General features: G+C 35.4%; 1 protein-coding gene across 1 annotated transcript; it reads right to left on the bottom strand.

Annotated features, from left to right (window-relative positions):
- Positions 1–3,992: 3,992 nt before the first annotated feature.
- LOC118738118 (protein phosphatase 1 regulatory subunit 12B) lies at positions 3,993–45,034 on the bottom strand. Its single transcript, XM_036469037.1, has 7 exons — positions 44,984–45,034; positions 33,277–33,547; positions 32,822–33,137; positions 29,756–32,749; positions 16,860–17,139; positions 16,497–16,617; positions 3,993–4,801 (listed from the first exon to the last, which is right to left on the bottom strand). The coding sequence occupies exons 1-7, from the start codon at positions 45,032–45,034 to the stop codon at positions 4,398–4,400; spliced, it is 4,437 nt and encodes a 1,478-aa protein (XP_036324930.1). The 3' UTR covers positions 3,993–4,397.
- Positions 45,035–62,558: the final 17,524 nt, after the last annotated feature.

The following is a 62,558-nucleotide window of genomic DNA, read 5'->3' as shown; positions in this document are numbered from 1 at the left end:
TTTTTATTAAGTACAACTGAATTTCTCCTTCTCTTTTTTACCACAGGAGTCGCAACATCATCACTCACTTGTTCGCTTTTTTTTTTTTGAAGAGCAGTAGGAAATAACAAAAGCAACGCACAGCATTTGCAAGTCACATAAAAATCCAAGAACTGGAGCATAACACATAAGAAATTGCAAATTGTTTTGAACCATTTGTGGATATGATGAATGTAGCCTGTCAGAACTGGAACACATCGGCATAATAACGAAATAAGAGAGATTAATATATACATTGTAAGCAGATAATTGTTTTTTCGGTTTATCGTGATACAAAATTTATTAAAGTGTTTTGTAGTAACAACTTTAATCTGTCTTAAGGGCATGACTTTTTGTTCGGATTTCTTTCCATTCTAAGGGCCGTTTTCGCAAGTAGGTTTTACAATTTAATTATTTATTTATTTATTTATTTAAATATGTCAACCAAGCGGCAACACTGTTGCTAGTTCATTTAGATTGTACCATTTGTTTGTTAGCTTATATCTTCTGCTGAACAGCTGATTGTTGTTTGGTACAAAGGCAGGGTTGCATATCTCATATTTCAATAGCCACAATATTGGCCATTGGCAGATTAACCTGTAAATGAATTTTTGAAGTAAATCAGTAAATCAATTATAGCTCAACTGAAATATTTTCTGTAAATAGGAAATCAAATTTTTTTAAATATTTATATATTTGGTTTACAACGAAATTTCGAAATTGTTATAAATTTTTTAGTTAACAAAAATTAAAAAAGAATTTAAATATTTTATATATTCCACTTTTACCTTGAATAACTTTTGGTAGAGTAAATATTTGGAAAAAATCAAGCTAGACTTTTTTATAACCTATAATTATTATTATTTTTTTAAATAGCGCGCATCGCTCATTCCGATGCACTGACATAAAAACGAGATATAAAGTTTCAAAATTGAATAAAGAAATCTGTGTTATTTATATAGCAAATAGAAATTCGCGATGACTGACATCTAAATCTTAGAATAAACAGCTGCGCTTTTGACAGATGTTTTGTTTTCTCTGTAAAAAAATATTTCCTAAGGGATTTTGAAAGCTAAATTTGTTTAACCAGTTCAATATACAACTATATATTTTTGTTCGTAGTTGTTTGCAAAAACTGGAAATTTTTTTTAAGTTCTAAGTGTTTGCATATGATTTTGAGATCAAAAATGCAATTCTATTGATAGTGTTTTGACCGAACGATGTCTTTTCTATTGAATTACGAGCACAAACTTAAATACGTAACACCCACATGGAAGATGGTGAACGGTCACGAATGTTACTAAATTGTGATTCGTTATCATGCCTAATGTGCACAAATAATACATATATTACCTAGGAGGTCCTATCATAAATTCTTTCCAAGAGGAAGCACATACTACCGCTGAAATTTCAAAATAATAATGAGATAACCTTCCACGATTTTACCGAGCGAACTTCTTGGAGCTAAATCCTATTTAATATAATCCGAAAGTCTAAAACCCATGTTTAAAATTTTAAGAAAAATAAACAATTTTTAAAATCTTTCGTTAAGAAGTCAAGTGATTTTTTTTTTCTTTTGACAGAAAAACTAAACTCTGAAATATGGCCCAAATCAGTTTACTGACACGCCCACAAGCCATACAAAAACCAATATAAACCCCAAATTTCGTTCAAATCGGATAATATCTATCGTATCGTAGCGTAGAAGTACGCTAATCTATACTAAAATAAAAGTACGCGGGCGGACGCAGCTGAAATTTGTTTTATTAAGCTGAGGTAAGTTACCTATATCCTTCATAAAGTCATTGAAAATGCATGAAGCCACATAAGATTTCCTGAATTTTGACTTTCTGTCTTTTGCAGGCCCCTGTGTGATGTGGTGATACGGTAATCTGTGAAATAACTCTTACGGCTTAAGTTCTGCGGCGTTTTGCATTTTGCAGAAACCAATAACAATCATAAAACGTAAAAAAACTTGACATATATGAACTTGAATGGTTACAGATATGGACAGTGAGCGTAAAGTTTTAAAACCAAATTTTTCCTTATCATTATATTTATTTTGTTTTGAAATTGTATACAGCGTTTGCTTACATAATGAAAACCTTTTGTCCAACCACACCACCCTATTTGTTTCGCTTAAGCAATACACCCGTCTCTTTTTTGGTTAGCAAATAAAAGTTCCACAGCTTTGTCCTTCGAGCAATGCAACTTCTTAATGAAGTGACTGTGCAACCAGAAGAATTTAACAACTTTTAAGCTCAACTAAGCAACTGAAGGCTAAATAAAATCATGGCAATCCCTAAAGCGTACACATTTTCGTGCGAAACACTAAGCTTACATTTTTCAATGGTATATTTTTTTTGTTCAAGAAGTAAGAGAAAAAATCTTGCCCTCTCTCTATTTGTTACAAATGCGCGTCGCCAAAGGCAAAAAATGCACAAAAGCTGAAAAGATAAAAATTAGTTAACAAAAAAGTTTAGCGTGAGCCAACGTGATATTCGTTGTTATACCATACGAGTTGGTAGAAATTTTTGCAAATACTATATTGTATAATAAGGCATACTAAATATATGTATGCTTAAAATAAGGGCAGATTTTTAAAAGAAGATGATTTTTATACATATATAGTTTACGGGACCTCTATATTCAAATTTTTCGAAGAACATATTTTGATTACTGAGATACATGGATATACATAGGTGTATATGTATGTAATATATGTAAGTACATATTAATGTTTTTGGCTGATTAACCCGGCGCGCCGCGGCGTTGCACAGTGGAAGAAATCACGAAAATGCTGGACATATATAATAAAATTTAACCCATACTCAAACTCAAAGTGTTATATTTGCGAAGCTCTAGCAAAGAAACAAAAGGCGATAGAACCTTCCACTTAAGCTTAAATAAAAGCTAGAGCTCTTGACTACTGTCCCTGAAAATACCATGCCTGCTTCTTAACCCAAAGGTCACTTATAGTCATTTATTGACCAGCAAAAACTGATATAAAAAAATTAATTCCGTTTTTTTTTTTTGTTCAATAAATGACTATACGGGACAGCGTGTCAAAAATCTGGCTTTTTCGCAGTCCATTTAGCGGGAAGCGGGAAATCCAGTTTTTTCATAGTACTTACATATGTATAAAATTACCAAATAATTTCGATACGATTAAAAAAGATAATCGTTTGTTTTCTAAAAATAGCCCTCATCAGTCCAATATCGGTTTCGCTGGCCACAGTAGTTCCGCATTTCCGCAAAAAAAAAAAAATTGGTCAGCGTAGCTGGCGTTGGACCTGCGAGGACAATTTTTTTTTCGAAAAAATTACATCGACATCGGCAACCGTAATAGGGCCGAATATGTATACAGTGGGCAATGTTTAACGTACATCGCATGAGGAGATAGAATATGTTCTAAAATATTTTAATTACAGTGATGATATCATAAAACGTATAATATGTAAAAGAAGAATAAAAGAAGTTCAAACTTATACGTATGCAGGTTAAAAATATCATTTGCCCAAGAAACGATAGCACATATTTTCGCGAATTTGATTTTATTTAAAATTTCTTAACACATTTTGTTTTTCTTTTAATTCTATGGTTTCACTTAAAAATTAGGCATAAATGCAAACCCATACTAACTAACTACTCTTGTCATTAGTGTTTCCTCCTTTAATACACAACGTGTGGGTACATAAGCTAACTACTGTTTTCATGAATACAAAGCTATGTAATGACTTTCCGTTTAAGACTTAAAAATTATAAATACTAAAATTTTTTAATAACAGTCAACTCAACTCACTTGAGAGCTATAAAGTGCTTATCATATAATTAGTTTGGTTTATTGTATAATAACGAAAATTGCGTTAAGTAGTAAATATAATTTGCGCGCTACACCACAACAACAATACGCTCTTTTGCAACCCGCTTTTGCAACGCTGCGAGCTAACGGCAATGGAGCAAAAATACTCGTAAATAAAAGAAAACAAGGCGAGCAAAAACCAAAGTTGAGCTAAACCAATGAAGCAATAAATCCACGCTTTTTCAAAACAATTTCGTTATGTCTGTGTTTGGCTGCTACTCGCTCGTGGCCATCAGAAAATAAACTTTTTCCGCAGCGTTTTATGATCATGCCATTCTCGTTCATCATGCGCCTTACCCCAATACACCACCGCACCACGGCGACCCAACACAATCACACTTGGACATGGCTCATGTGCGGAGGAAGTGCACACGACATTATTGCATTTGATTTCCGTTTGTTATTAACTTGTCCGGCTGATGCGCGAAATACAGCATAGCAGCATAGCAGCGTGGGAGGAGGAGGAGGAGGCGAAGAGGCCGCCTGAATAAGCAGTACAACAGCACGCATTTGGTTGTTACTTTCCGGTTGCATCGCAGCCACCGCAACTTCCGCCAGTTGCCTGTTTATCGGCTGCACCTCCGGCGGCATCCGCTTGGTTCGCATCAGCTGTCGCGCTTGGCATGCCACCACAGCCGCCACCACCACCACCACCACCACCACCAGATCCGCTCGACTCTTTCACCGTAAACGTAACGTAGTAGCGCTTATTGCTGTCCAACTTGTCCGAAGGCAGTGAAATAAGTTGTTTGCTCTTGCCATGTGATAGCTCAAGCGCAACTTTGCCGCCACCACAACCACTTCCGCTGGCTCCACAGCCACCGCTGGTAAGTATCTTTGGCAGATAGAAACTCCCCACGCCGGTCTTCTTATAGGGGCCAAATCCAAACTTTGGCATTGTGTGATGATTCATCATGGGTACTGAAAGCAAAACAAAAAAAAAACACTGCACTGAATGGATAGAAACAACATTAAAAATCATTAGTTGATATATACTTAGATATAGTATTTGAGCAATTTTGTAGCTAATTAAAGTGCAAAAAAGTGATTACTACGAATTTTACACAAGATTAAGTCGTTGGCGAATTCGGTTAGTAATTAATGAGTGAGAAAAGAATGAGAGAGAGAGAGAGTTGATGAAGCACCAACGGAGGCGCTTGTCTAGCAGTCACTAAGGTACAGTATTCAGCTATTTGATTCAGGAATATCCACCTAACCAAGGCGTTGAAATATGTAGATATGTACCTACTTGTGAAAGTAACATCTAAAGATATTAGTTGAGGTAAAACAATGCACAGTGTACGATTTGGCAGTGTCGATGGACACAGAAGACCGAAAAAAGTGGATTCGAAAGCTGTCATAAGTAATGGCCTACAAGGGAAAAATGGTGCCATTACATAATCATTATATAAAACCATGGAAAAAAATGGTTGAAAAATAAAGCTTCGAAAAAAACTTAATAATTGCCGGCTAGTTTCAACAATTTAATGTATCATGAATCGCACTAATAGCTATTTTTATGAACGTAATGCCCAACGTTGTCATTAAAATTTTTGCCATTTGATGCTTAGTTGCATTTCACAATAACTCTACTTAAGGAAATGCTTAAATTTATTTAATATTGTTTAACACAAATGAGAAAATTTTTTTTGTTTTACTTCGAATTAACCACTATTTGAAAAAAGTGTATAATGCAATGGAGGTTCCGTATATATGTAGGTTTCTTTGCAATAAGGATGCTTTTTTTTTTTTTGTTTTCGCTAACTGTATATTTACCCGTTTTAGAAAAGATTTTACTGCAAAACTGCACACGTACTCAAAGTTCTTCTAAAAGGGGTAAATAATTATGGTGTGCAAAATTTGTATTAAATTTTCCATAGAGTTCGGAATTCCAATTTTTTGAATTGTTTTTGTATTATTAGCCATAATTTTATATAGTTATCTCCAAGAGGCTTCCTTGAGGAGCCATTTTGTCGGAGGAGAACGAGGGGCAGGTCTTTCAATTATTTGGCCTCTGCTTAATATCTCAAGTAAGAAAGGTGGGAAGTGCCAATCCCCATTATTTTTTGTACCAGCCTCCAATTTAAATTTCAATATGCAACAATTGAGGAAAAATCGAATAACGAAACTCGAATTTTTCGAATCGATTCACGGATCGAATCGGAACTAAAAACTCGACAAAAAAAAATCGAATCGGAAGAGCTCGATTAATCGATACTTACTTTAATCGGTTTAAAAACGGTGGCGCATTCAATATGCGTGGAGTTTTTTCTTAGCTATAACTTCGAAACTAAAAATCACTAGCTGTCTAAATTAATTAAGAAATTTTAACAAGTTTTCACTGCTTAAATTTTTAAATGGCTCGCTTCCAAAGGTTTTTTCACTGTGTTGCACTACTGCATACAGTATACAACAGCATATACGACTAGATCCATACGTGCATATACATATACATTTATGTATATATAAATATGTACATACATACATATATGCAACTCAATGGTAGTGTGAAAATTCGTTAGTGTGGGCGTGTGAACTGTAGATGAGAAAGCATTTCATGTCCATTGTTTTAAGTTTATATTCGCATTATTCGCACTGAGGAATTTGTTTTTTGTTACTTAAACAGAATAAATTGCATTTTCTGACTGTTGCTGCTCGCTCATATAGTTGCAACCACTACACAAGCATATGTATATATGTATGTATGTGGACGTGTGTGTGCATATGAGTCGAAATCACCGCCGGCGAAGACTTGCTCAGCACTTCCTTGCTAAGCGGACACTGCCCCTAATGCAACATTACAACATCTAAGCGCTAAATCAACTACACATTGGACCACCAGTAATACTACCAACGTTTATTCAATGAAGTTTCAGGAATGTTTTTACACAGGCCAATATACATACATACATACATACATACATATGTGGACATGCACTATGGCAAAAAATGTCCCGAAATCGCTAAGATATTTCTGCTTGAGCGCGAAGCTCAAGAATGAGATCAGACTAGCGCCACTTGGAACAAAATTAAAAACAACAAAAAAAAAAAACAAAATGTAATAAAAAAAAAACGTCATTGCATTTTGACTCCCCAGGGGGGATGCGCTGAAAAATTGTATTTTGTACGCGCGACGTGAGCGTAGATTAAAACTATAGAAAAGACAACAACTTCAGCAGTAGACTTGACTGAGCGAGAGACGGCGAAGGACAAAAGAAATGAGAACGACAGTGACAACGTCGAAATGAAAGTACAGCATCAAATGAAGTAAATAAAATGTGAAGTATAAGTGACATTTAAGTACACATTTACGAATTGCACGCGAAGGAAGAAGAAGAAAAACGAGTAGTAGCACATCTCAGCGGGAAAATACGTAGATATACATACATACGTACGTACAAACATGCATATACTTAAATGCTTAAATGCACACAAATCGAGGCTATATGGACCGAGCGAAGTGGAGCGCTAAAAAGTCAGCATTAATTAATGATAGGAATGCTGGAAGAAAAATTAAAAGCGATAACACTGACAAATAAAAGTGATCTTACTAAGAAGTTAGTCATATAGATTCAGATTTCTCCCTTTGGCAGTAGCCCACACCAGAGGATTTGTGATTTTATCGAGAATTTCCGTAGGAGCTCCGAGTATAGACCTGCCCAGAAAACACGCGCAGCCATAGTGAGGAGACCAAAACCATAGGCAACCGGCAACCTCAATCCGAATTAATTGCGCAGTTGACCTAATCAAAATTGTACCATGACAGAAGGCAGTAAAGCGGATTAATTAATCGCGAGGTCGTGGGTTTGAGTTAAACTTGTCATGAAAAATTCCCCTGAACCGCACTTGTTTTGGGAATTAACCTGAGAACTTAATCCGGATCGATTTCAATTAATTCCCGAAATAATTGCGAATTAACGAGTTGATCCGGATCAACGCTGCCGTCTGTCTATGCTTCGAGCTGCCAAGCTAAATTGTTGCCATGTCTATGAGCTTGGAGAACGCTCTTTCCTTTGACACACATATTTTAATATTTCATATAACCTGTGTATTAGTTAACTAAGTTCGACTTATCAAACAGGTGGCAACACTCTTAAAAATATTTTCAAGTTAAAGGCTTCTTAAACCTTTTAGGTGTGACACCCATATTACTATACATATTTATTCAAGTACCTGTTTGCCTTAATGCAAGTTATATTCTATTTTTTTTTCTTTTTTTTTTTGATCTGGCAACCGTCCTAAATAAACGTTTTAAACTCATTTCGATTCATACACATCTTTTAATAATTCGTCCAACCTATTAAATAATTTGAGAACAACTTTTTAAAAACGTGGCAACCCTCTTCAAACATTCCAAATGTTCAGACTAACGATTTCTTACTACTCTTTTGTTTGACATCCGTATTCTATTCTATTTAATATAACTCATGCATAAGTTAACTAAATTCGACTTTTCAAAGAGGTGGCAACCCCATTCAAAACATTTTTAGATTACTACCTTTTTAAACCCCTTTCGCCTGGACCCTTAGTTTGGTACATATTTCCATTACTTATGTAGTTTGCTTACTTAAAACTGAATTTGATATTTTAAACAAGTGGTAAGCCTCTTAAGTTAAATTAAGAAGCAAGTTTTTTCGATTGAAACCTATTTTGTAATAATGGATTTATTTTCTAAAATGACTTGAATTCAATTTTTAGAATTTTTTTAGAAATCAGACAAATGTTTACTCTTTTCGAAAAAGTGTAACCTCATTGCACAACTACAACACAAGCCCTTTAATTTGATACCTTTGATACCCTTTTTGATAATCGAACGAATGGTGCATGTTACATATTTTTATGCGGTTTTCTGTTCCGTTTCAAAATTAATGCAAATACTCCACAAAATTCTAAAAATTCTAAATTCTAAATTTAAAATTCTAAATTCTGTATAAACTTTGAGACTTTGGTTTATGTAGTTTTAGTTAAAGCATAAGCCATATTTTTTTAAGAAAATAACAAAAAAAATTAGCTTGAAAAATATTACAAATATTTTACAAAAATCATAATGCTCTCACTTTTGATCGATCGCCAGTGTATGTGATTATTTTTCATCGTTCGTTATTTTTCGATACTAAATCTGGTTTCACAATTCTCTCTCTGCAGCGACGGATGCTTTCTCTAAAATCTCCTCAATGCTATGCTTCCTTTCAAACCTACATAAACAGACAAATATGAACGACTCTAATTGGGAATTGCATAGGGTATTTTATATCCCCCTTTGAACCAGATGTGCTACATTTTAATTGTGTTTACGTCGAGTCCACTATTCACAAACTACTTGTAAGGCAATTACAATAACCATTGGATCAGTTCTTAAGCTTGTCCACAAAACGTATTCATACAAAAAAACTGGTAGCCCCTTCTCTCGAGCTTCTCTAACAAACCAAATCAGTGATGGGAGCACGTCAGCTTGTGGTGTGCCACTGTTTACAAAACGAGCTAAATAAGCGTGACTAGGTCGTTTTCTATCCGAAGCTTATTAAAGTCAATGCAGGTGTGACCAAGCTGCTTAACCAGCAGAACAAACTGGCTTTGCCACCTGAAATGTTATTCTTTAGCCGCCTCCGTCACTTTCGACTTTCGCACACTGCTTTATGTTTTTTCCGATAGGCATATTCAACTTTTTTCTTCCTGCTTCAAAATTTATGTACGCTAAAGCCTAAACGCTTGTAATCCAAAACTTTCCGCTTTTGTCTCTGCCAACCCGCATTTGTTGCTACATACAAGTATCGAGTTTTGTGAGCATTCTCCCGTCTTCTGTCCGGCGCATTATATTTAAATTTTAATACTCGCTTAATGAGTCACTTCTCTATGCTGATCCTTTTTACTTCGTTGCTTTTGCGCTATGCTATCCTTTCTTTGCAAAGCATTCTACTTTGCTGCTCTTGGCTTTTCGTCAACGCATACACTCTACGAAAATATATACATACATATGTATGTTTGTGCATACCCACCTGCTTCAGCTACGCTCAAAGGATTTATATTCTCTACTTTATTTTGTGTAAGCGGACCGATTAGAAGGCTGTCAAGCTCAACCGCTTTGTCTGTATTTGTTTAGAAAATTAAACAAGAAGGGTTTTGGGTAAAGTCTACATAAAATTAATATTTCAAACGAGTGGACATTTTTAAGCTGTTTTTGTTTTAAAATATGCTAAAGATTAACAAAAAGTTAAATAGGTAGTACGGTTAAATATTGTATTCTTTAAGAAGAATAATTTAGCTAATACCTAAATAGGACGGCGCGCCGGCTGGAAAAGGAAAAATAATTAGATTTTTATTATCTTAGTAAATAAAATTATAATAAGCAAAGTAGCAGGCCTGTTGCGCTCATTTCTAATATACTTTTTCATACATGTACATATGTTGAAAATTTTATCGGTCCCATATCGGGTGTGTTCTTGCACCGTTTCAGGTCCAGGTCAAGACTTTTTCGGCACCATTTTGGGACTTGGTTTGGAAAAAAATCGTGATGTCAATATCCAATTCTTATGTAGAATTGCTCAGTGATTTCGAAAATTTAGATAATTTTTTGCTATGGATAAGTAGTTCCAGTTAATCACGTATATATTGCGAACCAATTGAACAATCCTAATACGATGGATAAGTAAGGGAAGAAGGAGTGGTCGGATGAAAATGCACGAGAATTTCTTATATTAAATATGAGCAGAAATGAGAGTTTCTCAGGTGGTCATGGCGTATGAGTAACATCCATTCTAGCTCATTTTTTTTACAAAAAATTGCGCATTTTAATTTTTAAAACAAAAAAAAAAACAGGTCTGCAAACTGGTTTTGAAGCGAACTGTAGCCCTTTTTCGGGCTTCCAGCCGAACCACGAACCCAACAATTTTTATATTGAATTGCAACCGAACCGAAAACCACTCAAAAAAAATGGTTCACTTCGGTTCAAAATCCATTAATGCATTTTGGAAGTTTCTTAATGCACAACTTTTTGAAAAAATGCGACCCTGTCTATGATAAAACTGAGAACATTTTCGCGTTCAATGGCATCTCTGTGACTTATAATTTCGTCCATATAAAAAATGCTTAACAAGTTTTTTTGTATGAAAGAAAATGCATAACGCCAGCAAAAATAAAAATCAGAAGTCGATAGACTGACTAGGGCAGCCACCAACAGTAGGTGGGAAAATCTACACACCTGCAGGGTATCGCACTCGCTCTGGCCACTACTCTGTGAGCGAAGAAAAATTTGTTTATTTGGGCTTTCAAAACCAAATGTAAGGCTGCTCAGAAAAATACTAATGGGACGCTAGACCATTGGCCATATGGCCGCCAGTTTCGGAACCCCGCACAACGATTTCTGTAGAAGCTGTAGGGGATCTGGGAATCTAGGAAAAGCTCCTCTGGAAGGACTGCTAGAATTCGTCAGAAAATAAAAATGGTTCAAAGACTTGCAGGGATAGGCTAGGGGTAACCTCACCCCCGGCCACCTCGGGGCATTCAGGCCCGGTACTAAACTTTGAAGATCGCTCTCCAATTTCGACTTCAACAATTTTTATGAATGATGGGCAAACCATTACGATCACAACATTACGACACCTGAATTCCAGAACTATTTCGCCAGCCAGTTCGAAAACACCCTATCTCAGAACACTTTTTAGGAACGCCCTTTTTCAGAATTTGATTGAAAAACGCCCTATCTCAGAATTTTATTGAAGAACGCCCTATCTCAGTTGAAACAGTGTGGTAAGGGGGGAAAGGTATATAGCATAGCATAGCAACAGTGAGAAAAAGTCTTTCAAATCACCTGAAAAAGTTTGCATAAAAAATGATAGCTGAATATAGAAAACAAATACACGCGACGGGTTATTATGCCCCCAACAAAATATAACTGCATGCGTAAGGAATTTGGTTACAGTAAAACATACATTTCCCAAGAAATACAACGAGAATTTCACTGCACTCACATTTAATCGGCAATGTGGCATCCTTCCAGCTGTATGTAGTTAATTTCTCCTTCTGCATACAATTTTGCCATTCGATTTTACGGGCCATAAAACCATCACCAAAGTCCTTAAACTTAACTAAAGTATTCTCGTGCATATGTGGTTGTGCATACAAATATGATTGTACTTGCACTAGGATGTCTCACGAAAAAAACTTACTGCTTCCGTATAATAATTTAGTTTAATTTATTGCCTCCATCTCCCATCTACATACATCATACTTGGGCACAATTGCCATATGCGCGGCGCATAACTAGCCAGATTAACCTATTCTAACTTCAAAAGCATCTGAAGATTTCGATTTTTTCAAAAAAATTTAGTTTAAAACTCTTTTACCCGAACTTTCTTTTTTTTCATCTGTGCCAAATTATGGAAATTTTATGATATTTTCGGTATCTTTTCAATTCACGAACAGCTCAGATTAAAAAAAACTTCAGCGAAGAAAGACTCTTAACATAATTGGCGGCGAAGAAAGACGCGTTAAAATATTTGACGGCGGAGAAGGACGCGTAAACTAATTTTCGCGGTCAACTATGTTTGCGGTTGTAATAGTATGTACATTCCGTAAAGAATTTTTGGCGAATAATGCTGAAGTGACAGTCCTTGGCCAAGTATAAATCTATGATTACGCGTTTTCTTCGCCGAAGTTTTTATTAAGCGCCCTATTACGTACAATTCTTTTTATGCGTCTTTTTGACGTCTCTAGTGACGATATAATAATCGATATTTTATCGGTTTTGTTATCGATGTTTTGTATCGGTTTTGTTATCGAAGTTTTTACTTTATTTAGGGAACTTATCGATACAATTAACGATATTTTTAAACCATTTTGTTATCATATCTGAATCGATTTTTTTATCGCTTTTGTAATTGATTTTTTTTATAGATTTTGTAATCGATTTTGTTATGGATTTTGATACCGAAATTTTTATCAATTTTGTTATCGATATTTTTATCGATTTTGTTATCGATATTTTTATTGATTTTGTTATCGATGTTTTATCGATGTTTATTTTTTTCTTATTGTGTTCTTTCGTTTTTGATTTGGATGTGCTCTTAATTATACCACGTATTCTACGTTTAATTTTAGCGGCTGTGTCTCCGATACAGCCTGCACACCAAGCCGAAACACATATCGATGGTCCTCGGTAATATTGTGTTATGGAAGGTAATTAGTGTCGATTATTTGTAGTCATTTTGTGATGTTGCTTTATAAAGGTTTAGTAAGGATCAGACTTAAAAAGTTATTTCTATTCAGGGTTGCCACTTTGGTAAATTATTATCAAAATTGGTAGAAAAAATTTTGGTTGGTAAAAAGGTAAATTTTTGTTCATTTTGGTAGATTTCAGTTAAAGTATTTTGTTTGAAAAACAAATAAAACTTTTCGTTCCCGCTTTATTTCTCGTAGTTATCTTTATATTATAAATTTCTTCCTAAATTGTTTGTTATACTAAACTTCCATCGACTATAAAATTGCATACCAAAAAATTCAAATTAAAAAACTCGAAAGTTAGACGAAAATTTTTGTAATTTTTCTAAATGTTTTATATAGCTTGAATCCTTGATTTTTATGGGTTTGGTTTAATTGCAAACAATATTCTTATACAAACAAAAATAGCAAAAAAAATTACTTGAACAACATTGTGAATATAAAAAAAAAGAAACAAAAAAGCGTTTTTTGAGTCACTGTATTTGTCTATAGCATAAAAGAAAATTAATAAACAAAAATAAAAAAATAATTGAACACCATTGTATATATAAGAAAAATCACCAAGGGATTTTTTTGAGTCTATAATAAATCCAGTCGAAGTTTTTTTCAAATGGTGAAGTTTCGTGGTTGCCTTTGATTCATCGCTTTCGATTTTGGTTGAAGGAAACCGACAAGATGTCATTAATATGATCTTAAATACCATATCAATAGTTAAATAAAAAGCTCCTCAATAAAAACTTTTAATTTCTATGGTAATAGAACAAAACTATAGTTTATAATAAAATAGCTAAAAAAAAGTTATTGGTAGATTTTTTTTCAGATTTAGTAAATTTTGTTTCAAATGGCTGGTAAATATATTTTTTTGTCAGTGGCAACCCTGTTTCTATTTAAACTATAAGTAACTATTATTGAGTATTCAAACGAAAATAAATCCTCCATTTAGTATTACTGAATAATAGCGCAATAGGATTAGCGGTCATTTAAAGAACCCCAAAGAGTGGACCAAATGAGATATCCAACGACTACCACTAGTTGAAGCATGATTTACCTAACAATTTATATATATCTGAATCTCACTTTCACAAGAAAATGTTTCCAATAAATATTTAACTCGGAATTTTTACTTGGGCCGTAGAAATAAATCGCTAACACCCTATGGCAGCAAATATACATAAATTTCGCAGGAAATTTGGAAAACGGTATTTTCAGTGACGAAAAAGACTTCACAGACAAAAAGACAAGACAAAAGACTTAACGCATAGTGATGTCCCATTTACTATAAGAAAAACTTATATCCAGCACAATCGATGATCCTCTGTAATAACGACACAACTGAAAACTCAGAAAACCAACCCTTATTAATGTTAAGCGATTCTAGTAATCTTCACTTCTTACCTTAGCAAGGATAAGCCATATCCTTATTCAAGCATATAAAACCTCACTTTTAAAGTATCGAGCCTCGAATTCGAGTTTGAATTGCACTGAAGATGTTAAACAGTAGAAAGAAATATTTAAATTGTAATCAAAAATTCGGTAAAATGTGTGCTCCAAAACGCGAAGCAAATACAATTGCTTAATTGATATACAATCCAACCAAACCAACAAATAAAATTATTTTTAAAACTTCTTCTGAAATCGTCGGGAAACTTATATGATTTTTTTTATATTTCTTTGATAGAGTTAATGCATACAATACAAATAAAAAAAAAAGACACAAAAAACGCCGAAACACGTAAACTTAATTTTGGGTCATAGATTACGGATCCGAATACCGTTTTTCTAGATCTGCAGACGGATTTCCTATTGCTTCTCATTTAGAGAATTTAGGCGAGGAAAATTTAACGCAGCGATCGACGGAATTCCACCGTTGGTCATTTCCCGAAATATATTAATTTTAGGATTGCATTATGAATGAACAGAAATTAAGCTTTAATATAGAAAATGTTACTCATACGCCATGTAACGGGTATGTACGAGAACGGCCACGTGCGACACGGCGTATGAGTAACATTATTTCCTGCAAATGGTTGCACATTTTGATTTGACCATTCAAAACTTGTTTTGTATGTATACGTTTAACGGTTTATACGGTTTCAATACTTACTAGTTTAAATTTTATGCAAAAGAATAGGCTTTAATACAAATGGAAAAAATTTCAAAATATTTTTTATGTTTTTAATTTGTTCCTTGTTAAAGTTTGAAAAAAATAAATATTACCTGTTCTATAAAAAACAGAATACATTGTTTCGACGCTTTTTGTGTCATTTCAAAAATTAAGATTTGCCCTACATGTATTACTACTCATTAAAATTTTTAAATATTTCAGTTATATTATAGCGCATATAATCCTTTGACTGGGGTGTTTGTGATCGTCAAGACAAGCGCATTTGTGCCTATACATCTTATTGTAATTTATAAAGATTTTTATTTTTTTAGTTAAACCAATAAAGATTAAAAATAATAAATTATATTTGAGGTTTATTTTTTCGCTCAAAAGAAATTATTATTACTTTATTTTTATATATTTTTTTTTTGCATTAAAAATAATGAATATTTTATATTTATGTTTTTGCTCAAAGATAATAACTGTTATTGAGTTTTATTTTTTCGCTTAAAAATAGTGGTTATTTAAAAGATTCAAAAGCTATACCAGCGTGATTTCCGACGTATCCTTTTCAGAGGTAAAAGAATAAGTCCCAAAATTTTCAGGCCAAAATTTCAATAGGTTACGTCTGTATGGCCTTTTTAAATTTATAAATAGTCATTATTTTTTAAATGAAAAAATAAAGCTCAGTGTTAATTATTATCTCTGAACGCAAAAATAAAAATTATAAAACAGTCATTATTTGTGATCGGAAAACTAAAAATCAAATAATAAATATTGCCGTTGAGCAAAAGCAATAAAATTCAATAATACTTATAATTTTTAAGCAAAAAAAAACAAAAATAATAAAATAATGATTAAATTCTGACTTAAATTATTTTACCCAAAATTAATTCCGTCCTTGGTCCTATTACAAAATTAGCTTTAATCACAATTAACTGAAAGGCTGATAAATTTGCTAGAGAAGGAACCCTGAAGTTTATCTCCTAAGATATGAGTTTCTGTGAAAGGGTTGAATAGTCTTTCTGGCCCCTGGACCCCATAGGTGGTCAGAAATGCTTTTTAAGTTCGAGAGTCTTTAAAGCTTGCATTTTTCCATCTTCTAGACCAATTTCCGGGAACGCGGCCCAGCCCCCTTGAACTGAGCTTAAAATATTAAAATATTTCTTTGGAAGTTATAAAACTTACAAATTTTATCATTCGCTTGAGGAAAGAAAAATGATTTGTGTTTCTATGGAATGAGAGCCAATCTAATACATATTACATCAGCGTAATTTTCAAGCGACTTTTACTTACTGTATGCAGCACATGGGATGCCAGTGTATGCGTGAGCAGCATGTAGGCAACGGTGGGTCTTAGTGGTGCACTGCAGTGCCTTCTCGTAAGCGTTGTAGTCGGGACTCAAGCGCCGCTCCGCCTAAAAGTATGCAAATAAAAATTTAATTTATTACAGTCGTACTCGATTTCACACTGCTGCTACGCCAAATGCTCCCCTTCGAGCGTTATGCATATAAAGTGTGCATAATTTTCAATAATTTTTAGCCGGCAGCATAGCTACTTTCAACACATGTCAATCATAATGCAAATGTAGATACATATATACATACATACATATGTATGTGTGTACTTGTGTAGTAGTATCTGCCACACACCACTTACTTCCTCATATACTTCATTGATATTCTGAAAATTATAGGTGCCTGGCTTTTGCAGCGCCTTCAGTGTTTCGTAAAGGAACAACTCAAAATTCTTGAATGTATAATCGCTGAATGGATAGCGCCGTAGGCGCGTGCCAGTTTCGCCACCAAGAGCCGCACATGATTTGTGGTAATCGTCGACGGCTCGCTTCACTAGCACAGCCTCGTTTAGTTTAGTGGAGCGTATTTGCAGCGACTTTAATTCGAGTAGATGCTGAAAAATTTTTCGTTCCATATAGTACCTGGGATAGAAGAGAAAACACACAAAAACAAAAATTAATGAAAATTTAGAAACACACACAGGGATAAATATCACAAAATAAAATACGGAAAATCAAGAAAAACGCAAAAGGCAACCACGCAAGGCGCAGCATCGCAGAGAAGAGTGTCGCAGAGAAGAGTGTCGCCAGCCAGTAAAATTTTTGGAGATCAACAAATAAAATCGAACTAGTTGGTATATTGGCAAACTGCTCTTTGTTTGTTTAGTGGTATGACTCTGCTAGTATTTCTACTAGTTGATGCTGATGCAACGCCTACTAATTGCAATTTAATAGAAAACTGCCATTAGAAACTACCAGCCGCTAGTGGGAACTGAGCAAAGATAGAAGACTGAACTACTTAGTTAAGAGCTGAAAACCAAATTGATAGTACCACAGTTCACAAACACATGGTGCTCATAGCTTTCCCTGTAGGGTATGTGGGAGAAAATTCATAAAAAATGCCAACGCAAATAGAGGCAATAGCAACCAATATTCGTTCAACTGCAGCTGACAGTATCGTTGTGTTGTTTTTGTTATTATCGCTATTTTTGTGTGCTTTTTTTTTGTTTCTTTCATTGCATTATTCATGCAATGAGCGAGCTGAAATGCATTTGACATGACAAAGGGGGACAAAAAAGGGGCACGCGATGAGGCTTGCTGATATTTGTTTGCGCTTCAAAGCACTCCCGCCTGTCAGTGCAACCCGACTGACAACACAACACCGTTGTGGAATTGAAGCAACGAGAGCAAAAGTGAACAATTTGGATATCGTTGGCTTGTGACGCACCAAGGCAACACAAACGAACGGCGAATGAAGTAAATTGTCAGACTTCGACCCACAGGCTGTTGATGGCTCCCACTTCTTGCCTCACAACTGCCTTTTCGCCACCAACACTCAACACAAATAAAGTCGCAAAATATTTGCAGCATTTCATAAAGCGCATGGAAAGAAAAAATGTTAATTTAGCGCTACGTAGCAACTCAGTGGATGCAAAACTGCATTGATATACTGTGTACATATGTATGTGTATACACTGAAATTCAATATAATATAGCCAGTTCTGCTTCATTTATAAATAAACAATTTGTATGCGCCTCAAAATTATATAACTTTAATTAAAGTATGAAGTTATTGCGTAAAACAAATTGAAAGATGCCAACAAACTGTAATTATGCCATCATATTTTAGCTATAATTACAGTGCTGACACAAATAATAGCACCATAACGGACTGTGCATTATTCTGTAATATACTTTTTTAAGTATTTCTATGACAATTTCGTGATTTTGCTCGGTATCAGGAGCAGATGTGATGAGCTTGAAAAAATATATAAAATATTATAAAAAAATAGTACCAGATTTGACAAAAACAAGAGAGTTAAAACGACTTACACGGATGCGAAATAATAGATTAAAATGTCTCACAAAAATATACGTCACTAAATTTTACTGTAGACTCTCAAAGACAAGATCGATGGTAAATGTAGTTTAAAACGAGATTTTTTCAAATAATTAAGATCATCATGAGACCAAAAAAAGATACGTTTAGGGTAAAAAAAAAATAATTTTTTTTGTGCTCTTTCATAATTTTCACACAGCATTCGTGTCCTTTTTATTTGTCTCATTTGCCTGCACAGTTTATTTATCAATACACATTTGCTGATTGAATCAATTTTGACCTCACTCTTTTTTTTTATTATTCATTTTTTATATTTCCGAGCCTTAAAACTGAGTTTCCATTTTTTATTTTTTTACTTATGTTTCAAGTTTCAAAAAATAAGGTGAAATCGGTTAGACGAGAAGGGTTGAACCGATTTGAGAAATTATTTTTGGATTATTCGATATAAAGCAGGTGAAAAATTTCTATTAATTAAATTGATAAAATAATAATCAGAGAAAGAAGTTTAATAGGTTTACCATCGGAAAAGTTTGAGGAGAGTTGCCACTTGTTTGAATATTTTAATTAAATTTTTTAACTCAAAATTAATGAAATGAAATATTAAATGCGGGTGTCAAACTAAAGGGAGGGTTACTATTAATTATTATTATATTGATAAAATAAATGAAATATTACAATAAGGGTCGAGGCCGCTGAGGTGTATTGGTTAGCAATGCGTGCCATCATACCGCAGGGCCTGGGTTCGAGGCCCACTTTTCCAGCAACAACAAAAAATAAAAAACAGCTTTTCATAAAAATACGATCGCCGTTCGGAGACAGCGTAAAACTGTAGGTCCCTCCCCTTTGGTGACAACATCAAGCGCACGCCACAAAGAGGAGAAGAAGCGCCAATCCACTTAGTACCCTGCAGGGAAATTCTCAAGGTTGTTGTAATAACACAAAAAAAACGCCCAGATACATAAGTTTGTGTGTCATTTTAGCGTCCCTACAGTGTTGCTTTTAGTATTATTATTTCAAACCAAACGAAAGAGCAGAAATTGGAAAAATTTTCAAGGAATAGTTTTTCAAGGAATGTTAGTTTTCAAAACTATTTTGTTTCATGTCAAAATATTGCTTCTGTCAAATGAGCAACGATTAATTCACATGGAGTGTTCAAAAAGCACACTGTTTGGCATAACACTGAGAAAAGTATTTAGTTATCTCATCTTAATAAATTTCTCTCAACAAAAGATTTGGCAGCTATAATAAAATCCTGTATTAGAAGAAATATATTCCGCTGATATAACTTAACTCTTTCCTCAATCAATAGAAATTGCAACTAAGTTTTACTCACAACAACACAAAACTGGCATACATATTGAAGGAAATAAATTGTGTTGCTCAACGTAAAGCGGGGGATTTCTTGTTCGCTCAATATTAAATTATAGAAACTACTCATATTTCTTCTGCGGAATATAAGCTTTTATGATTGCTCTAAATATTCGACATTAAAACGTGCTTCCAATTAAATATCATTTTATGCAACACAAGTCCCAACAAGGTATAAGCAAATATATAAGACGCAATCGAAGGAAGCAAGAAATAAGAAAAAAAACAACACTCCAACGGTACTAAGTCACCTATTGTGGCGTACACAATTGCACGACAAGTGGCATCAAGCACCGGAAAAATGAATTCACTGAAAAGCAAATGCTTAAAAAGCTGATGCCAGAAGAAGATCTGCGATTGATAGCGCATGGCTTACTCAGCAATTGCCGCCGCTTACCTTCTCTGACCAAGTGAATGCATCACAAACAACAACACGAAATAGTTAAGGAAACCAAAATGAACAGAAATCAGCGTTGCCGAGTTGCAGATTCTCTTACATTCTCCTCACTTTAAGCTTCGACCACTTGGGCTTTATTTTCGTAAAAATTGCTTCTTAAGAGCTTTTAATGTTTTCGCAGCAGTAACTTGAACTGCCCCAAACGAAGGCGAGTTATATTGAAGAGAATAGCTTAAGCGTTGTATGCCATTCGACTTCGATGGTTTCGTGTTTACACGCAGTTAAATCATAATCCTCTACTATGTTGTGCTCTGTACCACCTTTCATGTTGCGTATTCATCAGCGAGTAGTGCTGCCTCCACTAAGTATTTTGCCACTCGCAAGGATCAACAGTTACCAAATGTCTACTTTTATTTTTGGTTTCTTAAATTTCATTCACCTACTTTTGTTAGTTTGTTACTTTCTGCTATTTTCACTATTGGCCTTGGCATAAATATTTCGTGAGGTTTTCATTTATTTCGCCTTTCATTTGATTCCATTTTTTGCGCCCCCCCGCGGGTGCACCACAGCACTATACAGCACCACTATGCAACTGCAACACTTCGGCGACACTTCTACTTGGTGACACAAATTTGACAACTACAACGTGTTGCTGCGCACCTTTAACAAATGACAAGCAAACAAACAACAATGACAAAAGAAATTCAAGCGAAAATATGCGAAATCGTGAAACTAACCATTCGGAAGCCTAACAGGCAACAACGTCGTGCCGCCGGTGGCGACAACAAAGCAAAGAAACTGTTTTCCCGACTTTTGCTCACTTTGACACGTCTCTTTCAGCATAGAAGTGTGGTTGGACTGACGAGCTCTTAATAGCCAACATTTTTTAAAAGTGAGTTTGCAAACAAAAAAAATATAAAGCAATAAACAAGTTGACACACAGAAGACGAAGTGAAATGCAAACTATGCACCGAAATATGCAAAAAGTGCAAAGTATGTTTAGGATGCGAATGCAAATATAAGATATGTATTTAAAAAATTAGAGTATCTAACAGATTTTAGTACAGATGTTGAAAGGCATTTAGACGTAAGTCCCTAAAGTATTCGGCACACAGAAAGCATGCAAGCATCAAAGATATCTCCGGGAAACGAAGTTGAAATGTGCTTTGCCCGAGAGAGTACTTTACTGCTTAATTGCCTACTCGGCTAACTAATCGGTTTTGTCCATAATTTAAGCCTGTTCCGGACACTTTTCACCAGTTCACCTTTCTAGTTCAGGTTGTGTCCAACACTTGATGGCGTCAGGCATGCTGGTATTATGTATGGACCCTTTAAGGTTGGTTATGAGTTTGTTTTTAATTCGATATGCATATTGGATATCGAAGGTCATTTTCAAACGTTCGCCAAAATTGCTTATAGGATGTTAGAGTGTTAGGAACTGAGATATGGCCATAAAGTAATAGAACGGGGTATCTCAGGATATTGAACTTTCAAAAAAAAAAAAATTGCCTGCCCGATACATAAACATCGACATATCAAGCTTAGCCAAAAAAAATATTATTTTTTCTTTCAAGATTGCCTATACAAAATTTCTTTAGACTTAGGGTGTGTACAGCGAACTTATGTTCGTTACGGTCTAATGCGCATATAATTTTTTTTTTTTTTTGTGAATCTTTAGAGATGATAAGCGTGTCATGATTTCTGCTCTTAACAATGCATTTAAAAATTTTCATTATATATATTATATATTCATTATACTCTGGGGGGTAGTTTCGCCTTTAATACTTACAAAGCAAGAGATAAAATTCAAAACGCTAGCGCATACAATGTACACTTGTGCACTTGTGTAGAGCAGTAATTTGTTGAATGTAACTAATTAAATTAATGCGCTTACTTAGACCTCAAAAACAACAGAAAATGGTGTAAATAAGTAAACGCTTCAAATTCCGTGATTCAGCTTTTTAGAAGCTTTGCATGCGGGTGTTGAATGCGGTTGAACGCAACGAAATCGGTTAGGCACCATTGTGACTGTGTAACTGTATGCGACAGAAAGTGAGCGAGGGCAGATGCAGCAAGTTTAAAGTATCTGCTTACGATTTTACGGGAATTAAATTTTCTGCTTTGGGGAAGGAGACCTGTGGCTGGTACTATTTACTATTTATGTTGAATGCGTTTAACTCAGTTTACAGTAACAATAGATAGCTGAATCGTGAAAGCGGCAATAACAACCGCGCCAAACGCAACTCAGCGTTCAGCGGAGGAGGGGATTGACAATACGAATAATAACAACTGGCGCACACTCACACTACACACTCACACACGCAACAACGAGCATCTTAGCAAAACTAAATCCTTGTTAATTCTGCTTACAATTGGCATTAGCGCTAAAACAAATAGTGAGCAACAACAATGACAAGCACTGACAACGATAATGACTGCGGCAATGGCAAATGGCAGCGGTAGAGTTAGCGGTGGAAACGGTGGTTGTCATGAAACTTCTGTAGAGGTGTGCCGATCTTCATTGTGTATGCTATATGTGTGCATAATAATTACAAGTACTTATTTGGTGAAATGTACAAGTACACAAAAACATATACATATATATATTTAAATACAATGGTAAGTGGCTTAAGCGCACCCGCCACCCACACACGCACACACACACACAATACCAAATTGTTGCAGAACCTTTTAACGCTTGCTGCTTTCAACTAATAAGTAACTGTTAAGTAAGTTTAAGCCATTGTTGTTTGTATTGACTTTTGTTTTTGTTTTTGATTATAGTTGCTGTTTTTCAAATAAAATGAACTTTAAATATGCAGTACATAATATCGGCGCTTTTTATCCCCTGTCTAGTGTCTAGACTAAACATAATGCGAATGAAGTACATATTTAGGAGAATATGTGTGTTTACACTTTCAGCTTGAATGCAGCTGCTAGCTGAGAACTTAAACGCGAGCAGCGAATTAGCAAACTTAAGTGCATAAACAGATGAACGCTAATATGGTTGGAGAATAAATAACGAAGTGGTAATTTTAATTATCTTAGACTAATACTAAGTTTTTAACAAACTTATTTACATGGTTGCAGTTAATGATGTCGTTCTAATCTTTTACGTAGTATTACTGTTGTCGGCAGTTAATGCCTTGAAGCAGTGGAGGACTTTGTCTACCTAGAAACCAGCATAAACACCGCCAATAAATATTATCAGCCTGGATATTAAGCGAAGATAATTCCTACCAACAGGTGCTACTTTGTGCTTTGTAGACAAATGAAAAAAAAAATAGAGCACTATCTCGACGAACAAAAATTACGCTTCGAAAAGCTCTCGCCTTGATCGTATATTTACATTCCCACATATATGGTGCAGAAATGTGAATAATGTCGAAAAACGAGAGTAGTTTGGGGCATTGGAGAGATCTCTTCTACATACGTAAGATCTATAGCGCCGACGGGTAACGAAGGAGATGGCATGGCGAACTGCACGAACGTTTTAGCGACAAGGCGACAGTTAGTGAATATAAAATACAAAGATTTCACTGGCTGGGGCAAGTCGTACGCTTGAATGTTGATGCTCCAATGAAAACACATTCTTCGTCTCAGCTACCTTATGAGTGAACAACGAAAGCAAGGGCGCCCACGAAAACGATGGAAGGATCAAGTGGAGCAGTTAATGCTTTGATAAAAACGCACATATATTTTTTGCTGATTTTTAAAAATCTGCAAACATGACTTTTCAGCAACTTTTGTATCTTTTTTTTTGTGCATTTAGGGCATTTAAGGATCGAGCAAAGGCAGCTTTTGACCAATCGAATTTGTATCGAATGCCCCAGAACTATTAACTGAAATATTTCACTGGCGGTATTGTCAAACAAAATTAAATAGCAGGCATATTCGTATCTCTCAAAAATACCAAAGAATATTTCTGAAATTCATTTAAGACACTTTTTTGGATTTCCGAAATTCATTTCCGCATTTACACTTGGTAAACGTATAGTTTCTTATAACGAGTAATAGATACTATAATAGTTTTTTCTAAAATAATAAAAAATTTAGATTTACATATCATTACCTTACTATAGAAAAGCTGGTCGCTGAAATGGAAAAAATACAAAATTCACTGTTTGATTGATTATGATGCACATCATAGAATTACAAGCAATAAAATTTTTAGTTAGTTACGGCTTTTTTTTATTTCAACGACGATGTGAGATAGGGCATTTCTATATTAAGGTAACAATATGTATGCATGTATATATGTTGAGGTCTTTAATTAATTTAATATTCTTTTGTACAGTGCTTTAATTTTGCTTTAATTTGTGTGCACTCCACGCTTCACTTAAATAGGTACATAATTTTTTTTTTAAGTCGTACTTATAACTGTACCTTTAGGCATCCAACAAACTTCAGTCTTATTTAAAAAAAAACGTGCGATTCATAAAAAAGCCGGTAACCATGAAGAAAATATCTTATTCCCTTTGATTTTTATGCTTCTTTTTTTGATTCCCTTAAATAGCCACTGTGGCTTGAACACAAGCAAAGGGTTGATTGAACAAACAAAAGCCTATTATTCACTCTTATGTTGACTACACACCAGGCAACCGTTAAAGCAACCAGCGCATGTTGCTTCGACCGTTGCCTCGAGTGGCATTGCTGTCCTTTGAAATTCGTGTTGCGGCAACCGTCGCACAGTGGGAATAAATGTATCATAAATAATACTAATTGCAGCTGATTTTTTTTTTGTTTAAGTTAAGCATTTATTGACGTAAAGTTGTTCTTCCAATTTTAATTGCAATTTTAATAAATACCAAGAATTTTATAAAGTTAAAAAAAAACTTTTAAAAACTTAAAAATACATGTTGAAATCTGTAATTTAGGATATTTATATTGACCGTAAAAATTCGGGTTACGAATCCTGAGAGAGAATACACCGTGTGAGCTTAGCGGAGCTCGAATAACTGTCCGGTTATAGTTTGTGTGCTCCTGCGTGCATTGTCGACTTACTTGCCCATTTCCATAAGCTTACGCCCTATATGCATTAGATATGGTGCTTTTCTACGTATTAAATAATCGATATAGAATAAGATGAAGGTATCGAAAATAGCCTAAAATCGCCAAAGCAAAACAACTTTTAGTCAACACTTGCACAATGAAATTACAGATTTTTAATCTTACTATATATAAAAAAGTTCTATATAATTTTGTAAAGAGCTTGGAGCTAAAGCCCAATTTTCGGAGCTAAACAGAAAAATTAAGAGCTACATCTAGCCCCAAAAGTACAAAAATAGCAACATCACGTAATGCAATGTCAATTTTTCCAAAATAATGAACTCGCGCCTCGGAGGGCCATACTTTCTTCCCAATGAAAGGGTGGAATCAAACAACTTTCCTCCTTTCAAGAATGTGGAATGACATGTTGGGCGTAGAAAATTCCAGCCGATAATACTAACGCTGTACATTTATTGATGTGCTTCTGTGAAAATATCATTTAGAGTAATTCGTAATCTGCCTTTCGGTTTAATGAATACTTAACCCTCTAACACCCAAAGCCGCCTTTATATGGGCTTTTTATTAATGGCCATATTATATACAGATTAAATCATTTTTAAAGCTTAAAATCTTTTCCCTAAAAGCAAAAATATGTATGAATAATCCGTTATATTTTTCGTTGCTGTAACAAGCCCTAATTGGAAGATCAATCAAATTTAAAATAGAAATTCACACAGTAAAGACGTCTTTTTATTATTCGCGAAAAAGTGTATTTTCTAAAATCAAAATAAAAATTATTTGTAGTCGCAGCGAGTAGAAAAAATTATCAGTGAGTATAAAAGGATGTTCTTTTTCGTCTTGTTTCGAAGGAGATTTTCAAAAGTGCATTTAATAGTGATATTTGCGTAAAAATTTTTTTACAATATATGCTATCGTTCATTGTTTCTTGTTAGTGATGAAATTGACGCAATGGATAAGTTGAATTGAGTCTGATCTTGAAACTGATGGCGAGGATGACTTCGATATGACAACATAGAGCACTGGTGGTGTAAACTACCCGGATCCAACTCCAAAACTCAAGCGTACTGCACAAAGTGCCGTTTGAACCTTTGTAATTCCAGAAAAAAGCCCTGATTTTTAACTTGTCATATTCATAAATATGTAACTGTTTTTAGTACCTCAATTATCCGCATTCATTTTCGTTCATTAAAACAAAATTTGAATTTCACTGGTTATCATATCGCACACCGTCTTCAATAGAGTCAGGACTCAAAATAATACGTTTGTCAGAAAATACGAAAAACTATTTCTTAGCACATGATAGTCATATGGGCAAGAGCGCTTTACCTTCCGTTTTTTTTAACAAATTATAACAAAAATTTGCTCCAGCTTTTGCTGATTGGTAAATTAAAGCTCTGTGTACATTTTTAGCGCATAATCTCGAAAATATCAAATTTTGAGTTCTGACTCTTTTGAAGACGGTGTGTGATATGTTGTTTTGGTCCGCCCACTTACAGGCGGGAGGCACTTTTCTAATTGCACAGGTTAAAAAACGCAACAAATCAAAATTTCACGCATATCTTAATCGTGTCTAATTTTATGGGCAACATCAAAAATTTGGGTGTGAGAGGGTTAATTAAATTAAATTTTGGTACTGCAACACGACAATGTGAATCTGAGCTCACAATGGATCTTCTAAAGTTTCCGTGTATCTTTTATAATTTGGTGCCATTTATATAAATACTAGCCGGCCACATATGTATATGTATGTAAATTTACGTATTTGGAGAAAGAAATCATGTGTCATCATGTACTTCGTTTACTATATACATAAAAAATCTTGTCTAAATCCGTTCAGTAGCGTGGCTAAAATATCTCGCCTTTCCTCTGTAATATATATAGAAGATAGTAATTTTAAATAGGTGGCAACCATGCTCAAAAGACTTTAAGTATACATGCGAAGTCCATGCACTTTCATTTGGTATCTCATTTTTTTATCCAACGAACGGGAAGATCTTATAGTTTTAAACAGGGGGCAACTCTACTCAAAAAAATAATACAGTATTACACATACAGAGGCTTTTCGCTTGACAGTGACGGTGCAGAACTGACGCCTACGCTTATTATTATTAACAGGTGGCAACCATATGCAAAAATAAATATTAGTGCTTTTCTAGAGGTCAATCCCCTTCATTTGACACCTATCTTTTATAATCCAACGATCTCATTGTTTTTAGACAGGTGGGAACCCTATTCAAATTCTAAGTAAAACAAATCCCTCTCCAGTCGATACAGAATATATTAGTGAAAATCTCGTCAAAATCCGTTCAGTAGTTTTCGAGATTACCGCGTACGAAGAATCTCGACTTTTCGTTATACTATGTATATAGATAAGCCGCCTTCGATTCGCGACATCTCTGCTACCTACTTTTGAGTTCGGCTCGCTTAACGAAACATTTTTATGTAAAAGCAACAACAGAGCTAGTGAGCAGCGAATGACGTTGGCGAATTTCGTTGTACCTCATTAGTTTCGGTCGTTTCGCCACTTCTTTTAATTTTTTCCGCAGTAGGTAGACCGCGAGAAAAGTCCTGGGTCTGTGAAGTTCTGAATTTTTGTATTTTCTGCAATTGAAAGAGCCCCACGCGGGCTTGACGCAATTTTTCTCTGTGATAGTTGGAGATGTCCTTTGAATACCTCAAAAATGCGGAGTGCAGTTTTATTAACATGGCTGCGTACACAATGATGGTATTACGCCTACATGCAGCTATTCAAGTGACACAGTTTGTAAAGCTTATTTCTTATTTTCTAATAAAAATACGAATAAAAAAAAAGAGTATGCAAGGTAGTCTTTTCGTTTTCAACACTTTTCTTAAAACTCGATCACTCTTAAAAATGAGATTCGAATGGAGCTTACTGCAAAAAAGAATATTAGCCCAGCTTTTTAAAGAAATTAAAGGTATCTATTAAGGTGAAGCGTACCGTATGTAAAGCAGCTTTCTAACTCAACGTAAAAAAGCACATCCTTATCTGCTTATCTGGCAAAAATGCCTTAGACACTCAAATTCTCGAAAATTCTGTAACGCACGAGCAAGCAAGGAAATTCCATTAAAACCGAATGAATTTTGTTTTAATGCAGTGTTGCCACATGCAGGAAAAAGCGGCTACGTTTAGGTATTTTAATACAAAAAAATCTCTACATTTGTAAAAAGAAACAGGTTTTGATGTTTTTTTAAATGGTGAACATAAAAAAAAACTCAAATACCTAAAAATGTTTGCCGAGTGGCGACTGCAAAAATTTTTGCTCACCTGTCGTTATAGCGTGTTAAGGACTCGCTGGGAAAAATTGCCATTTTCTTAGCTCTACGAATTTTTATTATTTCGACAGCGCTTACACTTTACCTTACCACATCAAAAGATACTTAAATTCTCACCTAACAATCAACAAAACCTTCGAGGGAAGTTAAGCGACCAGCAAGCCGATAAATTTGGGTTATCCGTTCATTTAAGCAATCGGGTGCCACCAAGTGATGAACTACGGTAAATAAAAACGGACAATAAAAAATGAAATACGCTGGCAGCTCATTTAATTTTAAGAAAATGTACTTAAAAAATGTCCACATCCAACGTTGAAAGCGAACCTGCAACAGATAACCAGTTTAACGTAGCTTAGAAGCCAAGTAGAAGCCATTACAGGCATCTTACCAGCCACATTTTGTAGCCGGAAGCAGTACCAGTGCCCAGCAGAAGGAGAATTATTTAACAAAGTTACGCTAAAATATTGTCTAACTATTTGAGTGCATGTGTGTGTGTGTGTGTGTATATGCCTGTGCGTGTGGGCATTTCGCCCCAGCGGCTATCAGCTACACAGAATTTCTGAATAAATCTTACACACCGTCATAAAAATGGTATTCGGTGGTGGCACTTAACTGAAGTTAGGGGCGAGTGAAGGTGTTGACTTTATTATAAGAGGCAAACAAACATGCATCTGCCATTACAAAGGGCATCTGGAGGAGCGCACCTGCTATGCCAAGCTGATTGAAAAACTCAGTGACGGGCTTATGCCTGGAAGGAATGTCGGTGGTAATTTACACATGCAAAGATTTAGTTGCAGGGGCAGACCCCCATGGCTGAGCGAAAATTTACATCAGCTCATAAATTAAGGAAATGTAACGAAAGTTATTGCCTACCAGCACCACTCTGCTACAAGCGTTTCTTCGAGTACTCAATTACAAAATACTGGCTCCTCTCGCGTGCCTGTGCCGCGTACGAGTGGCTGGACACAAATTCACCCACGGAAATTGCTGTTAGCGAAACATTCCTTGCATTGCTTAATTTGGTTGAAATTAAATTTTTAGAGTCCATCAGCATCACCACCATCACCACCACATAATCGTAAAGATTGCTCTTCACGTTCATCTGCTGAGTTATCATTAATTTCACTTACCTCCTGATGTTGCGTTGTATGGATCTCGTCACCGCTGACATGTCGCATGCACCTCGATCGCCGGGTTTGCGACTCTCCAACCGACTGCTGCACGAGCGGCCGTCGAGCGTGGCGTAGATGTGTCGACGTGGCACATGTGCGGTGTAAATATTTCGCGGCGTCGGTATTTTGCTCTTCATCGCACGTGGACTTGGTTCGAAGCCTGAGTCATGATCCTTGCTTGATTGTCCGGCTTGTGCGTAGCTGCTACCAGGTAGTTGTGCATCTCCATCGTCATCAGCCATTTTACTCTTCCAGTGACTGCGCGTTTTAGACCCACTCCTGACGCGCTTCTTAAGCCGGCGCTTGCGTCCATTGCTATAGTCATAGACGCCGAGCACAGCGCTGGCAGGCAAGGAGCTGTCAACGTTACCAACACCATGTCGATTGCGCAAGCCAACACCATTTTTGCTATGCTTCTCTTTGTCGTCTTCATCGTCTAGATGATCTTCATCTTCGTAGTCGCCTGATATAATTCTATGCTCATCATCAGCGGAGCTTGCTTCCATATCGGCAAATGGTTCTCCCAAACTCGTTTGCGGACCTGAAACAATTTTAAAAACTTGCGAATCGCTTAATTCGAGTTCCTCGTGGTGAGCGCTGCCACTTGCGGCACCGCTTCCACCTTCGCAGGCGGAGTCATCGCTTTTTAAAATCTGGAAGCTTGATTTGCGTACTACTTCTTCGGCTGTGTCATCTTCGGCGGAATCAGATGGCAAGAGAGTGAAGGAGCGGCGTGTTTCTTGCTCTCGCGGCTTTTGTGCTTGGACTTGGGGTTGTTGTGGTTCTTCTTGATCGGAAGTAGTAGTTGTAGGCGGAATTGGAGCCTGGTCTACACCCACCGCAGCCTCAGCAGGTGCTGCGCTTGGAGTCTCGGCATTGGAAGTTTCAGCGACTTCAGCTTCCCTAACAGCAGCTGTATCAGTCGGTGCTTCAGAGTCGGTTGCTGCATTTGTAGCGTCTGAAGCGCCAACTAGATTGGTAATTGAAATGGCAGATGAGGTTTCAGTTGTTGTTTCTTGAGTTGTGGAAGCTAGCTGTTCTCCGATCTGCGCTGCTGCATTGGATGTCACCGTGGAAGCGGCTGCTTCATCAACTGCTGCTGGCGAGGGACTTGGCAAAGGTGTTGGAATTGGCGTTGCGGGAGTTTCTGTTACATTAGGTACAGTTTGTGTGGATTCTTTTTCTTTATCTTTTGTGGGCGCATCAATTTTAATGTCAGCTGCGGCCACATTATCCGCTGATGCTGCTATCTCTTTCTTATCTTCTGCCCCCTTCTCTGCATCATTCTCGGTCGTTCCGTTCCTCTTTGCTCCATTATTTGCATCGCTTTCGAGTGCAAGCGCAGCTATTTTCATGACCTGGTCTACTTCTTTTTTCATTTCGTCTGTCAATTTACTCAAATCTTCTTGCTCCTCTTTAACATCCACTGGTTCTGATCTCTCTCCCGACTCTTCAGCCTGTTCTGCAGCAGTAGCATCCTCCTCTTGATGGACATCGACCTGCGTGGTTATTAATTCTGCTGCTGGTTTTCCTTCCTCATCCGTTAATTCTATTGAATGTTCTCCCACATATGTATCAAGCTGCTTCGCGGGCTTAATAAAAGTAGCTTCCTTTCCTGCGATACCAATTGTGTCTGTTGTTGCAAGAGTAGTGGTTGATTGCGGCCGACTTGACTTTCCTGCGTGCTCCTCCTCACCACCGTCTGGCTTAAGCGTCGCCTCCTCCTTCGCATTCTCCCCGTTCTCACGCACCACCTCCACCTCTCTTACTTTATGTTTTTCCGGCGAGGAATCTTTTTCACTGCTGCGCTCATGACTCTCTCTATCCTTAGACCTACGCCTCGATATGGCCTTTTTACGTATAACACGCTGCTTCTGGCGCTTGTGATAACAGCAATTTTCGCAAGAATCTTCATCATCTTCATTCTCCACCTCATCTCTGTCCTCCCATTCGCTCGAGCTCACGTAATGTTCACGTGATTTGCGGCGTCTTATCTCGATGTTGCTCTTCGAACGGCAAATATCAGTTTCGCTTCTTTCATGCTCCGGCCCTTCTTTTGGCTCCCCACAGCTGCTTGTGCGACGGCGTGCTTGTCGACGACTGTGCTGATACCGGCGACAGGTATGTGCGAACTTTTGCTCTCTGCGGTATGTCCGCTCATGGCAGCTACAGTTGCTGTCGCCCTCACCGCCGCCACCATCCGAGTCCGAGTGCTTCGAGTAGACGACGTATTTCTTGGAACTTTGCAGGTCATGCAGCTCCTCTTTCTCTACATACCGTAGCGGACGCACCATATCTGTGCTGACCTCCTGAAAGGGATTGGTTCGACGCGCAGCCAAACGGAGCTTACTGGCTGGCAAGCCACCATGCGATTGCAAAAATTTGGCCGTAGAGCGATGACCTTTCTGCAATGCACAATCGAGTGGTGTGAAAACTACACCTTTACTATTGCGGTAAATGGCGTTGATGTCTCCACCATAGTCTATCAGTGTTTTGCACACATCCGTGTAGTCGTTGAGTGAAGCAATATGCAAAAGACTGCGACCATCATTGCTTGTAGTGTTGACTTGCTTGGGTCGCTGTTCTAAGAGCCACTCGACTAACTCACGCCTGCCCGATGAGCAGGCCTCGTGCACCGGCAAGTCGCCCTTAGCATTTCGCAGCCACAAATTAGCGCCACGCTCCTTCAGCAGTTTAACTGTCTCAAATTGTCCCTTCGAGCAGCCACAGTGCGCTGGTGTGCGGCCTTTTCGGTCCTGACGATTCGGATCGGCTTCAAAATCCAGCAGCCGCGCGGTAGCATCCGCATGCCCCAGTGTCACCGCGTAGTGGAGTGCTGTACAGCCATTCGAGTCAATTAGATCTGTGGGTGCACCACACAGACTTATCAGCGTATCAATGCACTCCGTGTGCCCACGTGATGCTGCACAGTGCAGCGCCGTTAACCCATCCCTAAAGAAAGATAAATCGTATTAGGCGCGGAATAAGCTTCAATTTTTTCTCAGTTTGTGAATAGAAACCCACTTATCAGCGCTTTCCACACGCGCGCCTGCCTTCACCAGGGCAATGACTGCATTCGCTGACCCCGCTGAGGCAGCCCATAGCAATGGCTGTCTGCCATCCTTGTCCTGGACGTCAACGCTGGCATGCGGGTGTGACAGCAGAATTCCGAGTATTTCCAGAGCCAGCTTAGTGGCATTAGCCTGACCCACTTTGTTGTCAACATTGGCGCCACACATCTGCGCCGCATAATGAAGCGGCGTACCACCATTCAAGTCAGGAATCGCAATATTCGCACCAGCCGCCAACACCAAACGTAAAGCTTCAACTTCACCGCAAACTGTAACGATATAAAGGAGAGTGTGGGAATGTGCAATGTAGTGTGAAATTTTCTCAACCCATCCCACACAGTGTTGGTGTTAAATGTGTCATCGTCACTTCATTGACATATACATTAGCGTTTGGACACATGTACTTACCCGTCGCCCAGTGTACCACAGAATGGCCCTCGTTATCCACCGCATTCACGTCGGCTTTATTCGCTAGCAGCAAATTGACCATCGCCAAGTTGCCCTGAATAACAGCCAAGTGAAGCGGCGTAAAGCCATCCTCGTCGGCAGACTCCAGTAAATCTGGAGCTGCGACGGCGATGCTGGCAGCCGCCACGAGTTCACGTGTTTCTGCGTTCTGTGCGGCACAATAGTGCAGTGCGTTCTTGTTGCGACTGTCACGTTGACGAATGCGTTCGGGCTGCAGGATGAGAGAGTGCAATATGCACACGTGCGTACATATATACCCAAAGAAAGTTGATTGTAGTAGATGTGAGATGACATGGAAGAAAAGAAAAGGGAAAACAAACAGATAAAGTTTGCTAGTTATAGGCAGCATAAAAGTACGTGTTTTAGCAACTGAAATTATATTTCAAAATAAGTGGCATTCGAGTTTTTTATGATTGGTTTAAAATTCTCGCTATATTTCTAAAAAGCGTTTTAAAATAAGAATTGGGTGACCCAGAATTTTGCCTAAGCATTTGCTTATTTAGAAAAAAATATATATATATCTTTTTTTTCTATACACTTCGTTCCTTGACGTCAATTGAAAACGCCACGTGAAGCAATGTCCTTCTCTGCCTGTTCTACTTTAAATACTCTTAAGACTGAAGCGGTTTTGTTCATTCATGCGACTTGACCAACCTAAAGAAACCAAGCAGGATTTTATTTTTAATTTAAAACTAATGTATAAAATAAATATACTTCCCACCGAAATGTTTTTTTCTGGATCCGCTCCTGCTTAAATTTAATATTTTCAGTAAAATATTGGAGTGAATTAAAATTTCAATAAAAGTTCAACGCTAAAAAATTAGATTTTGTTTATAATTAGCTACTCGCATTAAAAGATAAGCCGCTTTTTGTGTTTCTTTTTACTTTTATTCGTATTTATACCTTAATTCGAAACCCGGCATGTATGTTTGTACGTTTGTACATATGTGTGTAGCTTTATTTTCCTAATTAATTAGTATTTTATCATTTCGATCGTAAGCAAATAGGTTTGTGAAGATAACTAGCTATTTATTCATATACATACAAACATATGTATGTACATAAATTCATATACATACAAAAACACTACATTGGCTTGCAACATAAATCGAAAAGAATGCAATATAATGCTAAAAAGTACGTACAAACTTGTACATTAATAAAATAGATAACGGTGTATTTCATTATCTTAATATAGAAAGGCCCTAAATCATATTGTCGCTGAAATACAAGATGCCGTAACTAAGTAAAAATCCAAAATTCGCTCTTTGATTGTTTATGATGCACTTCATCGAATTAGAAGCACCCACATCATTTTAAACAATAAAAAATTTTAGTCAGTTACGGCTTTTTTTGCGATTCAGCGACTATATGAGTTAGCGCCTTTTTATATTAACTTAACGATTTCTAAAATATTTAATTAAATTCTTTTTACGAAACTAACGTATTCAACGTCTATCAGTTTTATTGCCATTTTTAATAATGTAATTCGAGTACTAACATTTTTTTTTTTTGTCGAAATCTGAATGAAGCCTTAATTAGAAACGAATATTTATATTAAACAGCTAAAATGGCGCACATCTAGAAATTTATAATTAATCAGTAAAACGTGGAATGCTAAAAGGTTGAACTTCTCATCGATTGGCGCTGTATTTGGATATTTAAAATGCTATAACGCCATTTTCAAAACACACGAAACCATCAATATACTAACGACATAATTGGTCAAATATAGCAAAACTGCGAAATCTAAGAGCTGATTATTTTTTCGATTACTATACATTACCTTATCCCACTGGGTTAGAATCGGTCGGATGGCTGTGGTGTACCCAGTTTTTGCCGAAATCCTTTTTACAGGTATACCTCTTTAGAAAAGTTTGGGGTATGCTGTTTTGTAGCTCATTAAATTTAAGTAGGTTAAAGTGCAAATCTCAAGACGCTAAAAGATCCCGTTGATTTTTAATAATTTTTTTGGCGGACGGTGTTGTGCATTTTCTTCCACCACCAGCAAAAAAAAAATGAAATATTGGAATTTGCATTTTAACCAACTAAAATCTAATAAACTACAAAACTGCATTCGCAAAATTTTTCCGAAAATTCTAAATAAAAAGTTTAAAATTTATGGGTGCAAATTTTGAAGTGTGTTGAATTTAACTTTCATAATTTGAAGTATGGTGCTAGTTAGGTAAAGTGCTGAGTTTTTATAAACAAAATATAAACAATAAATAGACATAGAAGGCATAGCGTTATGATGCCTTCGAATTGTTTCGCTTCTTTTAGGCATTTCCGGTAATGCAAAGTAGAATGTCCTACAATATTTTATTTTTATTTCGCTTCTTTGCTTCATTTCGGCTAATGCAAAGTAGAATGTCCTACAATTTGCTTCATTTCGGGGAATGCAAAGCAGAATCCTGCATAAGTACAAAAAATCAAACGTTGAAGTTAAAAATCTGAAAATTTCTATACCGGCTAATTTTTGGTCGTTGAATTCAAAAGAACAATCTCAATTATTTTGATTTTTTTCGCGAAATAGCTTTTTTAAAAAACTATGAATAATAATTAAAATATTTCGAATCTCAATTCCACCAAGAAATATTAAATTTGTTCCTATATACCTTTGTGACACTTTTCGCTTTTATGAAAAAAACGGCAAACTTCATCCAGGATATACATTCAAAGAAACGCGGTAAAGAAGAATGATATAATTTTCTTACAACAACTGTTATTTTAATATCAAAAACGCCTATTTATGAAAACAAAATCCTTAAGTACAAAAAAGTGTGTCCTAAATATTGGACGCTTATACTGAGAGTGTTAAGTAATGAAAGCGCAAACGAGCTTTTAAAGGTTCTTTTAGGAGAGTTAAAATTAGCTTGTTTTCCCTAGAAAGGTTGACTTATGCCTGGAAGAGACTTATCAAATTGGTTATTTACTTAAAATTTCCAAGCTCATTACTTGCTTCAACAACATTTTAATATAAGTCTTGTTTGGTACGTTTTGCATGTGATAATTTAAGAATTTTTTTTTTGTCAAATTACTCAGTTGGGAGTAATGCAACCAGCTGGTGTTTAAATTAAACTCAATATATTTTCTCATTATAATCCATTCAGGGTAGTATGCGGCTTCTGGGGAAAAATTGTATGGCACTACATACATGAATAAATCCATCTACATATATATGTATTAACAATACATACATATGTTATATACGTAATTATAAGAAATGTATGTTGGTATGCATATCTGTGCCGTAGAAAAAAATAATACAGTGAAACCCGCTTAAGTAACTAACACACAAAGGCAGCTCACATTTTGTGCCACTTTCATTATATGGGGTGCAAATTTCTCTCTTAAATACCTCCCCGCACCAATAAAGAACTGGACAGAAATTCTTAAATTTGTTTATTCTAACGAAAATCCTTGTTTTTTTTTAATATCCATAAATACACGCGATTATGTACAACTTATGACATGTATCTTTTAATAGATTAAAATTCTTCCTAAACAATAACAAAGCAATTACTACATAAGTAAATATGCGCCCGACTAAGTTAAGTATCCCAAAAAGTTGGCATTTCTGGCCGAGGCACTTAAACGGGTTTTACTGTGAATGCTTTTTAATTAAATAATTATAAAATATTTTCACGTTTATCCAATGCATATGTGTACACACATATATTCCTGAATAACATGTAATAAGTGTATGAGTATGTAATTAATAGGCTTATCAGCAATGCCGCACATTGGCGTGTGTGGCTTGTGCAACACATCGCAAACTTTTATCAACTTTGAAACGGTAATTAATTCAGCTTTAGTAATATCAGAAAAAACTTCAATATTTTTAAAGTAACCATAATAAAACAACTAATATTTGCACTAGTGAACAAACAGGCTTTCAAATGTGTAAAAGCTTTTAAAGGTGTATGGGCGAAATTAAAAAAAAAATTTGGTACACATAGATTTTGAATTGAAATCATTTTTAGTTTAAATGTCCACGCATTTGGACTATGTTTTAGCCAACTAAAAAATAGTTAATTTCTTAAAAAGCCTCTTCACTAGAAATCTGGTTTGTAAGCTTTTCAAAGCTTAAAGACAAATACTTGCTTAAATGCTAACACGAGATTAATACTTACAACTAGCTTAGGTTAAAGAGTCTTTAGAATAATTTAGAAGGCAAAAATTAGCTAAGTTCGACAAAATTTCATCAAAATTTTTGAGGTTTTTAATTATATCTCTTAGAAACATTCCGATAGTTTAGTAGCCCATTCATTTCAAAGTGCAAATTTTAATTCGCTGGGACTTACCGTTGCTTTTTGGTTATTATTTTTTTTTTTTTTTTGTGGAAGGTGTTGCTCATTTTCTCCATACAAAAAAAAAATTCGAACATACCTTGTATGGAAGAAAAGGCGCGAACCAAAAAATTGCTAAAACTCAACGGTAAGTCCAAACTACTTCAAACTTGCACTTTGAATTGAGTGAGCATACTCAAAACAATTCTAAAAAATCTTTAACATTTTTATCAGCATTTCATAAAATTAGAAGTTTTGAAATTTTGATTTACGTGGTTTTTCTTAGATCCATCTACACTGGCGATTTAAAGATGGAATAGGGAACAGGAGCCAGTTTCTACTCGAAGAATTAGCAGATCAAGCGATCCTTTTGTCTACCGAACGACTGCAGTGTCTTCCAAGCGAAGATCTACGCTATAGAGTTCGCGAAGACAGACAGAAACTATTTTTGTCGGCAGTCAGGCAGCAGTGAAGACAGTAGGATCTAAAATAGTGAATTCGGGAATTGTGTGCAAACGATGGCGACATTAACGTCACTCTATGCTGAGTTCCCGGACAGGGCAATATTGAAGGGAATGAGTCGGCTGATGAGATGGCCAAATGCGGCTCAGAGATGCCAATAGAAAAAGCGGATAGCTCCGTACTACCACCGTTTAGTGATCACGTTCGGAAAACCGATGAACACCGTGGCCATGACGTATGACTTTTGGAACAAGGAACAAGTAGGAAAAGGACAGGGGACATACTGAAACTCAATAGATCTGCAGAGAGAGTCCTTTCCGGCGTATTTACAGGACACTGTGATATAGCACCAATATTTCAATGGTGGCGAATTCCAACAAGTACTCTCTGCAGAGGCTTCCATTATGAGAATGAGCAAGAGTCTACAGAAGAAGCGCCTCAAGCACTTGGGTTCAAGCTTCTTCAATACCTTAGGCGAGGTAGCGAAGGTGTAACTGTTGGATCTCCTCCGCTTCATCAGGGATAGTAATTGGTTGAGTAGAATAATAACTTAAAGCTTGTCTTTCGGTTGCAGGTAGGTGTCTCCTCCTCACACACACTAAAAGACGACACTCACAATGGACAATTCGGTCTCCGAATGAATGTATGAAATATTCCACACACGCCCTTCTAACCTAACCTACCTGGGGGTAGTCTGGCTTTTCGATGACTAAAACATGGACATTCTAGCAAATAGCTGCTGTAAGGATAACTTTGAGTTTGAGAAGACGACCCTCAAGCCGCAATTTTGGCCCGATTTCAATAACAAGAAAAACCGAGTTTGGTACAAATTGGTACCCGTCACGCCCATTTTCCAAAATTTTATCATAAACGTATTTCTTGGTAAAGAATTGTTGCAAGCATCCATTTTGAATAAATTAGCTTTAATATTTACTGATTTATCGAAGATTTCATATTTCTCTAAATTACCGTTATACGGGTTGTGGGCGGGGTTATTGTCCGATTTTAAACATTTTCGGCCATTTGGTATGCTGTATCATGGCCAATAACTGTGCCAAGTTTGGAAGAAATTGGTATAGCGGTTACCAAGATATGCACATATAACTATAAGTGGGCGTGGCTACGCCCATTTTCCAAAAAATTATAATGTTCTTCTTTTTCGTCTAAAAGTTGTTGTAAATATCAATTTTGAGTGAATAATCTTCAGTAGTTACTAAAATATCGCAGTTTTCGTATTTCCGAAAATTCCAGTTATATGGGATGTGGGCGTGGTTATTGTCCGATTTCGCCCATTTTCAATACTATCCGTTCTACGCCCAAAAGCAGTGCATGTACGAAGTTTCGTTAAGATATCTCAATTTTTACTCGAGTTATCGTGTGCACAGGCGGACAGACGGACAGACAGTCACCGCTTAATCGATTTCTGTTTTCATCCTGATCATTTATGTATACATTTGTCTATATCTATCTCGATTCGTTTTGCCTGTTACAAACAACCGCTATGTAAACAAAGTTATAATACTCTTGTGCACAAGTGCGCTCGGGTATAAAAATTGGGATATAAGGTTTGCGCGCGATGAAATTAGTGCACGAAATAATTCAAATAGCTTATGAACTAGTTGATTTATTAAAAATAAAGAAGCAGTATTTTAACATACATTCAATTCATGTTTATATTTATTAAACACATTTTACAGATTAATGGGTTTTTATAAACAATTTAATTTTTTCTAATATACCTCCCATTAGTCGTCTTACAGTGTCTTCAGTAACTTTTTTGCTTAATGAAAAATGTTTGGTGGTATCAGCAACTTGTTTTGTGCCCTTCATAACCCTTTTTACCAGAGCCCAATATCTTTCGATGGGTCTGAGCTCCGGGCAGTTAGGTGGATTTGCGTATCTGGGTACAAATAATATGTTGTTCCCCAGCAAAAAATCGGTAATCGCTTTTAGTGGTAACTGTTCTAGAAGGCATAGTGTTATAATGCCTTCGAATTTTTTCGCTTCTTTTAGGCATTGCCAGTAATGCAAAGTAGAATGTCCTACAATATTTTATTTATCTCGCTTCTTCGTTTCATTTCGGGGAATGCAAAGTAGAATGTCCTATAATATTTATTTTTTAATTCGTTTCTTTGCTTAATTTCCGGGAATGCAAAGTAGAATGTCCTACAATATTTTATTCGTTTCGCTTCTTTGCTTCATTTCGGGGAATGCAAAGTAGAATGTCCTACAATATTTTATTTGTTTCGCTTCTTTGCTTCATTTCGGGGAATGCAAAGTAGAATGATGCATCGTAGCCAGCTGAAAAATGGAATTAATATCCAAAAATTCTTTTTCTACCGTTACTTTCTGTGGAAATTTGTCTCGCATAAAAATCATGTTTTGCTTTGTTCAATTTGCAGCGAATTTGAAGTCAGTCAATGAAGTGAAGCACAAAAGTGAGGAAGTACAATTTTAAGCTTAATTCAATATGCATGTATGTACATACTGATTTTAAAGAAAATCTAAATATCTAAATACATACATATGTACGCTGATTTATAAAAATTTTAATTAATTTTAACCTTTTAAGACATTTTCTGATTTCAATTTAATATAAATAAGTATGTACTTATCTAGGCATTCTACATTAGTTTCTCTGTAAGGCATTCTTTGTTCGCTTCTCTGGATTCTGTTTATCCATGCGTTCTCCCGTCGTTTGAAGGTAATGCTGCGGGTAAGGGCTTACCTCCAATGACATGCCCATGTTAAAATAAGGCCTTCTTGAAGCGAAACGGTAAGCGATTCCCACCGCCTAGCTCGTCTCATACCACTCAACTGCCGATTTGCTGTAATGGCACGAAGCCAAGTCAGGCCAAAAAAAGTAGAGACCTCATGCCGTCTTATGAATGGCAAAAGCCGTTTTTGCAAACACTCCTGGATATATAATTCAGTATTAATCGTTCCAGTTGTAACAAAAGAGCTACTGCTTTTACCACAGCTACAAATTGCTTGCCAAACCAAAAATTTTTTAGGAAACTTTGTCTTTTTTTGCGTTCTAAACTCCTCTTGGACATTTCCTCTACGATCTGCAATATAAAAATCCACACCTGGTAGCTGAGAAAAGTCCCCAAGTACATATGTTTCATCATCCATGATGCAGCAGTCAAAATTCTTAAAGAACTCAAGGTGAAGTCGTTTGGCTCGATCTTATGCCGTGCTGTTCTTTTTTGAATTTCTGTCAGGAACTTTCTGAACTTTGTATGACTTAAGCCCTTCCTCCTTTTTAACTTTTCTGACAAAAGCCTCGGAGCATTGTAGTTTTTCAGCAACTTTTCTACCCGATATGTTAGGATTTTTCCTAAAAAGCGCTATTATCTTCTTGGCGACAACAGGGTTTTTAAAACCCTTTTTTTTGCCACTTCCTTGCTTCCTATTTACAGTCAGACGTTCGTTGTAAGTTTTAACAACAAGCGATACGGTATTCCGGGAAACCTTTGCTTTTCTAGCGATTGCTTTGAAAGTCCAATTTGGATTTTCGTTATAAAATCTAATAACTTTTTCGCGTACTTCCTTTTCATTGCCCATCTTGAACACAAAACGTATCGAATTCTTTTGAAACTTGACAAGAGCATTTTTATATATTTAGCAAAGCCATCTTGTGGTAAAAAAAAAATTAATTTTAAAGTTAAAAAATTTTACAAGCCGTAATGTGTGCACTAATTTCATCGTGCGCAAACCTTATGTACTTTTTTTCGATATAGAACAATGCTAGGGGGTGAGAGAATTAAAATTCCGACTTTACTTTTTCACATGCATTTTTGAACCACCCTAAAGTACATACATATAAACATTCACAACAGCAAATGGCGGAGCATACTTATCTATTCAAGTATTCCTCTCAAATTTCCCGGAATATGTAGTTTGTTTTCAATTTAATTTATATTTTTCACTGCAAACTCAATATTTTATAAGCATCTATTATCTATTTATCTTCTTGTTTTCATTTTAGAAATTGCACACCCTTATTACATTTTTTTGTTTCGTTTATCACTTTCACATACAACCATAATTACATTAAAATAATTGCTTTTGTTAAAAATATAAAAGCCAACGAAATTAGTTTAGTTTATTATTAGTTCAGGTAATTTACAATTTTCATTAAAAAGAAAACGTGAAAAGTTACTAACAAAACGACGCGGTTAATGACACATTCACTGCTGGTAAACAAACGCCGGAAGGCGGTGAGTGGTATCCCGGGAGCTGGCGGTGTGCAAGTGGTAGTGCAACAAACTTTACTGCGACCACATGGCCGTAACCATAGCAGCAATAATATGGTGAATAAATGTTCCACATACACTGGCGGTCACGCATAACTTTTCACCAATATATATATATTTTTTTTAATGAGGCAGAATATTGTTAATTAACAAATAAAAGTGGTTTTTAATGTTTGTTGTTTATACTATAACAGAAAATAAATAAAACAGCATTTCAAACTTTGTAAAAGATTTAAAACTTTAATCAAAACAACAAAAAAAAAATTTCCAGAAATCATCGGAAACTTTGAGCCACTTAAATAGTGCACTTTATTACACTCAAATTGAATAGGATTTAAAACTACATACCCGAAATATTCCAAAAAATATTTATTAAAAAAAATTGAAATTTTTATGAAAAATTCTGTATTAAGTTTCAGATTTTGATTTATGTGGTTTTTGTTATAGTGTGCACTACATATTTATATACTATATACATACATATGTATTTATAAATTTATTTGTTTTTATTAATGGGCGAGACTCTATTTAATAAGAAAATGGTGGTGGTATGCTGTGCGTGACCGCCAGTGTATAAGGCGACAAGAATGGTAAATCGTGCTCAGGTGAACAGTGTTGCTTTGTGCGGTAACAGAGATGTTATTGAGCTATGCTTCGGTATTTTAGTAAAATAGGGCCAAAAATGGCACGGTTTGAGCCAAGTTGGCAGCCCTGCTGGTGAAACTCACTAGAAATGGCTCTAGTAGTTAAGTAGATATACATATGTATGTATTTACATATACAGCGCAAGCACATAACTACGCCTATTGAACTCAATTCGGCGCTTCTAAGCTCCTCAGCCTAGGCATGAAGTTGTCGTAGTCTCCGTTAGCCCCCAACTCCCAAACCATTTACCAAATGGTATCCATGAGTTATTAAGGATAGTAAGCTAACGTGTAGCTTGAAGGTGGAAAAAGAGAGAGTTAAGAAATCTTATAATGCCTTATACGCTTGCAGGAAAACGCTCGGTAAAATATGTGGTCTGTGTGGCACGAAAATGATTTAAAGAGTGAGAGCTGCTGTTTTTTTTTTTTGTACTGAATTTGGATTTGAACAGCCGTATAAGCTATTGGGTTATTTCGCTTATTCTTAGATCGAGATCTATTTATCCCTAGAATTAAAGCGAAACAGAAATTAAGAGCTGCACCAAGGGACGAGTGGATAATCTAGGACGACAAAAAATGTTTACTCCATATGTATTTGACATATTTCAATGAAACTTGATATCGAGGGATTCGCGAGGTGACTGATTACGAATATGATATGGCGAACGGCTTTTTTTTTGAATACATATATACTGTTATAAATTTGGTACCCAGGGGTACTCGTTATCACCTATTTATTTCGAAATTGATATTAAATTTTAAAAATTTAAAATGATGAATCCAATATAGCGGATATGTATTACCAATTTAGTTATATTATAACTCCGTTTAGACTGGCCATTATGTGATCGAAATTGTTTAGAAAAGGTCTGACTCTCCCTCTCGTTTCTTTTGAATAATTATAAGTCACTATGATTGAAGTATGTACTAGGAACACGGCTACATTATTGGAAACTGCATGCCTGATGATTTGGTGAGGCAGGGCCTCAAAGGCATCGTTTCTTCTGAACTCCTTTTATATAAAATATTTCTATATAAATAATCGTACTTTAAAATCGTAGAATAATGTTATTGTATGAATGTATTATACTATCCAATGTTTATTGGGTAAGCACTTATAAAAGGATATGTATGAATCAAGTGTTAAAAATTGCATTCTTCAAAATCAGATTGGTGTAAATTTCCGTGTTTAACTGCATTTCGTAAGCCTTTCCACACACACTACTTGTTTATGTATGTATCGTAGCTTATTTTCATTTACACATTAAATATCTAGCTGTTTGTAAACATATACATATGTATATCGATACTTACAAATGTACATACCCTGCAAAAATTTGAGGACCAGGTGGTCTACTTGGACGCAGGTTTTCATACTAGTAATTTGTTATGCTGACCTGGACCACTTCAAACGTAAAAAACTGCCATATTGTTAAACATCATCTCTTCGTGACCTATCGGCACGGCGAATTTTTTAAGTAAATGTTAAATAATACATTTTGCTATTAAAATTTAAAAAGTATCTATAAAAATGATCAAATATTCGGTTTATACAAAATCTTAAAAAATTTAGTCCATGGTTTAAGAGAAATAGTTGTCTAGGTGGACCCATGTTATGCAGCGTTGGACCAGAGGTGGTCAGTTCCAATGACATCACAATGTTAGTGTAACCATATTTTATGTTTGGACCATTTTGGTTACTAGTGTCGGCTGCAATGTAGCGTGGTCCTGTACTAGTATTTAACCTAGTTCAACTTTTTGCAGGGTCCTTAAGCGCTTGGAGTAATAACAACAAACGAATACGTGCATACTTAGAGCATATGCAATCAAAGACCCCTTCTGCGACTCGTCAAATTTACAGCAAATAAATTGAAAAGCGCCTTAAGACGACAGCGTATAACAGCTCGTCATCATTGCCAGCCAGCGGCGCTGCATCAATTCAGCACATCGTCGACGCTTCCCGTTTCAATTATATTCAGCTGCGAGAGCTCACCGTTGGCAATGCTTTGGCGCCTAAAATTAGGTAACAAACACCAGTAAGCATGCTTCGAGCATACTCAAGGGTAAACATGGAAAGCATACGCGCCTATTTACCGTTATACTATAGAGATTTCATGTCTGTATGTACATAAGTACGCGTATACAAACGTACATACATACTTATGTACATATGTATGTTTGTACACTTATAAAGCGGTGGGAAGATCCACGGCAACGTATGTACATACTTATATAGGTGCAAAAAACATTGCGTAAACACAACAGCCATTCATAAAATGTAGTTTGGTGTGAGCGATTGGCAACAAGGGTAACAACGGTGAACCAGTGAACATTCAAACAACAATACGGGTTTTTTTTTATCTGTCTCTTCTATTTATGCTGTAGTACAACAGCAACAAGCCAACAAGCAACAACAATAAGATGACTAACAGAGTCAACAAGGCGACAGAAACATCAATATTGGCGTGAGCTACAAAAACGCAACATTCAACCTTCTCTGCCATCTCGGCGCACAAAACCTAAGAAAAGAAATACATATAAGAAAAAAATTGACAAGCAATTTTTCATGCTTTTATGATTTCCAATATATAGTATTCGCTTTCAACTTCCGTCTGCCACCTGACTTCCACCTTAGCTAAGCTTCTGCGATGAACTTGTAGTCACACATGTGTATGTACATACATAGTTACGAATACATACATACACATTAGCTATCCTACCAAAATGCACTGGGAAAATTCCGGGGTAAATACCAGTATTTTATAGGTAGCTGAAACTGGTTTATTGGGTAAAGCTTCTTTCATTTTCTGATTCTGATCCGACTTGTTCGGTTTAAGGGCCCACTGAAGTCTGTAGCGTCTACTCACCCGTATGTGCTCCTACAATCCTGGGCGGAAGAAAGACTCGGTCGCCGGGGGTACTGCCGGTCACCCCACTGTCGGAATATTCAGCCTTCACGACGAAACGTTCGATAGCAGACTGAGGAGGATCGACTTCGCCGGACCCGTAGCATGGTAATATGCAGTGCAAGGGTCAAGTACAAAAATATCCATCATGCCACTTGGCTGTCTCCAGATCGAAAAACAAGAAACCACATCGACTATGTTCTGATAGACAGAAAGCACGCTTCTTGCATACACTGAGAGGGCCAAACATCGACTCGGGCAACTTTCTTGTTGCAGCCAATATATGCCCTCGCTTCTGTGCGGCAAAAAATGGATGTCCAACAATGTATTCGCCACTCGATTCTGACAATTTCTCTCTGAGAGCACTCTTCAACAAAGCAACATAAACTAGCAGTGACTCCGCCGAAGACGTAGTTGTCACGAAACCGCCTACAGGGCCACGCTGAGATTGGACGCAAGAGGGAAACGATACATATTTTCCATATTAAGAAGGGAAACAAACAGGCAAAACAACCAAACGAGGTATGGTTGGCAATTACGTGGCTGAAAACCGACAAGGCTGCTGAAGCTAATGGTCTGCCCGCCGAGATATTCAAGTACGACCGCGACGTGTTGACTAGGTACATCATCTTATTCTCTTATGCAGAATATGGTCGGATGAACGTATGCCCGATGACTAGGATTTAAGTGTGCTCTGTCCAATTCACAATACGCAAAATCTTGTAAAAAGCTCGAGAGAATAGGATCGACACGCGTCGATTTTAAAGCGGCTTTCAACTGCACGTAAAGAAGCTATATTTATGCCGCGATGTCTGAATTTGTATCCCCACAAAACTAATACGGCTGTGTAGAATGATGTGGAATAATACAACCAGCTCCATCAGAATTGAGAAGGACCCCTCCGAGCCGTTTGATACCAAACGCGGTTTCCGGCAGGGTGACTATCTTTCATGCATTTGAGAACATAATAAGAGTCGCAGAACTAAACCACTCAGGCACATTACTTTACAATAGCGTACAATTGCTGGAGTCGACATCGACATCGAAATTATTGGTAAAAACAAGTGCTGCGTTTGTTCTGCCTTCTTGGCGTTAGATAGAGAAATAGGTGGTGATGGTAAACGAGAACATGTGCAAAGTATGTATATTCTGTTAAAAGATTGAAAAAGTATACGACTTCATTTATTTAGCAACCAGCATCAGCACAGATACAATTTTGAATCCGAAATTCTACATTTTTGAAAACTTATTTCAGTATATCAAATATCGGAAAATCCTAAAAAATATTTTACGGTTCCATCCGCTATATAGGATCGGCCATTTAAAATTTTCGAAAACTGATTACAGTTGTGTTATCTGCTACCCAAAGAACTTTCGTGTATCAAATTTCATAAAAATTTGAGAACTAAACAAACCCCAACTGCCATATTGGACCGGCTATTTTGCTCTCTTTAACCGACTTGCAAAAAAGGAGGAGGTTATCAGTTCGTCGGAATATTTTTTTTATTTTATTTTATTTTTTTTATGTATGTTACCGCATAACTGGGTTCTAACTTAAAATATAGAAAAAAATATATGCAGAGTTGCCAACTGTTTGAAAATTGCAGTTTGGGCAAATTGATTAAATAAATGAAATATTACAATATGGCTGTCAGAGAAAAGAGATCTAAGAAGGCTCACAGCCAAAAAAAATTCAGTGGAAGGTTGCCCCCTGTTACAAAATTTGTATTTAATTTATTTTTTAAGATATTGCAATATGGGTATGAAACTAAAGAGGCTTAGGAAATTTTTCCTGCGAAAATATTTTTTAGGGCGGTTGCCACCTGTTTCAAAAGTTGCATTCATTTAAAATAATAAAATAAATGAAATATTACAATACTGGTGTAAGAAAGTTTTCTGTCCAACATACATATTTTTGGAACAGGTTGCCACCTATTTAATTCAGTTAAATTGATAAGATATGGATCAAAAAATTTGATCCTTTTTAATTGTACAGAATTTTCTCTTTTATTTCTGCTATTTATTCTCTTTTACTGCACTAAAATTTTTAAATAACATTCTGTTATCCCTGAGCTTTGGTCCATCGTTTCACGAATATGTATATGGATTTTGTTTGTGCAAAATTGACTGGCACACGCCGTAATCATGCATACAGTTTACAAAGGTGGCAGCAGCTTTTAAAGATTTTAAATATAAACAAACAAGATATTATTTCACTTATAATATGTATACCCAATAATAGAGAAGTTGTTGACCATTTATGGGGGCGTTTGAACCAACTGAACCCTCAGCACTTCTCGGCCCCGCTCTCGCGCTTGAATACTAACCCTGGATGGGGCACAATTTGCGCCAAGGCACATGAGAAATATGCCTTGATTTGCACAGAAAAAGTGGCGAACTAGGCAAAGCAAACAAGTCTTTATGCTTTATGCATTTTATTTTTCGATATATCGAAACACATACATGCATACATGTTTACTTATGTATAGTATCTATATTTACTTACTCACTATGTAATTCTCATAAAAACTTTTGCCTCAATAAATGTTCACAACTTTGTTCAGCGAGTTCATAAGCTAAGTTTATTTTCCTATTGATACGTGCTGAGCGCTATTTGCTGTTTGCGTGCCAATACTTAATATTATTTATGGCGGATTTTTAGCACACACACTGACATACTACATACTTACTTATTCTATTAAATATTATTGAATTGAGTGAGAGAGTAAAAATAAAAATATTAAGAGCGCAATCAATCATTTAAGTATTTCGAGATTGTTTAAGTAGCAAAACTTATGATAGTTATTGAGCACAGAAAGGGTGCTGGGTTCGATCCGCAGGAAATGAAATGGGATGAAAGAGTAAAAACACTAGAGATTTACATACATGCAATACAGGCATGCGGTATTTCGCTTCATAGAATCAAGTTGTTTGTCAAATTCTGATTTATTATATAAAAGCATCTATGTGTAACGGTAAGACAGCCAATTATTAAAATATTTTTCACATTTGAATTTGATGCATCTAGGATAGTTCTATATCGCAGAAAAGTACACCCCTATTCTTTACTTTGAAATCAAAATATATTTAGAGGTCGCCCAAAGCGTTCAAAGTTCTTCATGTATTTTTATATGGGAAAAAACAACTTTTCGTAGAAATGGTATAGAATTCTTGAAAACCAATGTTTTTCGATCGGAAAACTCTAGTATTTTTATTTTATATTTAGGCATTTTTTAATACTAACGATTTTTTATTGGTCCGCCCCTTGCATTTTTCGGGGATTTGTGGGTTTTTGGCAGACCTACAAATTATAGTTGCTATGAAAAAATGGTTAAATAAATGGTTGGGAACCTTCTGCAGATAAGCAGAGTTTTCCGATAGAAAAATATTGATTTTTAAGAATTCTATACCATTTCTACGAAAAGTTGTCTTTTCCCCATATAAAATACATAGAAAATGGACATAAAATTTTTTTTGGATTCAAAATAAAAAATATGGTATATTTTTTTCGGTATATAACAATCCTAGTTGGGGAGAGCATAAAAATTCCAACTTTACTTGTTTTACATGCATTTTAGGACCACCCTAATTTACATACACATGTATATACTATGCATAGCTACTGATATTATACAGCGTGATAACAGATACGCACAAAGATTGTAGAAAATAGTAAAATTTTGTTAGAATTTCGAAGAATACATGTGAGAGTATTATTTTGAAGGCAGATAAATATTTGCCCCGAAGTGGAATTGAAACTCATCCATTCCTATCTAAAGAAAGTTGCAAGCAAGTAGTAGATACATACATACATACATACATACATAAGCATTAGGTAGTTAAACACAATGGAATGAAAGTGGAAATTAAGAGTGATAGAATGAGCTGCAGCAGTCATGCAAATTCGTTTCTAATCTAATTTTTAGATCCTTGTTAAATGCTGGTTTTTCTTTTACTTTTTTATTTATTTATTTTTTATTGTGTTTCTTTGTTGGTTGCCGCCTCTTTCTGTATTAACATTTGCTTTTTCTTTTTTGATTTACGAGTATTTTAATTTTGCCACCATGCCAGGGGGCAGCGTGAAACAAAGTTAAGCAAATAAAAGAAATAAGCAAAGCACTCAAAATATTTTCTTTCAAACGTTTTGCTTACTCATGAATAATTCAAATAAATAAGTTGTAATCGTTACTTTCTAAGAAACGCCAAATACACACCCTCTGCTTAGAATATGATGAGTAAGGAATGCGCCAAAAAATATAAAAGATAGAAGAGGAAAAAAGCGAATGCATATTAATTCTAAGGATCAACCGAATTTGATTAACAAAAACTTTAAGAAGTTTTAATTTTTCCTTAATACATGACCAGATAATTTTTTAATTAATCAAATAAAGGCGCAGTGATTTTCGCATCTATGCACATACAGTGGTGGTCGCTTTATTGGAAGCATTGTGCGCAGAAAATAATAAAATTGGAATTTAAATCATGTAAAATAAAATATTTAAACTTTGCTTCCATGGAGAGTTATTCCTCCCAAATTCCAATGAATATTTAAATTTACTGTGCTATTGTGCGAATAGGGTAATTTATGACCCCTGGGACTCCTTGGTATCAATGGCCAAACAATTTTCCGATTACAATATAATTCCATGAAAAACCAAAACCAGAAAATCGGATTAGAAAGTTATAAATGTTAACTTTGATCCTAAGGTCCAACGAGAGTTAAGCAAATACATATATAGGTAATATATCTGTGGCATTTTACTAAAAGAACTTATAAATAAATAGGACATTTTCCTTTCAAAGCTATATTTCATTGGGTTCCTAAACGATATTTTAGAAGTTTAATAAGAAAATATTGATTTTTTTAAGGGAAATGACTATTTTTAATTCAAAGTTAAACTTTCTGAAGTCGCTTCAGTTGGTTTAATAAAATATCACAGAAATATATATTCTTATTATGTACGAAACCGGGCCATACATAATTACCGATTTTTCAATTATATCGACTTGGTTTTTCCAAACCGGTTTACGCAGAATTTTTGGATATCTACAGCTGAGTTTTTTTTTTGAAATCATGATTTTTCAAATATGGAATAAGCTGAATTTTTTTGTCGAACAAACCGGTTTTTTTCATTTCATACAAATCTTGACCTATGAATAAAAGTTTAGAGTTCTTCGATGCTTTGAATGCATTTCGCAGTTTAAGCGAAACGCCTAAATAGTTTTAAAAATATATCCTAGGTTATTTGGGGATGAAAAGTATATCATATTTGATTTCAATAATTTAATATTTGTCTACGTGTTCTGCTTCTTGATATTCGCCGAACGGCGATTGTATTTGCATGAGAAGATGTTTTTTCATGCCGTAGGGCGACCGCTATTAAAAACAAAAAAACGTTTTTTGTTTTTTCTCATTTTTTAATGTTGGTTTGAACGGGGCTTGAATCCAGGTTCTGCAGAATGATACGCGCACTGCTAACCACTACACTACATAAAACCACTACATAAAACCGGTGTATGCGTTTTTTTTTTCAAATTCGAAAAAAGCGAATAATCGAAAAATCTAATATCGACCCGGGTGCAACCTAAGTCCTCGACAATAAAATTTAGTTTGATCCCCCCAAAAAGATGGAAAACATGTATTTAGTCACATAGAATAATTTATTGCAAAAAAAGAACAAAGTAACTAAACCCGATATTTGCATAGTTGGGATGGACAAATAGTGCGCAGAAATAAGAAGAAAATTATTTTTTTCTGTCAGTTTTCATATTAAATTCCAAAAAAAATATATTATTTTTTACTTAAATTGGTTTCGTGATACTGGTCATAAAAGAGCGTTTTTTTTTAATTTTTTCCCTGTTAAATATTTGAATTTTTCTCATACAAATTTAGATATATAGTGAAAGTTACCTGATCTAAAAATTGGAATTTTTTTCATAAATATTAAAATATCTTTTGAAAATTACCTGATCTAAAAAAATGGTATATAGATCCGTAATATTTATATGACGCAATCTTAAATTCACGCGTGTCAGCGTTTTTTTTTGTGTCATTTCATTGTGAGCGATTTTGAGATTTTTTCCCTTCAGTGTTATCAGTGGAAGATCTACCATCGTTCACATTTTCACATTAATACAGAGTCCAAAACAAAAGAATATAAACGCAAACGCCGACCACCTTAGTGTCTATATATTGTTTTGATAGAGCAATAATGTCCATGGCTTTTACTACGCCTTCGAAAAGGTAATACTATAGTCTATGGACGATAAGAAATATTGTCCAAGGACGTTATTTCTGCTGCGCCTAAAGCTAGCATGATTTGTAACATTTCTGACTCTAATTCACTTTTCAATTATGTATTAATATCAATAACATTAATTCCATTGACATTATTGCACGCCACCGTTTTTCAACTTAGAAAAAGAGCGAAAGAGGTCGGTCTAGCGAGTAGAAGACAAAAGGAACTGGCAACATATATATAAAAATTTCTGGCGTTTTAGGGTACACGTCACTTTTGACAGTTACAACACTTTCCTAAGATCTAGCATGAACACCAGCTATAGTGTCAGCCTAGAGATAAAGCGAACAGAGCTCTCGCTAGTAGTTACTACTTTGGTCTCGGTAGGAAATTTAAAAGCAGAGCGAGCTCGCGACAAACAAAAATTGCGCCCTCTCATTCTGCTCGTTCTTTTACAAGGTGCAGAAACGTAGATGTGCTTTCGAGCGAATTATTATCTATATGTCTCCGTTCGTATGAGCGACAGGTACAGGAATGAGGAACTGAAAGTATGCGCTTTTTCATTGCATAGACGTATGTGTGGTAGTTAAGCACATAAAAATGCAACGCTGGCTTGGGCATGTGGTACGTATGGTTGTGCATGCTGTACTGGAAATATTCTTGATCTCGGCACCAATACGTGGACTACTAAAACAGGTTGCCTACAATCACAAACGAAGAACAAAGTGCTGAAAGACTATCGGCATTTGGCTAGAACAACTGGCACAACTTGGAAAAAGAGAGTTGCTATTGGCGGAATTGGTGTAGTACCAGATAACGAAATGAAACAGTTTTGCAGTTTTACAGTGCGGCTCGTCATTACATCCAAAAAAAGTTGTAGTTGTTATTAAAGGTTTATTCTAATATCAACAAACCGGCAATGAAAAACTCACCTCTAAAACCTGGTTGTTATTGTTATTAAAAAGCATAAGCACAAACAGCTGAAGTACATCGAAAACGATGCGGTGACATCTCAAAACTCCAGACTTTTGTCATTCGTGCACGCACCAACCACTGCCACTTGTAGGGTTGCCAACATTTTCTTAGATATTTTTAGTTTTTTTTTTTTCAAAAAAGTTGGAAAAATATAGTACACTTCAAATATAGTATTTTATTTAAAAGAAAAAGTAAACACGATTTTTAAATGATGGAAAATTTCTGCCGAAATTGTTGGAATAGAGAGTAGAAATGAAATAATTTTAAGTAAATTTGGTAACTCTTTCTCAGTTATGTTACCTTTTTTTTTGTTTATAACCTTTATTGATTATAAACTCACAATGACCTTTTACTTTAAAGAATATTTCATTTAATATTGTTAATTCAGTATTAAGGTCATCCATTTTAATACACATTTTTTCGTGCAAATTACTGAAAGATTTATATTTAGAATTCTAACAGTATATAGTACTCCGACCGGAAAAATAGTACCGTACTATATTTTATAGTACGGTTGGCAACCCTAGTCACTTGGCTCCTGCCATGCTACAAGCGCGTCATACCGCCCGCTGTTGTTGCTGCTGCGCATTATTTTATAGTTGTCGGCGCAATTTATTGTTGCTGCTTTTTAATTTTTTCTTCATTATTTTCATTTTTATTGTTCTTTATTGTTTTTGTTTCATTTGCTTTTAACACATTATATCACTTTTAACTGCCATTTATTATTGTTATTGTTGTAGGTGTTTGGTACTGCTTTACTTAGCTTGAGCTGCTGTTTCGTGGACCTGGGTTTTTTTGTGCTTTGTTTCATTTTATTTTTATTTTTTTTTTTTGTCCAACACTTCTTTTATGTTATCACACTTTAGCCGCCCCCTGCCGCTTTGTTGCTGGCAGCCATCACCGTTACCGCCTCGTATAAGCACACACACACTAACATATAAACATAAATGCACACTGCTAGCCTAACGCTGTCCGACTGAAGCTTCAACGAAATGGCACGTTAAGTCTACTTTCAGGCGCTTTACAGCAACACAGCGTGCTGTTTACTTATTTTCGCTTTTTATTTATGTTTATTTCTGCTGTCTGTTTTATGCTTCACATTTCTGTATTTTATATTTATTTTTTTTTTTTGTTGTTTTTTGTGTACGCTTCACGTTTAACTTTTATTTTTGCGCATTTGCTAGTGTGAGTTTTTTCATCGTCGCAACTGGCGAACTGGCGTCAATGCTGTCGCTATTTCTTTTGTTGTTGTTGAGCTCTTTTTGCTGGGCGTACATAGAAGCTACATTCTGAATACCCACTTTGTACACATATTCGTGTGTATGCATTTGGATATACATACATATATGTATATACATATATATATATGTTTATATACCTAAGTTCATCCTCTTGGAATGACAGGTTGACTTTTCACTCTAATAGCCATTAAAGCCACCTCGACAATAACAAAGCAAAAAGCATTCGAGCCACTTCAAAGGCTGGCCAGCATGCAAAATAGCTTTCTCTAGCACACGTCGACGTCAGAGTTGATGTACATTTCACTTCACATATTATCCAGCCACCTTGACTGCTGACTGCTGACTGCAGCTCCATTCCTCAGAAAAGTAAAAAAAAAAAAAAACGCCGTAACCGGGAATGGTACGGAAGCTCTTTGAAGTCGTCAGCAGCAAGTGCAAAGCCATCGTTCTCGCTCTTTACGAAAAAGGTTTCAACTGTTCATTTAGCGTGAAGTGTGGCTATTCAAGCCTGCGAAGCTTAACCAAATAAATGAGTTACAGTAGGTAAAACACGCCACCAGACACCTCATAGAAATGCCAAGTGAAGCCTGGTAATCCCAATGCAGAGTAGGCTTAAGTCTTCCTCTGCTACCAGCATTTAGATCCGCATTGTGTATTGGATTAAGAAACTCAAAAACTCTTTTACATTCACCAAGCTATCAAAGTAGTTGTTTAATTACCAGACTTCTGCTTCGTAATTTCCATTTATAGCAAAAAGAGATGGGTCGGAAAGTATTTGTCTACTCACCCACAAGTTCCCTGACGTGTTAGCAAAAAATAAGAAATTTTACAAACTGACAAGGAATTTTAGACTAAAATTGAACTGTACCTATCAAAACCGCATCCATGAAACACAAATATACCCCAAAGAAATATGTAAATTTTTTATTTTATCTGAAATGAAAGCTTCGTCGATACTAATCGATAAACCAAAGCCGGAGCAGCTTTCAGCCATTAAATTGAAAATCAGTCGGTTCTCCAAGAAAACAGAATTGGAGATCTGTGTACTAGTGAAGTTCTCCTTACCGCTGGAGATCAAAACGTGGCCTTCTCTAATAACACTACGCAGAAGCAGCAAAGTTTAGTGAGAAGTTTAAAAAAAACTTAAGACCCGGTCCCGAAATCTGTGTAATTTGATGGGGTAATGAAACCTATGCGAAAGCAGACTTCAGCATACGCACTGAAAAACCCACCCGTATGCAAACACTTCACATAAATAGTATTGAAAAATTTACAGCTACGTGTATTGTAAGGCGGTCCATTTAGCAATGCGTCAAAATAGCATGGTGGAAATACCAAGGATATGACAGTTATAAGTTTCATAGGAAGCAACGTAAAAAATTAACTTTGGGTTGTAACTCTTATCGGCGAAATAAAATATTTTCCATAGAGATAACAGTTACTTTTGGTCCCCGGAAAATACTGTCTGAAAAAGAGGATTGCTGCCTATGATTATGGATCTATTTCCGATCTAGCTCCAGCCAACTATGCGAAATCCAACATTGACTTTCTTGAATTATTATAATTTTTTTTTTTTTTCAAAAATAGTTATTCGGTCAAATGCTTAACATTGACTTTCTTCAATTATTATTATTTTTTTTCAAAAATAGTTATTTGGTGAAATGCCTAGCAGAAAGCCAAATAATAAATACGCCCAAAATGTCCAGGCTTATTGATATGAAAAAAGGACGATGGTCATATGGTGCATGAAACGAAATTGAATTTTTACTTTTATGTCGAATTTACATTGGGCATTGCAGTTAAGTAAAGCCAGTATCACTACGTTAATCAAATTAGTCATTAAGTCAATTTGTAAGCAAAACTGCATATGAATCAGAAGGATTCAATCCTTGTTAATATATTTCGTATTGTTTTGACCTGACCGGAGGCACCTTTGGACTAAGAAAATTTAAATTTCATTGAATATGAAGGAGAAACAAATTACACAAATAGCTGTCTCCTTTTCGAAACGATGCATTTTTAATTCCTCTTGCTTCCTATATCAATATGTGAGTTTTCATAAAAAAGTGAATCTAGCAACTGTTCACTGTAAGCTAGCGCAATAACAAATAAATAAAATAAAAACTTTATGCAATTTTACTATAATAAAGCGCGAGCTTAAAGCAGCAAATCTGTTTTTGGTTGGATGTGTCGTTCATCTTCTTATATATAAAAAATCGTCGAATATACTTCCTTGTAATGTAATTAGCCATTAAGTAGTTAGTTTAACCGTAGATATAACGATTTAAAGCAAGGCACCTTTAGTCGAACTCACGAGAAAATCCAATATCTGATACGACAAATCGCCGAAATAAATTAAAAAATATGTTATCGAATATTTGTTTAGTTGTTTCATATACATATGCATTTACATAAAATTTAAACGAAGCTTGGTCCAAATCGAAGCTGTAAAATGATATTTTTACAAAATTCATCTGGCTTAAAAATTATACCTGACTGTGGACATTGGGGCAAGTCAATTTGTATGGGTAGCATAGAAGGCTTCTACGTGCTTCTAAGCAAATTTGGCGCAGAAAGCATGGGTCCAAAATCAATCTGGAGTTTGCCAAATTGTGAAAATAAGTTTCTTAGCATTTTGTTGCAGTGTCGTAAAGAAATGCTTAAATTTTGTGTAAAAACATGCGATACGATTTTTTTTTTTTTGCTATGGGGAATCCATTTCTGCATTTATCTTTTGCTTAAAACTTCCACCAGAGGGCGCAACAGTGAAAATTTTCACCTTTTCTTCGAAACTTATTTTCGCAATTCGGAAAACTCAAGATTGGTTTTAGACCCATAGTTTTGTCGACAAATTTTCTTAGAAGTACAGAAAGAAATTTTCTTAGAAATAGAATCCTCCAATGCTATACACGCATAGTCAAAAAAAATTTACCCGCCTTAGTGTGCATACATATATAATTAAACACATCCGTACATAGGAACCCTGCAGCAAATCAAACTGGTTCAGAACTTGAGCTGAGCTAGCCTGAAAAGGGTCGGTACTGGTTCTTCATCTATCTCAACTCAATGCTTTCAACTGTCTTTTTTAACATGGCGATGTCCTACGAAGTGACAATTGTCGCCCTCTGCAGAACTTTTGAACTTGTTCTGAGCTGACTCTGGCTTAGATGGCTCTGAGACAGTTCATATAACAACAGTTCCTAGATAGTTCAAAAAGAGTTACCTCCGAACTAGAAATAATTTGGTTAGTTTTGAGCTGGTTCTTAGAAGTATAGTACAGAGCCTTTTCTTTAAATAAGCACGCATACAATTTTGTAAATAAAAAATATATACTTCATTTTATGTTTAAAGAGCTATTTGATTTGCACTAATTTACTTTTTGAGGCAAACTGTGCTTTAAAATTAGGAACATAAAGTGTCAATTATTCCTTTTTTTCTTTTTGTTATTCGTAAAAATAATTTATATTTGTTACGTATAATGGGTATTTCTGGGATACTTATAATTAAAAATCTAAACTAAATCGTGTAAAAAAATGAGAAAAACGGTGATATATTGAATGCTTATTTGTGATAGCTAAGCGTTAAATTGTATTAAGTGTATTGAAATGTAATACATAGACTCCCCTGCATCTAATAAGAACATATAGAATTTTAAATATTCACAATGATTTTCATGCTAAATATTTTTCGTAACTTTTTTATTTAAGGATGGCTCATAAGTATTATAACATAAACAAATAAATTCACGTTTCTAACTGTGTTGGTAATTTAGTAGAATTCTAGAAACTATTATAAAAACTTCAATATTTTAAATCAGAGTTTATAAGTATGCAGTTCTATAAGCCATTAAATTTTAGTATAATTAATCGCGCTGATTTAATGTAACACTTTTTACGCACGCTCTTGAAGATATTCTCCAATTTAAATATTTTCGTTTAAGATGCAAGATTATACTTTACTACACTAAAATTTGAATACTCGAAATAGTTATAATAAAAAAAATTTTATTTTTCATATTTTATTTAAAAATGTTTATTTTTTTTAAATCTGATTACAAGGCAAAAAATTTTGATGAAAAATCGTTAAATTTAACTTTGTTTTATATAAAGTTTTAAAACACGGTTTATATGATTTTGTTTCAAGCATCATGATTTGTTTTATAAAATAATAACAAACAAATTTTAACTTTAAATATATTGTGAATATTTAAAAAGGAAATGGCGCACAGTGTTTCGAATATATGGAGGCAGGTAGAAAAAAGTCATGGTGACAGTTGGTAAAAAAAACCGGTTTGACTTAGAGAGGGAATAGTAAAAGTCATAAGTACCAAATTTTACATTATTTACTCACCCCCTTCTTCACGAACGATACATTTCCAAAAAAATACGGGAATGGGCGCGATACCGACTAATCAGTTTAGTTGCATTTGGCGCTGAACCCATTACAGAAAGTGTTTCTTTTTCAATTGTAATTAATTATCTAAATGTCGTGGAATATTCAGGTGAAGGTATTTATCATTTATTTGGTATTTTCCTATTTCCTTACCAAAAAATTTACTTTGAAATGTAGATTATAAAGATTATTAGTAAAAAAAAGTGTGAGTACCGGTCCGTCAGGTCTTGAAATTAGAGTAATATTTTAGAGAATTTTATGTAGTTTTCGAATATATAATTTGATCTTTGCGCGCGACTTTGCAAATATATGTAATTTTTGATTTTCTTAATTTTTGATTTTCAGCTTCTTTTTGCATAATTTAGCGAAAAGAATTTTTCAAACAATGAAAAAATCCCACCAGATATTGGGAAAAAGCGAGTATTGACACCTAAGTCATTTTATTGTATAACCTTTGTTTTCTGAGAGTGGAAAGCAGGAAACAAAAATTATCCAAAATTCTATCACATTTAATGACTGGGCCCACATTTTATGTGAGTTTTGAACGTTATAGTAATCCAATCTTCTCCATATTTTATATTTAGGTTTTTCTAATAAAATAAAGACTACAAACTAAATTTCATCGAAATCATTACATTAATGATACCAGTAACGACTTTTTTGGAAATATTTTAGCAGTTGCCGCATAAACTATGTAGAGAACTACATATTAAATAAACGAAAACAGTTTGCTATTAGTTTTAGGGACTAAAAAATCGAAAAAATATAGTATAGCTTTCACATGACCAGGATGAGTAACATTGATGACAGCGCAACTAGCAACATATGAGTTTCAACCGTCCAGCTCTGCATCCCTTTTGCAGTAGTTCAGAGACAGTTCTGAAATTTGTGGGGCGGAACTAGCGCTTTGCCAGACTGTCCCTAAATTTTGCTGCAGGGAATGAATGTGCATACATACATACATACTTTTCTTTCTTTTGAATATAAAAGTTTTTACTTAGTTACACTCTTTAAGATCGGATTGAGAAGTCTTTATTTACAAACCATTAGCATAATAGGCAACATCCGATGTGTAAAAGACGCGACGGCGACACAAAGACAGACGGGCACAAATTTATGTGTGCATTTATATGTTTATGTATGTATGTAGATAAATACTTAGTCATATATATATGTATAAACAAAGGCTAAATGTATAACTTGCGAATAGGTTCATTAGCCGGCCATTTATTTATAAGGAGACGCTGTCAGGTCAGCAAAAATATTTTCTGAATGACAAGAAGGTGGTTTCCGAAAAGAATCTAAAAGCAGCAACGCCATTGAGGGAACGATAAGCAAAAATAAAAAATAAAAATATCTGTATTCGTATGAAATAGTAGCTTATGTCGAAAGGCTGGCTTTAGTATAATGCGGCATTTGCAGCATACGATTTCGAATGACTCACTGGCGCTGAGTCGTTGAAGAACTATTGGCAAATAAACCTTGTTTAAACACGTTGTGTCACAAATTGTCATTTGGAAGGTTCCTCCATGGGAAACTGAACCTCAGTGCAAAAATAATGTTCCTTATAAAACTAACAAGCGTGTGGATACGACATTTGTAAACACCTTGAGTCAACCAAAAAATAATAAATTAAAGCTTTAAATGCATTTTTATTACCTTTTTTACGGTTTGAAATCAAGTTCTAAGTAAATTTGAGTGAGTTTAAAGTAGGTTGCGTTGAAATTACTGTCAAATAATTTGCGATTCATAATTCAAGTGTTTGGTAAGGAAAATATAGCTTTATCTATATTAAGAGTTATTATTAAGCAGTATTGGTCTTGTCCCACCCGTGATAAAAAAGGAAAAAGTCATCAAATTTAATTACAGACGTTGAGGTTTATTGAGGATCGATACCTATATTTTAGTAATTCATTTCACTTGTAAAATATTTTGAATTTAAATGTTTAAACAGGTGGCAACCCTCTTCCAACACCTCAAAAATATTCATGTCGCTCCTTCGTTTGACATCCATATTTTGATATTTCGTGTGACTTGTGTAAAAGTAAACTAAATTCGACAATTCAAGTAGGTGACAACCTCTTCAAATATTTTCAAACTACTTTCTGAAACCCCTTTCGTTTGGCACCCATATGGTAATACGTATTTCTCTTACTTAATATGTTTTTTTTTTTAACAGGTGGCAACCTCCCTATACTGCTGCTAAGAAACAAGGATTTTCAAAACCATTTCGATTGATACCCAGTACAAGGCTTTTAGTTTGACGCCTCATTTTGGAAAATCGCACAAACGGTGTAGATTTGATGGCACTGACTATTAAGTAATTTCAATATAATTTTTTAACAGCTGGCAACTCTTTTGGAAAAACTGAAACCAGTTTGCACATCTACAGGACAACCGCTTTAATTTGACCATCGAAATCGAGCGAACGGTGCAGATATTTTATCCGAGACAAAAAATCCTTTCGCGTATTATATATATAGATTAAAAAAAAAATACTTAAGTGTAAATATAATGGTCCTCTTTAGCAAAAATTTTCAGTGATCACACAAAATTTTGTTATCGCTTAAAGCTTGCAAATTTGTTTTTGCTTAATAGATTTGGCATGACATTTCTTATTGTTACTGTAGTTGTTGGGGTCCCTTCTAACAAATTACAAAATATTATCGATTTTCAAGCAAATCTCTAAATCTCACATTGTGTGACCTAAGAGCAAGCTCTATGAACTCCGCAAGTAGCATATTGATCTTCTTCGGTCTGCATTCATTGAAACAATCAAATTTACCAGCACACAACCCACTCCCTGCCTCTCAAAAGAAACCAAAGCGTGTATTACCGTATGGGTTGAATGCTAAAAGAACTAAGACCTTCTTAACCTGAAAGTATTTTGGGTGAAATTGCCACTTTCCAAAAAAAAAAAGATAAATAAATTTACTCATATTTGTATACGAAATAAAATATGCAACAGTACATTTTATTTTAATAATCATTAAGAGCAATTACGAAAAATTAAAGCAAATTATGCTTAACAACACTTTTACTCTAAAAACACTTTAAGGGGACTTTCCACCTGAAAATTTCATATTTAATGTATACTTTTAGAACCGATGCATGGTAAAGCAAGCCAGTTGTTGGCTATTAGATGTGTATATTTATGTTAGAAAATAGAAATTTCCAAACTTTAACCCAAAAATATTTAGCACAGACTTAGCAGAGGATAAGTGACTGCAGGGAGTCGTTCCAGAAAAGTTGCATTGAGATTCTTTCCAACTACTAACGAGTACCCACATATTTACACGCATGCATACATATATATATATATATATATACACTTGTACATACTATAGCTTCTAAGCTGTCGTTAGCAAATGCATATGTACGTTAATAGAACTGCAATGCCTTTGGCGAAATTCCGCAAGCGCAACCGCACGTATTCCAAAAAGTAAATTCCACAAGTTAAGTGACTTAATCAGACACACACAACAAACAGCACGTATCCATATACATATACATATATGTACACGCTCTTTGAAATTCATTGTTTGCCAAAAAACGAAACAACCAAAAATTTAAACTTCCTGCTTTTAATTAGGGCTGTACTTCAAATTGAAAACTCTAAATTAGCAAGCACTAAACCGCCGCTTTGTGAAATAAAATGCATACATGTTTAATTAAACGAGTGCATAGAGGAGTGTGTATGTGTGTATGTAAGTGCAACATTGTGGTGTATATAAAAAAAAAAAAGTTGACAAACAACTGTAAGAGATTGTGCATTTGTCACCGCCTGCAATTTTGAAAGCCTGTAATTTTATTTC

Source organism: Rhagoletis pomonella, unplaced genomic scaffold (assembly GCF_013731165.1).
Source record: "Rhagoletis pomonella isolate Grant_MI unplaced genomic scaffold, Rhpom_1.0 Rhpom_scaffold_00004, whole genome shotgun sequence".
Lineage (NCBI taxonomy): Eukaryota > Metazoa > Arthropoda > Insecta > Diptera > Tephritidae > Rhagoletis > Rhagoletis pomonella.
Note: the sequence above shows the minus strand (reverse complement) of the source record. Positions and strands in the feature narration are given on the sequence as shown.

What these genes read in the sequence shown, in the direction of transcription:
- LOC118738118 (XM_036469037.1), bottom strand. Translation starts at nt 45,034, where the DNA reads ATGCTTACTGGTGTTTGTTACCTAATTTTAGGCGCCAAAGCATTGCCA. An exon ending in TCAATGAAGTATATGAGGAA is followed by an intron (nt 16,618 to 16,859) that starts GTAAGTGGTGTG and finishes GCATACTTTTAG; the next exon opens with GCGGAGCGGCGCTTGAGTCC. An exon ending in CATCCCATGTGCTGCATACA is followed by an intron (nt 4,802 to 16,496) that starts GTAAGTAAAAGT and finishes TTTTGCTTTCAG; the next exon opens with TACCCATGATGAATCATCAC.